At 37.3% G+C, this 64,849-nt stretch overlaps 1 protein-coding gene across 4 annotated transcripts; it reads right to left on the reverse strand.

The window, feature by feature from the left end:
* Positions 1-51,218: 51,218 nt before the first annotated feature.
* Positions 51,219-56,736, reverse strand: LOC131049063 (uncharacterized). Of its 4 annotated transcripts, none has more exons than XM_057983070.2 (3): positions 56,551-56,736; positions 52,573-53,010; positions 51,219-52,233 (listed from the first exon to the last, which is right to left on the reverse strand). In XM_057983070.2, exons 2-3 carry the CDS (start codon positions 53,004-53,006, stop codon positions 51,522-51,524), a joined length of 1,146 nt encoding a protein of 381 aa, XP_057839053.1. In that variant the 5' UTR covers positions 53,007-53,010; positions 56,551-56,736; the 3' UTR covers positions 51,219-51,521. The 4 variants fall into 4 exon arrangements, with proteins under 4 accessions (XP_057839053.1, XP_057839048.1, XP_057839052.1 ...); XM_057983065.2 differs by having other exon boundaries at positions 52,573-53,132; XM_057983069.2 differs by having other exon boundaries at positions 56,503-56,736.
* Between the last annotated feature and the right edge of the window lie 8,113 nt (positions 56,737-64,849).

The raw sequence follows: 64,849 nt of genomic DNA on the forward strand, positions 1-64,849 counted from the left end.
TTATTGACTCCTGAATAACATGTTGCATCAATAACATGACGTGTCAATAACACGAAGTGGCAATAACATGACATGTGAATAATTTGCACCGAAAAGTTGCCCTGCGGCATCCTAACAACCTCTAAAAGGTCACTCGGGATATAAGGAAAAGACAAGGAAAATGCTTAACCCGACATACACAAGATACAGTGAGGGGGGAATTTTCTCAAAGATAATATTCAAAGTTAGACTCTCTGGGGCAAGAAATGAAATAAGCAGAAGCACATTGCTTATCCCGGGGGACTGGAAGGGTTAAAGAAATGGGGCCCAGGATAAGAAAGCAAAGTAAAACAAAGAGAAAATTCTTATCCCGCAGAGATATTTGAACATAAATGCGTTGCATAAACATTCAACTCAAAAAATAAAACCTAAACTTGATCTCACACTAGTTCATCCTATGTTGCAATATTTTTTGAAAGAATTTAATTCATTTGCTGCAAATGAAACCCATCAAATCATACACATAATCATTTAGAATAGACAAGCTTACAACACTCTAATCATTTGAAACTCATACAACTCATGAACACAATATGAAACCAAAAAAGAGAATGTATTCTTTATTGATCTTCAAGTCGAAACAAGTACATTCACAGAATTGTGGTGCAATACTCTTGCAGAACTATGTCCTTCTATTACTTGTAAGCCTTTCTTTAGTACATATGATCATGAAAATTTTGGAGCAATACTCAAGGCCTTGAATTCCCTTTTATGACACAAGGGAGCGAAACAAGCTTCAACCCAATGAGCATAGATGTCAAAAGACCCTAACTAGGAAGAAGTACATCAAAAGGTGTCCTTGCTGATAGTGTGGTACCCTCCTTGTTAGTCATTCATTCCTTGTTGCTTGAGAAGTCATTGTCTGGTGGAGCAGGCCTACAAGGAAGGGAGACAAAATGGCAAAAATAGAGACTAGTTCTCTTCTTCTTCTTCTAAGACTTGTTGGAGGACAACACAGTACTCGTTGTACTACCCCTCCATCTTGTCAATTGGCCATTCAAAAAAATTTAGGCCTTCCAGCCTATTCATAGTTGTCCTAGTCGCTTGTGCTGGTACCCCAATTGCTTCCACAGCAAACTTGTGGTACAACCCCTCAACATCCATGATTCTATCCAAAAATCTATGCTATGAGGCCTCCTGGTCCAGGTCTGATTCCAAGGCTTCTAGAACCCCTCAAATAGCCTTTTCAAAATTTTCATGCCAGGAGACCAAGTCTTTAATGTGTTGCATGAGTGTCAAAATTGAAGTGATATCCCATCACTATAATCCTTTAAATGATTCAAATCTATCATTCATTGCTTGCTTCTCTTTCTCAATGACAAGAAGTTATTTGATTAATGTATTGTAATTATTCCATGTGACTTCTATCTCTTTAGCTTCACTCCCTTTCCTTTGTGAATTAGTCAAGAGAACCTCCTTTAGTTGTTGCCCTTTAAAAATCCAAATAGCTTTAATGGGCAAAAAGAATGAAAGAATGGAATCTAAATCAATGTAATTTTTTTCTAGGGAGGAGTAACTGGCATGGACCTCCTCTAATCTATCCATGACTCTGCCAGATACCTTCAAAATGGTATCTCTCCTGATTTCAAAATATGTCCTAGAAACTTCTTCCTTAGCCTCCTGAAGCTGTCTAGTAGCCCTTTCCAATTCCTCAAGCCTTATTCCCCTCGGGGTCCCTACCTCTGATTTATTCAAATTCTCCTTTAATTTACAATTCTAAATGAATAACAAATTATAATCATGATACTTCTTGGCCAAAGTATCCCTCAAAGCAATATATTTTGCTTCTAAGTCCTAGACTACCAACTAAGCAAATTGTGTTGCATGGGAAGTCAGAGAAATAGCCTCTCATGTTGTGGTGTCATTGGTTGTCATTAGGATTGCTTATCCTCGCTTTTGCTCTAGCCCAAAAGGAACAATTGGCCTATTTACACTTGATCCCTTGGCCCAAACTGCAAAGTCTTTGATATTTACATTAGCTTCGGACCCATAGTTTTCATATTATTTCACATACCTTGGGTCATTATGCCTAACAACTTAGTCTAACAATAATAGTTTCATGTGATCCCATCCAGGAACTAGAATCATGCCACTATTGGCCACCATTTCTCTAGATTCCTTGAGGGTGCATTGAATTTTATTGGGGTCAATATTTACTTCTTCCCCTAGAGCTACATTTCTTAGTTTTTCTTTAATCCAAAAAGATTTAAACTCTGGGGAATTCACAAAATTGTCATCTAACATAAATTCCCTTGTAGCAATCATCCTTTCATCATCCACTTCCTCAACTGGAATAACAGTTGAGACTAGAGCTCTGTCATTTTCATCCAATTGCTCGGTAGGTGCCTCTTCATGGAAAAAATCATTTGGAGGGGAAGGAGGGGTCACATTTGGATCATCGGTCTCAAGGATATCAACAAAATCTGAGATCCTAGTTTTACCTTTCTCCACCCTTTTGATCTCTCCCACCACCGGTCCTTTACCTTTGGCACTTGACCTTGAAGCCTCTGGTTGCCCCTCTCATTTGATGACAACTCCCTCCATGTAATATGTAGGGATGTCAATGACAGGATGTTCCTCTAGCTTATGTCCTTATTCTCCCACCATCGGCCCTTTACCCTTAGTTGTTGTCTTTGAAGACTCAGGTTGCACCTCTTCCCTGATGACCACCCCCTTCTTGGAATATATGGGGATGTCTTCAATAGGACGCTCTTCAAAAAATTTCACTTTTTCTTTGGTCTCTCTCCTTTCGATTTTATCTTCGATGATCTTATTTGCAGATCGGAGAAGGATAATCACCCTTACAATATCAGATTGGAACTTTGTTCTAAGTTGCCCTGTGTAGTTCTTATCTTCTTCCATTCTCTCCCTTTCAATTTTCTTCAGTGTGTCCCATTTATTCTTTCTTTTGACGGCTTCCCTGGGCAAAGAATTGCTCAACAAATCTTCAATTTCATAGAACTAATGATGATAGTTCCTATCCTTGAACTTATTTAGCCTTAAGTCCCCTATATACCCCTCTAGGTCATAATTCCTAGCAATTCCCACCTTGAATCTGTAGTTTTTGACCAAAAAATCTTGGATCTTTTCCAAGTTATCACAACCAATTTCAAATTCTTTGAATACAGTGGCTTTAGGGAGATGCCTCCCCTTCCTCTCTGGGATTTCATCCTTGTCAACTCACATCATTTGCCACATGAATTCTAAGAATGCAACCCTAGGAGAACAAAAAATGGGCAACCTATGGAGAGCCTTTCCAAAACCATAGCACCTAATGATGGTGCGGTCTTGATAGAAAAATAAGTCTCCAAAATTGTGGCTAAAAGCCTCATCTACATATTGTACATTTGGAGCTTTGTATGCTTGAATTCTCAACACTTTAACTATATGCCCGAGCAGCCTTGGCAATTCAATACTCAACATATCCAAAATCTTCTTGACAAAATAATCAAAGAATAAACAATAGTTTCCAAACTGATAGCCCTTGTCCCACACTTGTGTCCATCTCTAAACCAGCCATGGCAACCCTATCTATGGATCCAGCATCTTGATATTCAGCTTTGGGGACCAGACTGACCTATTCTAATACAAAAGGAGATGGCACACCAAAGAATAGTTCTTGAAATTCAATGCAGTCTTTTCATATTTTTCTTTAACCAGACTCTCACATAACTTGGTCTGAAAAATGGTTGCAAAGTCAAAAACCACAATGGTAGTTGGGTGTTGAATGAATACTGATAGCATCATTTAATCTACTAGCAACAATGTGAGCCTGCAATCCTCTCCCAAGACCTGGCACAGGGCATAATATGTTCTTATAAAATATGTAGTTGCGGGTGAAAGTGCAAATGGCTTTTTCTCAGATGGAAAAATGTAGTTGGGGGTGAGCTTGGAGAGCTTTCTTAAAAACATTATCAGATAGTCTCTTCTTATCCTTCCCTTGTTATTTTCATACATTTTCAACAAGGCCTGCCTGTTGATCCCCTTGATGGTTGTCCCATCCAACCCAAAATATTTGTGATAGCTTTCTAAGATATGTCCAAAATAACCTGCCCCTAGAGATTTCTGACAGTGAGGCTTGGAGTGTCAAAATTCTTGGTTAATTCCTTGATCATCATTGGCACCACAAACACATCTAGGAAAACCAACTTCCATGAGTTGTACATTGGGCTTGGTTGGTCTCTATTTTCATAGAAGGCATGAAAAACATCCCACCCCTTGTACCCTATGATGGCATCTCTGCAACCAGCCACCTTGTCTTCCCATCTTATCTTTGTTGACTCTAATGTGCTTGAGCCGGGGAACAAGTCCACCAAATCTTGGCTTAGGACTCGGATTTCTCTGGTTTGATTTTGGGCTAATTCCTCTAATCTTATCACAGTGTCCCTCTCAACCTCAGCAGTTGTTTTGGGAGGCTCAGCTGAGGCAATTGTTTCTTCATGGGACTGTGGGCTTTCTTCTGCAATGGAGGTAGACTCGGCCTTATTTTTTGGAGGGGTCTTCTTCTTCACCTCCTTTCTCTTTGGTGTTTCTTCGGCCTTCTCCGCCACCTCAATTGGCTTCTCTGCAACTTCCTCCTTCTCAGTCACTAGAGGGGTCTGTTGTATGGGTGCTTCCTCTATGGAAGCCTTTGCCTCACCATATTTATTTGATTTTCTCTTCTTGGGAGTCAATTTTCTTGCCTTTGAGGTCTTCCTCTTCACATCATTTTCTTTGGGAGGGTTCTTCCTCTTCACATCCTTTTTCATAGGTGTTTCCCACTCTGATCCCTTTGACACCTCAATTATCACCTTCCTTGAGCCCCTCTTCCTTTTGGCTTGCTTTGGGGGAGCACTAGCCTCACCCTCCTCAATTTGGGCAGGAGCTGCTTCAGGTTGGGTTCAGGGTTTGATTCTATAACGGGGGTATCTTGCAGCTCTTGCAATGGGGTAACCATGCTTATAGGAATGGCTAGGGTAATTTTTGGGTCACTAGAACTGGCTTCAACTTCCTGGGCTTTCTTAGTAATGGGGCTAGCAGCTTTCTCAATTGGGGAGGCCATGACTAAACTTGTAGAGACTAGAAAATAAAACCTAGGGATCTGAAAACACTTGCAATTCCTACGGGTACTTCAACTAAAAACACACAGAGAATAAGCTTGAATTACACTTACTGGATTGTTTCTCATTATTGGATGTCTTTGAACTGGTTGAATTCGCCCTCTAATCTCTCTACAAATTCTCTTTGATTGCTTGAATGCTTCGCAAAGATGAATGCGGTAGATTTCTTTCTTTTATTGTGACGCCATTTAATTCCTTTGTGCGAAGCAAAGTGGTCATTAGCTCAGAAGTTTGAATTTCCACCATTGATGACCAATCGAATGGCCACGATCATCCCTTGACTCCCTCTAGACCGTTGAGTTGCCACCATCCTCTTTCGCCACCTTTTCATGTTGTGTCAATCACCACACAGGGCAATAAAAGCCTTGAAATCGTCATGTTTACTTATCTCGCACGATATTTTTTAACTTTACTCACTGCTCTGGGATAAAATTTCACTATCTTTGGCTTTGTTTTTTATCCCAAGACTCTTATCTCTATCTTTCACATCTCTCCAGGATAAAATTTACATTGAGTTTCATTTTTTCTTATCCTGGAGCAGAGCTTTGTCTTTCTTTTATTTATTCTCACTGAAACCCAAAATCCAATCGCCACTAAACCTTGTGCCTCCCGAGATAACTTTTCACTTCGCCTTCATTTGTTATTTTTATCCTAGAGCTTCTCAAGATACCTTTCTTTTCCCCCGAGGATAAGCCTTCTTTTGTATTTCTCTTCACTTCTCTATCCCGGGTCATCTTTCTTTGATCTACGCTACCCTCTGGAATAAAGATTTCACTACTTATTTACTAACTCACTTATCCTGGAACCCCAATTACCATATGCATATTCTCACTGAAATCCAAAGTCTGGCTCTGTGTATTCTCTCACCCTCTGGGGTAACTTTTGCTTAGTTTTCCTTTATATTATTATCCCGAATCCACAAGAAATGCTTTGCCACTCTGGGATAAAATTATTTGTCTCTCGCTTTACATTTTTTACCCTAGGCCCCGCTTTCTTTTCCTCTGGAACCTTCCAGGATAACCTTTTCCCTTTATATTTTCTTATCCCGGGGCACATTCTTTAACATTGAAAAGTCACCCGAGGCAAGGAAAGCACTCCACATCTCTTTGTAAAACTATTATGCGGCCTTTCGAAACCAACTTGAAATCTCCCCGTGGCAACTTTTATTCGTTGACTTGACTCTTAAGAAGTTTGACTCTTCGAGGCAAGAAATGAGATAAGCAGAAATGCATTGCTCATCTTGGGGGACTAGAAGGGTTAAACAAATGGGGCTCGGGATAATAAAGAAAAACAAAGAGAAAAAGATTATCCCATGGGGATCACAATGATACATGATGAGTCGATAATATGACAGTCAATAACAAATGGTGTCAATAACATGGCATGTCAATAATAGGACAAGTCATAATAAATGGTGTCAATAACATGACATGTCAATAACATGATGTGTCAATAACTCGATGAGTCAATAACATGACAAGTCAATAACATGATGTGTCAATAACTCGACGAGTCAATAACATGATGAGTCAATAACATGACAGGACAATAACATGATGTGTCAATAACATGACGAGTCAATAACATGACGTGTCAATAACTCGACGAGTCAATAACATGACGAGTCAATAACATGATGTGTCAATAACTCGATAAGTCAATAACATGACGAGTCAATAACATGACAGGTCAATAACATGACGTGTCAATAACTCGACGAGTCAATAACATGATGGGTCAATAACATGACATGTCAATAACATGACGAGTAAATAACATGATGAGTCAATAACATGACGTGTCAATAACTCGACGAGTCAATAACATGATGTGTCATAAGGGTCTCTATTATGTTGCCCAGGATAAGAAAATAGTGGAGTGGAGAAGGAAAAGTTATCCCGGGGAGCGAAGAATGACATCCAAAGGTTGTCTGGGATAAATCTTACTGAGGGATCACAAAGAAGGAAAGTTTCCCTAGGGAAGTCTCTAGCCAGTCCCCATAGGCCTCGGGATAATTTTATAAAGGAACGAGGAATGCTTTCCTTGCCCCAGGTAGCTTTTCAAAGTCAAAGACTATGCTCCGAGATAAGAAAATACAAAGGAAAGGGTTATCCCGTGGGGTTCAAAGAAAAGGGAAAGAAGATCCTAGGATAAAAATATAAAGCCATTGGCATGAAGGAAAATACCTCGGATCGGATAGTGAAGTATTTTAAATGATCCTAGGATAACGGTAAAAAGGAAATCTAAGTGGAGAATTATCCTAGAGGAAGAAAATATACACGGAGTTAGCTTCAATATGTTGACATTCGGGATAAGGAAAAGAAATAATAAATGGAGAAAGCCTTATCCTGAAAGGTCACGAAGACTAAAAGCAAATGACCTAGGATAAGGAAGCGAAGGAAATACAAAGGAAAGCTTATCCCAGGGGGCTAAGACGAGCATCATTTGAGGCTCCGAGGTAAAAATAATGAAGAAAGACAAGGCGAGAGTTATCCCGAGGGATGAAGGGCGTAATGTTCAGTAAGTATAAGTGACAAAGATGAAAGAAATGCTCTGGGATAAAAGAATAGTGATTTCCAAAATAATTATTATCCCAGAAGGATGTGATAGCTAGAGAAGAGGGGCCTGGAATAGGAAGAAAAGCTAGAAATGATGAAAATTTATCTCAAAGCAATGAGCAAAGGTGAAAAGCGATGCTTGGGACAAGGAAACACGGTGATTTCAGAGCCATCAATGGCCTGCATGGTGATTGACACGACTTAAAAAAATAGAGATAACAATTTTGTGAATTCCCCAGAGTTTAAGTCTTTTTGGCTTAAAGAAAAACTAAGAAATGCAGCTTTGGGGGAAGAAGTAAATATTGACCCCAATAACATTCAATGCACCCTCGAGGAAGCCAGAGTAATGGTGGCCAATAGTGGCATGATTCTAGTTCCTCGATGGGATCACATGAAACTATTTTTGTTAGACCAAGTTGTTAGGCAGAATGACCCAAGGTATGTGAAAGAATATGAAAACTATGGGTCTGGAGTTAATGTAAATATCAAAGCCTTTGCAGTTTGGGTTAGGGGATCAAGTGTAAATAGGCCAATTGTTCCTTTTGGGCTAAAGCAGCAGCAGGGAGAAGCAATCCTAATGGCAGCAAGTGATACCACAGCAGGAGAGGTTGTTTCTCTGACTTCACATGTAGCACAATTTGCTCAATTGGTAGTCCAGGACTTAGAAGCAAAACATATTGCTTTGAGGGATACTTTGGCCAAGAAGTATCATGATTATAATTTTTTATTTGTTGAGAATTGTAAACTAAAGGAGAAATTGAATAAAGAAGAGGCAAGGATACCGGGGGGAATAAGGCCTGAGGAATTGGAAAGGGCTACTGGAGAGCTTCAGGAGGCTAAGAAAGAAGCCTCCATGATATATTTTGAAATCAGGAGAGATACAATTTTGAGATCGAGTTGTATGAGTTTCAATTGCTTAGAGTGTTGTAAGCTTGTCTATTCTAAATGATTATGTGTATGATTTGATGGGTTTCATTTGTAGCAAATGAATTAAATTCTATCAAAAAATAACATAGGATGAACTAATGTGAGATTGAGTTAAGGTTTTGTTTCTTCAGTTGAATGTTTATGCAAGGCATTTATGTTCAAAGATATTCGCGGGATTAAAACCTATATCCACGTTGATGTAAGTGTCACGGTCTTGTTTTGACTCTATATTCCCTAGAAAGTAAGCATTGTTCATGTTTTCCAAATTTCAGAATCAATCAATCATTAAAATTTGTTTGTTTTTAGCACTGGAATTAAGTTTAGGAATAGCGTAGATTAGAACAAGTTTCAATGTACCAAAAGGTGACATAAAATAAGGTCTAAGCCAAAGAGTACGAAGTTTTTTCAGTCTTTCCTTGGTATATTTTCATTGAAACATCTGCTAAAGTACAGTGTCTTGTCAAGCAAGTAATAATATCAAAGTGATGTTGTTATAGGGATACCCACCTAGGTTTTGTTAGGCCTAATATGGAAAGCTAATGTACTAAGAGAGGAGGGGTGAATCAATACTCCAAAACTTTTCTTCAATAATAACTTTACTGTTAGGCATAAATCGAATAGTGCAATAACATAATATAAAGCTAAAACAAATAGATAACAATCATACATGATTCACTCCATAACACATATATTTTGTTTACGCAGAAACTCTTGGTTAGAGAGAAAAACTGTGGTGGAGATGGCACCCACAACTTCACTACTGCAATAATAAAGAGTGCTCGGTTAGAGCTACATGTTTAGCTATTTCTGATAGTTTACCCTATTAGGAGTATCAAGATCTATTGAATCTACCTTGCTAAAGGATTTTACAACACTTCATCTAAATGTTGCACCTGGTTAGAGGCTTTACAATTTATAGACTTGATTAGAGTCTTTTACCTTGTTAAAGGTTTCTCTTACAACTTCAAAATATTACAATAAAATTATTACAAATATCTGCAACTTTACATCTGGAATGTTATAGTAGATTCTATGTGCTCAGAATAAGATTATCTTGCTTATAGCATACCTCGATAACCCATATAGTAACTCGGTAAACCCTTTTGTTTACTCTGTTCTTTGACTGTTCTGTGAAAACCTTCTCGGTAACCTCTGTGTCTCTGTAACAGTCTTCTTACACTCATGCACACACCTCTTTAACTCTTAACTCATGCTGTATATAATAAATCTCTTATGACGGTGATCCAATTAATTGCTTCGATCTTACAAACACGATTTATTGAATGAATAACCATGCAAATTATTTCATTGGTTAAATGACCTCAAAATCATACACAATCTTTAAGTGCAATTTCCAATGTGATAACGGTTAGATGTGCCTCGATCTTGTAACACATTTTCATATGCATGGCCAGGTTCAATGAATCTGGTAACACGTTTCACTTGGTGTATATCAACTCGGTGTGTCATCTTTGCTGCTCGGTAGACATGTAAAGATACTCAGTAGACAGCTCAGTGTATACTGCATTTTGTGACTGCTTTCTTCTGTAACCGACTAGATTGTGCATACCGACTAAATATCTCGGTAATAGATAACCGACTAGAGTGTATAGTATAACTTTGACATAAAACTAATGGCAATCTGATAAGTAGTAACAATCTCCCCTTTTGACATTAGTTGAGATTTTTGACAAAAACTACTATCAAAGTTATAACTCAAAAATCTATATACTTGCAAAATTTGACTATATACTGACAGTATATACAATAGTCAATAATATAATATATCATATATACTCCCCTTATCGATATATTGTACAAAATTTTGATTTTGCATGCTCGATGATCTGTTATGTGTGCTTTGCTTAGTGTTTTGTTTATTGCTCGGTGTACTCCCCCTATATACTATACTCTGAATACTATACCATTCTCTCAATATTGTATCACTCCCCAAATATATTGTATTACTCCCCTAGTACTGTAACATATTACTCCCCCTTTTTGACAAACATCAAAAACTTAATTACCATTCGGGGGTGGTAACTGATCAAAAATGGATTTGTACTTGGTCCGGGCGTCGGTGAGAGTGACAGAGAGTGCATCCTTTATACTGTCCATTAAAGAATTATGCGCTTGAATATCAGTCAATAGTGATATTAAGCCATCTAGAGTGCTTCCCTCTTGAGTAGTAGATAAGTATGTGGCTCAGTTGATCTGTTCTTGGACCGATGAAAGATGTGGAAGGAATAATGTCTGAAGGGTCATTATCTCCATCCTGATCTTGTGTTCTTTATTTCTTAAGTCCAATTGTTGAGCCATGAGCTTTTGTAACCTTGTATAAAAATTCTAAACTGAATTTGGCTTTGTGGTCAACTTGCTTGAGAGATCGGTGATCTCTTTCTCAATTGGCTCTGTTTTATTCTTAATGTCTTTAATGAATAAAGAAAATGTGCACAGTTTCTGAAATAAATAAAGAATGTGCTTGAGTTGTGGAGTCAACTCAGCAATAAATTTGACAAGTTTAACTTTGCCAATAGCTATAGCTTTTTGTACCTCTTCTATCATTTTTGCAGTGAGCTCTTTGTCTTTCAGCTTGCTCAAATACTCTGATGCATCTACTCCAAATGTCTCTATCTTTGTGAGGAGTTCATCCAGTTGAATGTGGATGGCTGCATCTGTTGATACTGTAGCTTCAGGTAGCATATCTATTAGGAGTGCTTTTACCTTCTGAAGTACTTTATTTTTCTTTTGAATGGCCATTTGCTTTTCTTGTTCGGCCTTTGCTTTGCACAATTAACCGAAATCAATGAGTGCTTGCCCTTTCAATTTTGATATGTCTACATTGGGCAACACTATTGGTTTTGACAAATCAACTTTAAAACTATGTTTTTTCATTTTATTTTCTTTACCTTTCACCGATGGAACTAAGACAAGGGCTTGTGAGGCTTGATGACTCTCGGTAGGTTGCTCAGTAGAGGCAACACTTTGATCGGTTCCTTTAGCCTTTGTAGAGTCCTTCGGTGTCTCGGTACTCTTTGTCTCAGTTGCAATAGTCTCAGTGTTAGAAGGTGCTTGAGATGTTTGTTCTTGAGTAGTACCTTCTCCTACTGTAGACTTGTGACCTTCAGTGCCTTGATCTGTATCCTAAGGAGTTTCGGTTGAGACAGGTTGCTTGACCGATGGATAAGGCTGAACTTGTTCCAAGACTGATTCACTAGATACAAGTTTTGCATATGCAGTGCCATCTATCATTTCCTGTTCCGGTGCCTCTAAATCCATGACATCTTCATCTATTTGAATGGTGTCAACAGGGTCTTGTTCGGTAGCATCAGGACCTTGCTCGATGACATCAGGATCGTGCTCGGTGACATCAACAATTTCAACTGTAGCTTGCTCACCGGCATCCTTGATTTTGAAGATTTCCTACCACTTTGCTTTTGTCTCATTTTCCACTTCAATATATAGCCCATTCATCAGTTTTAAGGTTCTCTGTTTGACAAGAAACTTTGAGTTGTGGGTTGTCAGATGTTTCTTTATTTCAGCTACTGACATGTCAGGAAAGAGATGAACCAGACTTCTCTCTTTGATCTATTTCTTTGAGTCCATTGCATACTTCCACCTATTATCAATATGCAGATATAGTTCATTTGGAAGTGACTTAGCTAGTTCCAATGGAGCTAACCAGAACTTTAGAAGTGTGCAGATGACAGCTTCTTCAATTTGTCTCTTCTCATCATTGTTCCTAGTTTCATACTTGACATATCTAAATCCTCCAAATCCACCATATTCTTTCAGATTAGCAAGGAATTTTTCAACACTATGTATATTTACCTTCTTGCTCTTGACAATCTGGAATTTGCTTGCATCCTCTGATTCGGTATCACTTGACTCTTTTGCCAAAATGAGTCTCCAAGTAGATTTCTTGTATGTCTTTGTTACCTTGGGAGCAGTAACACTTTCTATTTTCTTACTCGGTGAGGCTACAGATTCTCTTGTGTTAGGTCGCTTTAGTGGAGGTGGAGTCGGTGAGGCCTTTGATGTGTCATGTTTCTTTCTCTTCAATACTTTTCCCTTAGGCAATTCGGTGCTCAGTGTTATAGCTGCCTCTTGGGCTTCAGATTCCTCCTCGGTAATGGCAATGGTGTCTTTGATAGGTGTAGAGGAAGAGTCTTCTCTGAATTTTTCTAACAATGCCTTTATCATTTTTGTTGCCTTTCTTGTAGCTTTGGGTACTACAATGTTCATCTTTACATTTTCCTCTACTTCCTCATAGGTACCATACCTCAGCTCAGTAGCATGTCTAGGCAATGTAAGAAATGCATCAATTTGTTGTTTTGTGATGTCAAAATCAATCTCATAACCCATCGGTGACAAATATTGAGTCCTTGGTTCCACAGCATTCACATAACAGTAATCGGTGTCAACTTCAAAACATATACCATTTTTGTATTTCTCTACTAGCTGGGGTGGAATCCTATATATCTGTTATGCATTTTCTCTTGAAATTTATTGAAGTAATCATCCATAATATCATTGAAATTATCTCCTAACTTCTTGATGAAGTCATTAATCTGATGGGTGATTGGTCGGTGTAATTCCCAAACAACTTTACCGACTGATGGAAAGAATTTTTCAAAATAGAAAAACATGCATACTAGTAGTGATCCAAACTTTAGAGTATTAGCCGAGTTGTTCTTCTTTGGCTTCCTGATGGTGTTCAGATTTTCAAATAGGTTCTTCAACAACACCTCACATAGATCAATTTTCATTCCCTTTTTCACAATTTTGTAGGCCAAGTCTACTACTGCACAGGGAACACTGTTTTCCCTTGCCGATTGGAAGAAATAGTAACCCATTACTCTAATGGAATTTTTTAATTCTTCATCTGTGACATTGTTTAGTTTCAATCCTCTGCAGTCAGATTCTACTCTGGTTAAACTGATCAATTCCTTCTGTGATATCATCTTCTGGGCTCGGGCATGATCATAGATAGGGTAACCAGTAATCAGATGAATGATTTCCTTAGTGATCTTAAATGGTTGCTCTTCTAGCCACATGAAATCATTGTGAACTCTGCAAGGAACAAACTTGACCCACTACGGTTTGAACACACGGGGATAGGTTAGGGCTTCAGTTAATCCTTTGATTTTGATGTGCTCATACTTGTTGTTCAATTTACCATCGGTACACAGCTCATCATAGGTGTCTTTGATTTCAACATGACCAAGTTCTTCAACACGACATTTGGTGAAGAATCTCACATCCTTGACTAGTAACACTCTGTTCGGGATGAGTGAAAACGCGGTTTTGTCATCTAGTTCAGAAGCGACTTTGGGAGTCAAAGAGTATTTTAGTGAGGGCTTTTCTACATTCTTGACAACTATGGGATCTTGGATCTTGGGCGCCATTGAAGATTTCAAATAAAAGCTAACAAAAGATCCTTAGGGTTTCAGGATTTCAAACAACTGATGCTTTATGCATAGCAGATAATGGTAACTAGATAAGATCGGTAAACCAGCTTAACAATGTGTTGAGATTGATGTAAATACCTTGAATTTGCTTTGTAGGAGGTTGTGAGGCCCCACCCTGACTCAGTCTGACATTTCACTGGTTTTTATGATGAGACTATTATGGATGCTTTATTTTTTTATGCATTATGGATTTAGAACTTATATGATTCCATGATTTGGATAACATTGCTATATGTGGATGCTTTATTTATATGCTTTATGATATAGAACACTACATGATTTTTGGATAGGATGAATTTGCGGTGATAAATGTCGTTATTGAATTTGCAGGACTTTACTATGATGATAGAAATATGATGTATGTTTATGTGTGGATCAAAATTATGAGAATTAGGATGAATTGCTTATGTGAAATTGATTGGATATAAGATGTATTAAATTGTTCAGATGTAAATTGTATGCAAGTGATGATGTGTATTATTATTCTTGTGATTTATATTATATGAGGTTACTTCAAGCTACTAATGTGTAAATTGAGATGCGCAGGAAGTTATCCATGTGACCATGGAAATATTACGGAGAACCAAACCTAGACCTATGTATGTTCGTAAAGCCAGGGTTTATGAGACAACACCCCATTTGTGTTGTATTTTATTTGTAATAGTAAATGATGCATGTGTGTTAAGTGTTATTTAATTGATTTATGTAAAATCCACAAGAGACACGATTTCATGTATAAATTTGTAAAAGTATTTTCTTTGTGTCACTTGACACGTGTGGATTTATGTTTGAATTTTTAAATTTGTCTCTTGGTGGGAATTGTTTAACTATAGCTTTTTCAATTAATGTAATGAGATTCCATAATACCTTGGGTAAAGAATCTTTGGGATGGTCAACATAGGTTTGACCCGAAAATAAACTTCAGAGGGGTTTAAAAATGGTTAAATGGACACCTAGGGGTAGTTTAATAGGGTTTCCTAAAACCCATAAGGTATACCTAAGGGTTAGGGATAATTTTAGGTAAGTTTCTACTCCCATGTGACCTTTTAGACACCCTAAAAAGTGACTTTTCTAAGTTGTGCGAAAATTAAAATTAGAAGACTTGAACCTAGTTGTAAACTTTCCTTTTGGAATGAGAGTTCCCTTTCCCATTTTACCTTACCTTCCTTTTTAGTTTTTAGAAACTTGTGAGAACTCTCACAATGGGCTTCTTAAGCAAGAATTAGAAAATTTGTGGGTAATCACCCACTCTCCATTTTTGGAGACAAGAAAATTTTGAAAAGAAAAAGATAGAATTTGGTTTGAGAATTTTGGCTAAGGGTAGGAGGAGGAGAAGTGTAGAATTGGGCTGCTCATCCTCAACAAAACTAGCATACCTTTGGGCAAATTAAGGTTGGTTGTATCTTTCTTATAATGGATTTCTTATTGCATGTGTTTTGAAAGTAATGATTGTGTAAAAGACTAGTTTCCATGCATTTTCTCTTGGAAATTTATTTGGTATTTTGCGTTTATTCATTGTATGTGTTTTTGGGGAGTAATCAAGACCTCCTACTCTTGGGAGAGAGGAGGATCTTGTGGGTGGTAGAAGTGACAGCCCTCGAGTGAGAGACTCTCATTATGAGAGCAATCACAAGGGATTTTATTCGACCCTTGCTGCATGGCTTGTTTATGCATTGGGGGTCATAAGGAGGGAAATAAGGCATGAATGCCTTGGGGGGCATAAGGAATAAGGGGTTTTTATACTTGATGTATTTGGTTGTCATGAGGTGGCTACATGGTTTCCATACTTGCAGTTCTCCTCAGGGTACTTGGTCCACTACCACCCTTAAAAAGGTCATCACAATGTGTGGTGCAGTGTAGCCTGGGTTGGGATGTATTTTAGTTTGTGTGTATTCTGGCCTTTGTGTTTGCATGTGTGTACCTGTCTAGGGCTTGGTTCTCCGAGCTCGGGGGTGGCTACCAGTTAACCTAGGCTGGGAGGTGAGCACTCCATGGTCATAGTCTTTGATTTATTTGCAGGAAACTTGCTTGGAAGTAAAAGAGAAGGGACAAGCTAGAAGTTGTTGTTTCGTTCTTGATTTGCAGAAAAGAGAATAAGAAAAGAGACGCTATATTCAATTGCATATTTGTACACCAGAGTTGCATGTTGTAATTATTGAAAAGAATGTATTATTTATTTAAAATTTCTTTTTCTAGAAAAGAAAGACTGAATGGGTGTTTTACCACTTGTATTATTGAAAAATTGTATTCATAATATGTCCTAAAGAAATTCTTCATTTCACTAAGTTATTACGAAAAGGCTGAAATGTTTATTTTTGGGTTAGTAGCAGGTTTTATTTATTTAAATCTTTTTTTTTTTTAGATTTATATGCAGTAAATAAAGTCTATAGTTACCATGATCTTCTCTATAGATTTATGTTAATAAATTTTTTAACTTATAAAGTTGTAGTTAGGATTATTGAAATTTGTTAACTAATTAAATCGCAGAAAATAAACCTATGATTAAATAGTTATCTTAGAGTTTTAGAAAAAGGAATTTATTTATTTATTTTTAAAGAAAAAATAATACAGTGGCTAAATCTGATTATTTTAGAATAATCTGTTAAAAAGGTAAAAAAAAAAAATTGTATATAATGCATAGTAGAGATAATCTTAAAATTTATTATGGATTCGAAATATAGACATATAAATAAATATATACAGAAGCATGTATATATATATATTTATTTATTTATATTTGTATTAAAAAAAAATACTTTTTTTTGTTTTTGCGTGTATCTGTGATTTTATATATATATATATATATATATAATAAAAACAAATTAAAATTTGTTTTAAAAAAAAAAAATTTAAAATTTTTTTTAGGGCTCGGCCCCTGCGGTCTTCCCCACAGGGCAGCCCCTCCGCTCAGTGGGCGCGGGCTCCCCAATGGTGGCCGCAGCCGCCACTGTGGGCCGCAACCCACAGTGGAAGGCCTCAACCTCCACTGTGGGCGGCGACCCACAGTGACAGCGTCGTCGTCCCTGTGGGGAGCAAGACCCCTTCGCCCGCCCTCTATCAAAAACGACGCCGCCTCCCCATTCTGTTAACCCGGCCGAATCCACCATGGCCGCCGCCCAAGCTCGCCCTACAACAAAAAAAATATATAATGGAACCCTAGCCTAGTTAGGGCTAGGGTAAATAAGTAGAAAGAAATGTAGAAAAAAAAAAGTAATAAAGGGGCATATATTTATATGCATATAATGAATTAGGGTATAATTAAAAAGGAAAGAGAAAATAAAAAGGGTTAGGGTTGCATGGAGATTGAAAATATAAATATATATATATATATATATCATATTAGAATATTATTGCAAGGTTGTAAATGAATATATGAATGAATATATATATATATATATATATATATATATATATATATATATATATATATATTATTGCAAGGTTGTAAATGAATATATGAATGAATATATATATATATATATATATATATATATATATATATATATATATATATATATATATATCTATATATCTAATGATATATATAATTATAAAAGTGGAGATGATATGAAATAAATATTAATGGGGTTAACGCTTACCCTTTTATAATAAAAGAAAAAGGTGATTAAGTATTAAATATTAAAAGGGATTAATATTATTCTTTATTTTTAGTTGAGCTTATTGGGATGTCATAAAATAAATGATAACGGGGTTAATATTTATTTTATTGAGATAATTTAATTTAATTTTAACACAGTTATTATTTAATTGTGAGTCTAAAAGGGTTGAAATATTTATAAATTGAAAACTGTGGATTATTATAGACTTTTAATTAATTTAAATTTAGATGTTTGAAAATTAAACCCCTAGGGAATTTCAATCCTAAATGTCTCTTAATGGGCTAAAGGGTAAATTTTTAACCCTCCTAGACATAGATGCATGTGATTAAACACTATAGGAAAATATGCCTTTGCAATTATGATCGACCTTTTAGTTGACCTAGTTTACTTAAGTTTGACAAGTAAAATTGGAGGCACTCTTAAAACTAATCATTAGAACTCCGCTTTTATTTCAATACTTCTGGTTACTTGAGCTAGTTAATTCTAAACATAGTTAAGACAAAACATAATGTAGCATTTTATATTTGTCATTTTAATGCTTTTAAAAGTTATGTTTGTTTGTTTTTTTTTTTTAATTATCCCGTTCTTGCCCTAAATTTTGGGCATGACATTTTGGTATTAGAGCAAGGTTTCCACACTAGGAACCTTACTCCACTTACATTTTGCTTTAGATTATTTATTTTATTTTATTAAATTGATTTTTATAGAATATTTAAATTTAATTAATTAAATATTTTTCTAAAAGATTAGTTATTTAATTTATTTTATTTTATTTTCCTCTTAGGATGCCTTCGATGACGCGGCAAGCTCGCAAGCGTGGAAGGGTTCCTAGGCGTGTGCGCATAGCACACGAAGAGGTAGTTAGGGAGGAATCGGTTCCAAAAGAGAACCCAGAAGCACCTCTTGAACAGCCAAATGATCCTAACCGAAACCTCTTAGAAGCAATCCAGAACCTAATTGGCATAGTTCAAGAAAGGATTCCAGTAGAGAACCCTCAGGTTAGAAATCAGGACTCTGGGAGTAATAGATCAGTTGAGAGGGAACGAAGCAGGAGCCCAGCTCCTATTCCTATAGAGAGTCAGGGTGGAAATGAGCCATAGTCTGTGCACATACCAGGACCACCTCTAGTGGTGGAGCCAGTTTATTTTGAGCGAGCTCATCGGGATCCAAGGGATCTTATCAGGGAGGTCATGTGCCTCCAGCCACCATCTTTTGGGGGCTCTACCAACGGGGTAGAAGTTGAGGCATGGCTTTTGAGCCTTGAGAGGTGCTTTGTGTTGCGCTCTTACGAGAGCAACCTAAAAGCACATGTTGCAGTCCATCTGCTAAGAGGAATGACCTCCACATGGTGGAGACAAGAGGAGTACAAATGCGGGTTAGTTCCTGATACTCTCACTTGGGAGATATTCACAGAGAGGTTCAGAGAGAGGTACCTATCAGAACATTTCAGACAGTGTCATATAGACGAGTTTCACGACCTCCAACAAAAGGGCTTATCAGTAACCCAATATGAGAGAAAATTCTTTGAGCTCTTGCCTTACGTAGATTATCTAAAGGACGGAAAAACTTCTTATCAACCGCTTGATCAGAGGGTTAAATGTCGGTATAGCTGGGCCAGTGAGGATGTCTGCTCCAGAGAGCCTTCGAGTTGCCGTGGAGAAGGCACTGATAGCCGAGGAAATTTAGGTCAGACCACAGGACACTAGGGATCGGTTTCAGAACCGCAACCCCACACCCCAGACCTATGGATTCCAGAAACCACATTGGAAGGAAAATAACTGAAACTCACAGGGGTTCTCCAAACCCCCTCCTCCGCAACGACACCATGGAACCAGAGGCAGAAGCCTCCACAGTATCAGCAGGGCACCAAGCCCAAGAAGTGGCAGTCTCAGGGTCAGAGGCGAGATCAAAGAGCATAGGTTCCTTACACATCTCCGATGAGGACTTAGCAGTCCTCCAGGGGTGGGTACAATGGATCTAGCAAGATAGGAGGACAGGCTTTCTCTAGGCCCCAGGGCACATAGTTTTAGGCACAAGGTGCTTGCTTTACATGTGGCGCCATGGGGCATATGGCGAGGGATTACCCTCAGGGTCAGATGGCAGGGAATCAACGGATGGCCGCTTCAAAGCCGACAGTTGGTGATATGGGCAGGTCCCATAGCGTATTCGCAGCGGTTGACAACCGCCAGGCTGAGCATCAGGCCACGGTTATCGAGGCTGTAGGTATGATCAAATGTAACAATGTATCTATTTTGTTTGACTCAGGAGCTACTGACTCCTTTATATCTCCATTAGTTGTGGAGCATTGTGGGCTAGTGGCAACTAGACAGGGTGTCAGTTGGGAAGTGGAATTAGCTTCAGGGGCTAGAGTGTCAGTGGAATCAAAGGTTAGGGCATGTCAATTGCAGATTGGCAAGACCACCACATTAGTAAACCTTAGAGTAACACCACTTGGATCTTATGGTATCGTACTTGGCATGGATTGGCTTTATGCCCACAGAGCCAAGATAGATTGCCTCCTGAAAAAGATCGAGTGTGAGGATGATCATGGTTCGCCCATAGTTATCACCGAGATTCAGAGACCCGTGTCTCTTCGTATGATCTCCGCAATGCAGCTTAAGCGGAGCATGCAAAAGGGATGTCAGCTTTTTGCTATCACTATCAATGACAGAGGAGAAGAGGAAGAAAAGGAAACATTACTTGATGACCATCCTATCCTTAAGGGATATTCAGATGTGTTCCCTTCAAAGCTACCTAGAATGTCGCCCCATAGAGAGATTGACTTTCATATAGACCTTGTACCAGGAGTCGAGCTAGTTTTCAGAGCACCTTATAGGATGACCACAAACGAGCTTAATGAGCTCAAAATACAGCTTGAGGAACTCCTTGAGAAGGGTCATATTCGTTCTAGCGTATCCCCTTAGGGTGCACCAGTCATCTTCGTTAAGAAGAAGGATGGATCTCTCCAATTGTGTATGGATTATTGGCAGTTAAATAAATTAACCATCAAGAACCGATATCCTTTGCCCAGAATTAATGATTTATTCGACCAACTTCAGGGTGCCAAAGTCTTTTCCAAAATTGATCTGAAGTCAGGGTACCATCAGCTGAGAATAGTGGAAAGTGATATCCAAAAGACCGCATTTCACACTAGATATGGTCACTATGAGTTCACCGTGGTTCCATTCAGTCTTACGAATGCCCCAGCTATTTTTATGAGCCTCATGAATGGGGTATTCCGTACATTTCTGGACCATTTTGTAATTGTGTTCCTTGATGATATACTGATATATTCTCAGAATGAGAAGGAGCATGAAGAGCACCTGAAATGGGTATTGCAGTGTTTGCGGGATAACCAGTTGTTTGGCAGTTTGTCAAAGTGTGCTTTCTTTCAATCAGAGGTCAAGTACCTTGGGCACGTTATTTCCAATGATGGGGTCTCAGTTGACCCATCAAAGATCAGGGCTATTATGGATTGGTCAGCACCAACCAGTGTGACAGAGGTCAGGAGCTTCATGGGCTTAGCAGGTTATTGCCGACATTTTGTTGAGGGATTCTCCAGAGTCGCACATCCTATTACTTCTCTTCAGCATAAAGGGAAGAAATTTTTGTGGACAAAGAAGTGCGTGAAGGCCTTTCAGGAACTCAAGAAGGCACTTACTAGTGCTCCTATTCTTGTTGTACCAAATCCCTCAGCTGACTTCATGGTTTGTATAGATGCTTCACTAGAGGGTTTAGGAGCAATCCTTATGCAGGATGGTAGGGCTATAGCTTTCAAGTCTAGGAAACTTAAGACTCATGAACTTAATTATCCTACTCATGACCTTGAGCTCGCAGCAGTGGTGCATGCACTTGTGAGGTGGAGACACTTCCTTTTGGGTCATCACTTTGAGCTGCATTCAGATCATCAGAGTCTTCAGTACATTTTCACTCAGCCAAATCTTAATGCATGTTAGAGGAGATGGATGGAGTTCTTGTGCGAATATGATTTTGACGTTCACTAAATCAAAGGAAAGGAAAACGTAGTTGCAGACGCTTTGAGTAGGAGACGTCACAAGGTTTACACCATATCTATGGGCATGGATTTGAGAGACCGTATACTACAGCATTTACCAGAGGATGGATGGTATACAGAGGTTCGTCAGGTGATATGATCTCAGGATACTCTAGAGGGGAAATATGTGGATTATTCCTTAGAGTTCGATGGACTATTACGCCATAGAGGGCGCATCTATGTACCTTCCTCCGGGGGATTGTGAGAGTTCATTGTCATGGAGGCTCATAGAGCTCCTTATGCAGTGCATCCCAGAGTTAAAAAGTTGCTTGCTGACTTGAGGCAGTTGTATAATTGGCTAGGAATGTGGCAGCTCATTGCTGAGTTAGTAGCCTGATGCCTCGAGTGTCAGAGAGTAAAGGCAGAGCACCGCCATCCAGGTGGATTGCTCCAATCTCATGCTATACCAAAGTGGAAGTGGGATACTATATCCATGGATTTCATCATTGGTCTACCTATGTCTTCTCATCGCCACGATGCTATCTTGGTGACAGTTGACAAGTTGACCAAAGTGGCCCACTTTTCACCAGTTTGGACTACCTTCACAGCACCAGCAGTAGCACAGGTGTTCTTGTGAGACATTGTCAGTCTTTATGGCGTGCCATGCAAGATTATTTCTGATAGAGATTCCCTCTTCACTTCTTCCTTTTGGAAGTCATTACAGGCAACTATGGGCACTAAGCTCAATTTCAGTACAGCCTATCACCCGGAAATGGATAGTCAGACAAAGAGGGTTAATCAGGTGTTAGAGGATATGCTTTGCATGTACATCATGGATCATCAGACCAGATGGGAAGAGTACCTTCCCTTAGTGGAGTTTTCCTATAACAATGGGAATCACACTTCTTTGGGGATGCCACCCTACCAGGCATTATACGGCAGGCCTTGCAGGACACCGTTGAGTTGGGATCGCATAGAGGACAAAGTTGCTATTGGTCCTGAGATAGTTCGGGATATGGAACAGCAGGTGGATTTGATTAGGCAGCATCTAAGAGAGGCACAGGATAGACAAAAGAAATATGCAGATGCGAAGAGGATAAATCGTAGCTACTTGGTTGGAGACAGAGTCTTCTTGAGAGTGTGGCCGCATAAGAGTCCAATCCATTACAGAAAGGGTTCTAAGCTCACACCTCGCTTTGTAGGACCTTATGAGATCCTTGAGAGGATAGGCCCAGTTGCCTACCATTTAGCATTTCCACCTAGCCTGTCATGCATCCACGATGTGTTTCATGTATAAGTTTTAAGAAAATTTATCTATGATGAGTCTCATATTTTAGATTGGGATGCCTTGTAGGTGGAGTCAGATGGGCAGCTAGCTTTGGAGCCCATTCGCATTTTGGCACGCCGGACACTAGCCCTTCGAGGTCGAGAGCTGGACTAGGTTAGGGTCCAGTGGGATTGTTATGATGAGGTTACGGCTTCATGGGAGGACACAGCACGTATGAGATCAAAGTACCCCCACCTCTTTGATGAACTCTAGGAGGAAGTTAATGCCTAGAGGGGGAGGGTGTGAGGCCCCACCCCGACTCAATCTGACATTTCAGTGGTTTTTATGATGAGACTATTATGGATGCTTTATTTTTTTATGCATTATGGATTTAGAGCTTATATGATTCCATGATTTGGATAACATTGCTATATGTTGATGTTTTATTTATATGCTTTATGATATAGAACACTACATGATTTTTGGATAGGATGAATTTGCGGTGATAAATGTCGTTATTGAATTTGCAGGACTTTACTATGATGATAGAAATATGATGTATGTTTATGTGTGGATCAAAATTATGAGAATTAGGATGAATTGCTTATGTGAAATTGCTTGGATATAAGATGTATTAAATTGTTCAGATGTAAATTTTATGCAAGTGATGATGTGTATTATTATTCTTGTGATTTATATTATATGAGGTTACTTCAAGCTACTAATGTGTAAATTGAGATGCGCAGGAAGTTATCCATGTGACCATGGAAATATTACGGAGAACCAAACCTAGACCTATGTATGTTCGTAAAGCCAGGGTTTGTCTATTTGGAGAGACAACACCCCGTTTGTGTTGTATTTTATTCGTAATAGTAAATGATGCATGTGTGTTAAGTGTTATTTAATTGATTTATGTAAAATCCACAAGAGACACGATTTCATGTATAAATTTGAAAAAGTATTTTCTTTCTGTCACTTGACACGTGTGGATTTATGTTTGAATTTTTAAATTTGTCTCTTGGTGGGTATTGTTTAAGTATAGTTTTTTCAATTAATGTAATGAGATTCCATAAATCCCTTGGGTAAAGAATCTTTGGGATGGTCAACATAGGTTTGACCCGAAAATAAACTTCAGAGGGGTTAAAAAAGGGTTAAATGGACACCTAGGGGTAGTTTAATAGGGTTTCCTAAAGCCCATAAGGTATACCTAAGGGTTAGGGGTAATTTTAGGCAAGTTTCTACTCCTATGTGACCTTTTAGACACCCTAAGAAGTGACTTTTCTAAGTTGTGCGAAAATTGAAATTAGAAGACTTGAACCTAGTTGTAAACTTTCCTTTTGGAATGAGAGTTCCCTTTCCCATTTTACCTTACCTTCCTTTTTAGTTTTTAAAAACTTGTGAGAACTCTCACAATGGGCTTCTTAAGCAAGAATTAGAAAATTTGTGGGTAATCACCCACTCTCCATTTTTCGAGACAAGAAATTTTTGAAAAGAAAAAGATAAAATTTGGTTTGAGAATTTTGGCTAAGGGTAGGAGGAGAAGAACCGTGGAATTAGGTTGCTCATCCTCAACAAAACTAGCATACCTTTAGGCAGATTAAGGTTGGTTGTATCTTTCTTATAATGGATTTCTTATTGCATGTGTTTTAAAAGTAATGATTGTGTAAAAGACTAGTTTCCATGCACGTTCTCTTGGAAATTTATTTGGTATTTTGTGTTTATTCATTGTATGTGTTTTTGGGGAGTAATCAAGACCTCCTACTCTTGGGAGAGAGGAGGATCTTGTGGGTGGTAGAAGTGACAGCCCTCGAGTGAGAGACTCTCGTTATAAGAGCGATCACAAGGGATTTTATGTGACCCTTGCTGCATGGCTTGTTTATGCATTGGGGGTCATAAGGAGGGAAATAAGGCATGAATGCCTTGGGGGACATAAGGAATAAGGGGTTATTATACTTGATGTATTTGGTTGCCATGAGGTGGCTACATGTTTTCCATACTTGCAGTTCTCCTCAGGATACTTGGTCCACTACCACCCTTAAAAAGGTCATCACAATGTGTGGTGCAATGTAACCTGGGTTGGGATGTGTTTTAGTTTGTGTGTATTATGTCCTTTGTGTTTGCATGTGTGTACCTATCTAGGGCTTGGTTCTTCAAGCTCGAGGGTGGCTACCAGTTAGCCTAGGCTGGGAGGTGAGCATTCCATGGTCATAGCCTTTGATTTATTTGTAGGAAACTTGCTTGGAAGTAAAAGAAAAGGGACAAGCTAGAAGTCGTTGTTTCGTTCTTGATTTGCAAAAAAAAAGAATAAGAAAAGAGACGCTATATTCAATTGCATATTTGTACACCAGAGTTGCATGTTGTAATTATTGAAAAGAATGTATTATTTATTTAAAATTTCTTTTTCTAGAAAAGAAAGACTAAATGAGTGTTTTACCACTTGTATTATTGAAAAATTGTATTCATAATGTCCTAAAGAAATTCTTCATTTCACTAAGTTATTATGGAAAGGCTGAAATGTTTATTTTTGGGTTGGGTTACCTATAGTTATTGCAACAACAATTGTTGCATTTCATGTTAATCTCAAAATAAAAGTTCAAATGTTTCTTTATGCATAATGAAATAATGGAAAGAACTATAGAAGCAAGCTTGTATGTTAGTAGAATTAAAATAAGTATTTTACCTCTATCAATTTAATGCCCAAATGCATATTAAGGTTAAATAGATTTAACATGCAAATCTCTATAGCTAATTTAAATGCTTTATAGATTAATAAAGTAGCAGGTTTTATTTATTTAAATCTTTTTTTTTTTTAGATTTATCTGCAGTAAATAAAGTCTATAGTTACCATGATCTTCTCTATAGATTTATGTTAATAAATTTTTTAACTTATAAAGTTGTAGTTACGATTATTGAAATCTGTTAACTAATTAAATCACAGAAAATAAACTTAGTTGACCTAGTTTACTTAAGTTTGACAAGTAAAATTGGAGGCACTCTTAAAACTAATCATTAGAACTCCGCTTTTATTTCAATACTTCTGGTTACTTGAGCTAGTTAACTCTAAACATAGTTAAGACAAAACATGATGTAGCATTTTATATTTGTCGATTTAATGCTTTTAAAAGTTATGTTTGTTTGTTTTTTTTTTTAAATTATCCCGTTCTTGCCCTAATTTTGGGCATGACAAAGATTTGATTGCCTTAGATTCGCTTGCTCTGCTTTCTCGAAAACTTGGTAAGTGAAAATGATCGCGAAAATGCTTTTAAGTACACAAAATACCTTATTGGGCTCCGTGCGGGTTCGGTCAAAAACATTAAATGCACTCGGTTCCTCTTTAACTGATTTACTCACCTTTTTTCATTTTGACCGAGTAACCAAACTTCCTTCATTCATCGACTAGACAGGTTTCCAGTATTCACCGACTTGACAGACTTCTTGTAAAGTGCTTCAAAAGACTTTGATAGAATTTCAAACTTACTAATACATCTTAATTATGCAGATTTTGAAACAAGTACATAATAGAATAGGAACTGTTAAGATTTTAACCTTCAGAGAATGCATTCCCTTCATACCTTTACCGATTAATTTAGAATAGGTGCACCTAACTCGGTAGGTAAGATGTTTTCTTCATTTGACATAATTTCCTTCCTTTTCCAAATCATCTTTAATTTTTCTTTTATTTCTTCAGTGTCTTTTCTAGGTTGATCTCTGCAATCTCCAACTAAGTGTCCAACTTTATGACAATGAAAACATGCCATACCAGGATTTCTCCATGATCTTTGGTTGTACATCCCAAACCTTATGAAATAGTTGGCACTTACATGTCCATATCTTCCACAACATTCACACCATATCCTTGTATTGTAATCTCATGGTACTATAGAATACTGTCAGTAAGGATCTGTGTGAGTTTGGTAACCTCTAGCATTTTCTCGGTGTGCATACCACATATAGTTCTTTTGCTTAAGCCAGCACTTCTCGGTACTATGTCCATATCTATTGCAGTTTTTACAAAACCCTTTGAATTTTGCCTTCTGATAATTGTTAACAAACTTTGTCCTACAATGATTAGATGTGTGACCATATTTATTGCAATTGTAACAATAACCATTGGACTTAGTGACATTCGGTTGCTTACCTTTTCTGATTTGGCATATGTTGGCAGTGTGACCTTGATTTCCACAGTAGTTGCAAATAGGCTTCTTTATTTTGATGTTATTCTTGTTTCCAGCTTGCTTTGATGATTCTCCTCTCTCGGTAGTATGAATTCCTTTCTCGATAGAGACTTTTCCTTTGTAACCGAGTCCTGCATCTTTGTTGGGTCGTCTTGTATTCAGTTCCTCATCCAACATCTTTGATGCTTCATAACTCTTCTTTAGTGTTTCTTTGGATTTCTTCTATGTTTCAAGTTCATCGGTTAACCTTGATACTTCAAGTTTCAATGTTTGATTCTCATCATTCTTTAGAATTGCTTCATAATGTGCATAACCTAGTTGATCTGATAGGTTTTGTTGAATTCTAGTTAACCTTGTGATTTCATCATTCTTATCAAATACTAAGACTTCAAGTTGTTGTTTCTCTCTTTGTAGATCTCTTTCTTTATCCTCAGTTGTCCTTAATGCATCAAGATTTTCAGTCATCTGTGTGCTGAAATGTTCATGTTCTCTTTTCATTGCTTTCAGTTGATCAGCCAGTGCTTTGTTCTTTTCTTTCAATACTTCAATCATTTCTTCAGCTTCTTTAGATATACTATTCTCAGATGATGTCTCAATTTGTTCCACTAACTCTTGAGAGTCCTGCAAATCATCAAATAATCTTCTTCTCACTTTTAGAGATTTTTGCATTTGCCTTTGCATATCTGCAATCACTTGATTAGCATGATCCAGCTCTTCTTGCAGATACACAATCCTCCAAGATTGTTTATATCCTTCCATTGATAAGATCTTTCTCTTTAGGTAGTTAAACCCTTTTCCAAGATTCAAGCTCTGTTACCAATTGTTAGGAAAGCTAATGTACTGAGAGGGGAGGGGTGAATCAGTACTCCAAAACTTTTCTTCAATAATAATAACTTTATTGTTAGGCATAAACCGAATAGTGCAATAACATAATATAAAGCTAAAACAAATAGATAACAATCATACATGATTCACTCCATAACACATATATTTTAATTACACAGAAACTCTTGGTTAGAGAGAAAAACTATGGTGGGGATGGCACCCACAACTTCACTACTGTAATAATAAAGAGTGCTCGGTTAGAGCTACATGTTTAGCTATTTCTAATAGCTTACCCTGTTAGGAGTATCAAGATCTGTTAAATCTACCTTGCTAAAGGATTTTACAACACTTCATCTAAATGTTGCACCTGGTTAGAGGCTTTACAATTTATAGACTTGATTAGAGTCTTTTACCTTGTTAAAGGTTTCTCTTACAACTTCAAAATATTACAATAAAATTATTACAAATATCTGCAACTTTACATCTGGAATGTTATAGCAGATTCTATGTGCTCAGAATAAGATTACCTTGCTTATAGCATACCTCGATAACCCATATAGTAACTCGGTAAACCCTTCTGTTTACTCTGTTCTTTGACTGTTCTCTGAAAACCTTCTCGGTGACCTTTGTGTCTCTGTAACAGTCTTCTTACACTCATGCACACACCTCTTTAACTCTTAACGCATGTTGTATATAATAAATCTCTTATGACGATGATCCAATTCATTGCTTCAATCTTACAAACACGATTTATTGAATGAATAGCCATGCAAATTATTTCATTGGTTAAATGACCTCAAAATCATACACAATCTTTAAGTGCAATTTCCAATGTGATAACTGTTAGATGTGCCTCGATCTTGTAACACATTTTCATATGCATGTCCAGGTTCAAAGAATCTGGTAACATGTTTCACTCAGTGTATATCAACTCGGTGTGTCATCTTTGCTGCTTGGTAGACATGTAAAGATACTCGGTAGACATGTAAAGATACTCGATAGACAGCTCGGTGTATACTACGTTTTGTGACTGCTTTCTTCTATAACCGACTAGACTGTGCATACCGACTGAATATCTCGGTAATAGATAACCGACTAGAGTGTATAGTATAACTTTGACATAAAACCAATGGCAGTCTGATAAGTAGTAACAGGTTTTGCAGGGCCTAAAGAGTAGAAAGTTGTAGTCAGGATGCTACACTTTGTTCATTGGCCAAATCCAGTCCTACCACTTAACCATGAGTCAGTGGCTATTTCTCTAGAGTGTGGGAACCTGTAGATTTGAGTACCAACACTCAGTTTATTGAAGATCAATAAAAGATGTCATTTTATGTTTTGATCTCATTTTTTTGTCCATATGTTATATGAGTTTCATATGCTTACAGCATTTTCACCTTGTCTTTTCAAATGAAAATGTATGTGTGTTGATGGGTTTCATTTGCAACAAATAAACTAAATTCTATCAATAACATAGTAACATAATGTGTATGAATAAATGTAACATAATGTGTATGAGTTAATTGATCATTATATTGATAAATTGAATTGTTTTAACACTTAATTATTGTTGCAATATCAATTGTATAAGAAAATGATTATTACTTCTATATTTAATTAACTTTTCCTTCTTTGTGTATGAGTTTAATGTTCCTTTGTCTAAAACCCAATATCCTCCTGAGAATAAGTCATGATCTTATGGATTCATACATATAACATCTACCCTTTTCAATGAGTTTGGTTATGGTTACAATGAACATACTTTGCAAGTCAATGGGCATTCAAATTTTTAAGAACAGGGCATCCTCATTTTTATCAATTAATATGCATTAGTAATGGCATTTTATCACATACATAAAATCTTATTTCAAGGATATCAATGTCACATCGAGTTTGTTAACGACACCACACCTCATCAAAATTTTCATTATAACATGTTGTTGTAAAGGAAAGATAGAAAGAAATAATATAACATGTCGCGTTATTGTGATTTATGTAATTTAACATATCGTGTTAGTGTAATGTATTTAATATAGCGTATCATGTTACTCTAATGTATGCAATATGGGGACCAATAATGTGGTCTCTCTATTGATATTATTTTTGATATACATGGAATTATTTTTAAATTTATATTAATAATGCAGGATACATTGAAGTTTGACATGTAGGTTGCAGATGCAAGAAAACAAAATAAAAAAGGACCAATCTCACTATAAATAAATATTCATTCACAAAAACTATAGGAAAATACCAAAAATATAATTTTTGTCCACGAAAAAATACCATCATGTCCCTCTATAAACATAAATTTCAATGGTTTTATTAAAAACCATAGTCATACAGCCAAGAAAGATAATACAATTTTATGGGAGAGACCTCATTCGTGATGATAATCTTCTTTCAATCCTTGCAAACCTCATCGGTGGGCGGGGACTATTATGTCTCGTGAAGAGGTGCGTGTAATCCAAAACCACCAGATTGGTGGGAAAAAGGACACTAGCAGCAGCAACGTCATCATCTGGGTGTGGCAGTCAGACTCGACCCCTCCATAGATCTGAATCTCGGCTAATGGTGCACATTATGTGCACTGGCGGGAGAGCCACGGGCCAGTTGACAAAGGGTCTGAAAACGGGTCATAGCACCCTATATATTTCGCTCTATCTCCAAAGACGGAACGAAAAGAAGAGGTATGTTGTGTGGACAGTATAGTATGTCTGGCCATTATCATGTTCGTGTACGTCGACCTACCATCCAATGCTCAGGCGAGGATGCATCCTTAGTTGTGCAGCCTTTTGGTTGCGCTCTTCCATATCTCGGTGTAACCTGCACATTCATCCAACAAGAGTGCTTGTTATTTAACAATGGCATTCAATAAATGCAACAAATATTCCTACAATAAGTGTGTCAATTATTTAACTAAACTATTCAATAATTGTAAGACATATTCATACAATAAGAGTCTTATTTAACTATAGCATTCAATAAATGTGATACATAAAGGCGCAATACTGAAAAAATAAAGTGGCAGAGTCAAAATTACAACCTCCTCCTATCACTGTTGGTGTACATGTTTGTCATTGCTTTGTAGAAGGCAAACAAATATCTAAAATGGCACCTGCTGAGAAAGATATGGTGTGTAAAAATATTGGGGACAATAATACAAAGCAGTACAACAATATTACAACAAACAAATCCAGTCCATATTACTAAACATGTCGAAAGATAAAAAGCTAAACATGGAGCTAAGAAAAATGTAGTACGAAGGTAGTGACTAACACATGGTTTAGAATATAATACAGATAAAATAGCAATCACCACCTCCCACGCAAAGCGAAACAAAAAAGTTTCACAGTCAAAGCAGCATAACGCTACGTGTTATTCGTTGCAAAAAAATGTATCGAGTGACCTGTATAGCACATCTTAGTTATTGACATGAATATGAAAACGTCATGTACTCGTCCGCGAATATGGAAGGTATACATAAATAATGCATATCCAAATTTGAACCAATAATACCAATGTTGTGTAACCAAGGGACATTATGTGATCCTTGTCCGGATTGAGCAAAGTCAAAAGACAGTTGTCGGCAAGGACTCCTCTGCCCAGATGTTGAGGGTGTAGTGAACATTGTCACGCCTGTCTGTGGTCCACTTTCACCAACTGCGAAAGAGAACTACTAAGTAAGCATGCGCACCATTAACATGTTTGGAAACCACTTAAGCGTGACACACTTGTGTACCAACCTGTATTGACCATTTTGTCTTAAACATGGCAGATTATTGACCATTTTGTCTTTAACATTGCAGATTATTGACCTTTTTCGTCTTAAACGTGGCAGATTATTGACCATTTTGTGTTTGACATGGCAGATTATTGACCATTTTCATATTAAACATGGTAGATTATTGACCTTTTTCGTCTTCAACATGGCAGATTATTGACCATCTTGTCTTACACATGGCAAATTATTGACATGTTTGGAAACAACTAAAATGTGACATGGTTGTGTACCAACCTGTATTAGATACAATAGAACATGTGTCAAGGACATGCAGTTTCGGTGCTTCGTCGAATAGCATCTTGCCCTTCCGCCTCCTAGTAGTCTCTGAGGGGAACTCAAAGGCCTCAAGGTGCATAACATCATCAAAGATCTCAGTGCTCGTACTCTGCCTAGGTTGCCTCTGAATCCGACCACGATCCCTACTTGCACTGAACCAAGGCCGAATTCAAACAATGCTTGTAGCGGTTTGATCGATATGGGGATTAAAATCAAATGCCATGGCACCAGAATTGTCAAGATCAACCATGAATCTCTCCACACAACGTACAAATGCCAATATTTTTTTGCGTGACTGGCATTGTTCGCGACACCATCTTCAACTTTGTGATTGCTTCATTCCACGGCATGATGTCAGCATCCTCTATATGTACTTCTGCACTGGAAATGGTATCGAAAACTAACAGAGGTGTTGGGTGTTCATTAACGTTATTAGATATTGGAGTTGACATAGGAATAGATTTTGCACGAAACAATATCTTAGAGCGAAGTGCAGATCTTTTAAACCACCATACATAAACATTGACAAACCAAACAAGTTGAGTTGCACTTGACATCGACTAACCCGGGAGACACGAATCATTAAATGAGTTGTCAACCATTGCAGCAACCTTCAAAGCATGCTTGCATGTGTTTCCTTACAAACTCCACGGACAGTCACATATGTACAAGTGATCACCGCATTTTTTAACCACGTACCAATTGCAAGAGGACTAACTTTTCACCCAGTACGAACCAGGATTCGTGTCATCTGGAACAAAATCGGCATCAGGAATTTCCTTTGCCCTCTCCATGCTAGTTCGCAAATGTGACAACCTATAGTTTCTAATTAATCCATAATGTTGCAACAATCACTTTTGATTGTAGAATGGTTCCACTTTATAGGCAAGCTTGTGAAACAGATTGTCCATCCTCCTTGTGCACATCTTCTTATTGTCTCTTAGGTGCAACACCTTCAATTTTCCATGGTATGATTCGATGGCATTATTTGTGTCCTGGTTAGCGTGAGGGAAATTCCTGAAGTTTTTCACCCACATTGCTACCCAAAAGATGAAAAAAAAGGGAAGATGTCAACGAACAAACGAATGTGACAACTGTCACAACGAAAGAGTTAACAAATCGGGGAGGGCAAATGTAAGGTAACACAAAACTCACCAATATGGCCATCTTGACACCATGTGTTGTGGAAGTACTCTAGAAAATGTTGTTCATAAACAAATTCAACAAAGAAATTGTGCACTTGCTGAGTAGTGCACTCTTCACTTTCATGCATTGCCATCATTATCTACCCTAAACGGTGAAAAATGTCCATTGCTCTTTCCTTTGTCGCATACTTGTAGACATTCTTCAACCATGCTCGCTGCACATGCCAGATAAAAAGTATCACATGGCATTGAAAAACAATCATGTTTTGAAGTCAACGATTAACCGTGCCTGATCAATATACAAAAAACGGTAGAGCAATATATCTTACTGTTTGATCTGAAGTAGACTAACAATTGAAACATGCACGTACTGTATATCGCTTGAATCTCTGGACTCGCATCATCTGTGATGAATGCATTGATCCTCCAATCAGGCCTCTTTTCCTTTGCTCGTCTCTACAACTCCACCAACCACACCTCAAGGTCCTCGATCTTGTTCCTTGGTGTCACTACCCATGCATCGGGCACCCTCGATTGTTGCTCGTCAAACATGAGCAACGAATACAATTGGTATTGTTTCCAGCAACAAACGCAATAATTATTTCCATCTACAATTAAATGCAATGGGAAACTTCAAAATATGAGGAAGACTCATTACAAGGAGTTTAAGGAGACTTGCCCCAAATTTATTTGGTGCAATGTGGAATCCATCGAGATGATTGACTCAAGTGAGTGTCAAACCATCATGTCAAGCATCCAAGGCGTTTGTATTCCCATAATGAAAGGTGTGTCGGGACCTTCTGGCTAGTGAGAAAAAGAAATTACCCTCATCTTGTTTTTTTCCATTTTAAGATGCTTGTGGCATCATTCGCGTGCTTTCGTGATCGAATGGAGCAGACCCTTGCCACCGCATTCATAACGTCCTTCCGTGTTAGGAATGAATCTCTCTTCCTCAACATGCTACAAAAAATGGGATCATCAAGGTGTCTGTCCATTATAGCGTCGACACTGACGTCCATTGCCAACAAGCTCTCTATATATGTTTTGCATTCGTCGAACAAATTTGGTGCAAATTGCGAGCGCAAATCGTTGTCGGTATCATGCACACCATGACATAATGCACCATTGTTGTCTACATGCAACGATTGCTTGTATATCAAGATGGCCACGTTTTCCCTACCTTATAACACCTTGACAATGAAATGGCACGTACAACCTCATTTTTTATGATACACACAATTCTGCTTCGGAGGCGGTGACTTATTCCTATTGTCTTTTGGTCTGTAAGAACACCAATACCTTAAACGTAAAAACTGTCATATTTTTAGAAAGAGTCGATATGTCATTAAACATAGACAAAGCATACCAAAGAATGTGACTACTAACCGGTTGTACATCTTTGTCGTATGGTTGTCGTGCACACTACTATTATCATCTTCAGTATGCCTCTTTCGGACAAACTTGGTTTCAAAACCTTCAACCAATGATTCCCCCTTGATGAATGCATCCAATCTAGCAAGTGGAATTGCCGCACAAAAGTCTTTAGTCGAATCATCGTCAACGCAAATTTCGGTCCACCAAATATCTCGTGAAGAGAAGTGATGTAGACCTTCACCACCATCTTGCACTTCCAATCCCAATATTTGCTGCCACTTTTGGTGAATCGGCATCCTAGTGAACTACATATCAACCAATATCGTTGAATTACACATCAATTGCCAAACAATTGCAAGTACGCAGAGCATACAAATAGTTGGTTCATACTTAGAGTCATAGACACCGTAACAATTGTAAAGAGCCAAATTCGGTCCATGGCAACATACAACAGATGCACATACAATGCAAACAAAAACCTCTCAAAATAATATTGAATTTTGATGTCGACATCATTGTGTTTGTGACTAATCACAAACCATTTATACACAAATAATTCATGCAAAGTCTTTCAGTTTATAAAAGGCTTGGGGGATAAAGCACGATGGACAATATAGTCAAAAAGGCACAATTTTCTCCTGATTTATGCTTCTATCAGCATAACTCTGAATGAGATAATTGAAATTTGTTAAATTTTAGGATCAGATTAGGGTAAGCATATAATTTAAATTTTTTATTTCACTATTTGAACTTAGATATAAATTAGATATTAATTCAATTATGAGAGGTATGGATTCAATCTACAAGTAGTGTGTGATGAGTGGCTTTTAAAATCAATGATCATTTAATTCTTTTTATGTTAATACCAACCTATTAACTTAATTTTAACAAATTATAAGATAAATACATCAAAACACACACTGTCTAATCCAAGTTGTACACGGCATAAACAATGTCTATTAATCATAGAAACCAATTAACCAAATAGTTGATTTAGACGGCTTAAAAAATTGGCCTTTAATCACAACAATTATTTAAGTCGTTCATTTGTTTCAATGATCCAAATGCGATGACCCGATTTTGCAGAACACACACAAATACAGACCCACAAATACATCCAAAACACGCATTTCAACAAATGCATAAATAAAAACTTGTGGGTTTTAACATATGCATCAATAAAAATATATATATTATCACATTTTGATGAATATGCATGAAAAAATGGTTCTGCAAAATTTCACCCAAACCACGGCAAGTGGTAAGAAGTATCTGATGATCAAGAAATCGCATCCAGTTGCGAAAACCACCCTTTGCCCTAAAAATATCCAAGGGTCTAAGAGGATATCCCCATGGCAAGCTACCTCATTTTCTCAGAAATGCCCACAAAAACAAGGTGGGTTTAGCGAACAGATTTGAAGCCCTTTTATCTATTCAATCATGCGGTACAGGCATAAATTTGATCCCATTAACTCTAAATCAAATTTGCAAGAATGCGGCTAGGGTTCCTGGTGGCCTCCCAATCAGCCAAAATACATCTAAATTTACAAATAACAAGGATATCTCTACATCTGCGGCAGTAGATACTGATTGGTCGGGGAAACAAAGGAACCCTAGATCGACACTGGAAAACCACGAGGACCTATCGGCAAGGAAGGACAATTGGTGGCCATCACAAGAACCGACTCGATTTACTGCAAATTCTATTGCCACCGGTGCAAATAGGGTTAAACTTGGGGGAAAAAGGCCTCATGGGGAGTCTCTGCCAAAACAATCAAGAGCCCTTCCTCGGGCTTTTAAGTTAGCAAAAAAGTCTCAAAATCATATTAGCGAGAAGCAAGTCAATTCCCATATCAGCTCTGGTCATAACACAATTATCGTAAGTAACCAGTACACAAACGATATCAGGGAGGATTACAAAAGACGTGGTCTCTTTGGCAAATGGTGTGGTTTCGGCACCTCCACCCAGGATATTATCCAATGGTTGACCTCCACAACCAAAGGGCAGGTAAGTATCACAACCTTAGAAGATAATTATATGTTTATTCATTGCAAATCATTAGCATTAAGGGATAATTTACTAAATTTTCAACCTAGTTTCTTTCAAGGTTACTGTTTCTCTTTTTTTAAATGGCAACCGAATTTTTCCCCTAAGTTTTTTGAAGATCATTTTGTCCCAAGGTGGGTAGAACTACCTAACCTCCCAATTGAGCTTATTCACAATCATTGCCTTGTCAGAATAGGTGACTCACTTGGGGGTTTTGAAGGTTTAGAAAAAAATTTCAGAGATTTTGCAACAATCAGGATGATGGTCAAATTGCCAATCAAAACTGTTAACATTGAGCCTATTAAAATTATAACAAATCATTCTTTGTATTGGATTAAACCGGAATTAGTTAAAGGCAGAGTGGTTTCAAGAGAATTTATCCTTCAAGATCTCACCCTACCCAGCCCTAATCCGGGAAATAGAAGTTCAGCTTTACCCCCTAAGGATAAGATTGTTCTAACTCTCAATCCAGAAGGAGTAGGCTTCACCATAAATACTTTGATGAAGGCTACCATAGATAAATCGGACCTGAGTAGAAATACAATAGATAGGAAGGATAAGGAAACCCTAATTCAGGAATTAGAGGATGGGGAAATTGCCTGCGATGATGGTGGCTTATTTGAGACACCCTCACTTATGGATATAGATCCCCCTGTCCCTCCCATCGAAGAGCTTACCCTCATGGATTGGTGCAAGCAGGGTTCTCCCTGGGAAAAATCAGACATGGCATTTAATGGAGGGGTTATCGACAAGGCAAATGGCAGGGACTTCCTACCTTCTGTTTTGAGCGATAAACCCTACCCGGTATCACAACTTAGTGACCCCCTAAATATAGAAACCAAGGAAACTGAGGAGGAACATTCAAAGAGAATTGAAGTAGAAAATAGGATCGTCGTAGATTATGTGGGCAATGAAACAGTTAATGATTTGATGGAAAATTTCATAGATGAAATTGCTGATGAGGAGGAACTAGCATATCAAAAAAGGCTTCTTATGCTAGGGCTATTGAAGAAAGATATTATGTTGGATGCAGTCCAAAAGGATATGGGGATCATGGAATCAGAAAAGGAACTAGAAAAAGACAACCTTGGATTAGCCAAAACCATAGAAGATATTGGTTCCCCTGATTGCACCAAAGAAATTAAAAGAAGGGGTATGAAACCCTATCGAAGTTACTCAATTTGGCAAGAAAGGCAGAAGGCTATACTAAATTAACAAACCTTTTCTATGCAGGGAAGGGGTAGATCCTTCCCATGGAGAAATGAGGCTCTTCACGTGGAATGTTAGGGCCCTGAATGCCCCTAACAAGCAGCGAATCACAAAACGTTGCTTCACAAAATTTAGCCTAGAATTAATTTTATTACAAGAAACAAAATTAAACAAGGATGATTTAGAAGCATTTAACAAAAAATTAGGGATAAGAGAAGTAGTGGGGATCCTAGCCATGGGGGCGTTTGGAGGATTAGCAGTAATCTGGGACCCTAGGGTAGTTTCCTATGAGTCAATACATAAGTCTCCCAACTGGTTGTGTGGTAGGATTAATAGTAACAAGAGCAATTTAAAATTCCTCTTGATAAATGTATATGGGCACATTCAGAACAAGGACAAAAAGAAAACCTGGGCTGAAATCGAGCAATTCCTCACTTTGATGCCAAATCAGTTTAGTATTATAGCAGGGGATTTCAATGTCATAGAAAATCCTCTGGAAAAATGGGGGGCATGAAAAAAGTCTCCCAGGCCACCATAGATTTTAGAGAATGGATAATAAATAGCAATCTAATGGAAATCAAAACTGAAATGAACTCCTTTACTTGGAATAATAGGAAAAAAGGATTGTGCAGTATTGCAGAAAAATTGGACAGATTTTTCTTACAGGGAAATTTGGCCAACATTCCGAACTCCTTTGAAGCAAATATCCTGCCATTATCTGGATCAGACCACTTCCCAGCCCAGCTCAACATCTTAGAAGTCATCCCTTCTACCCCAAGCCCATTTAGATTTGAGCTAATGTGGCTAAGAGATGAGAATATCTTAAAGTTAATTAAAAAATGGTGGAAGGAAGCCGAGGCAACAGGTTCCAAATCCTTCCAAGTAGTTGCCAAATTAAAAATAATAAAACAAAATTTAATAGCATGGAATAAGAACAATTCTGGAAATATCTTCAGCAAAAAAATTGAAATAGAAGAAGTTTTAAAGGAAATAAACGAAGAGTTTATTAGGAAGGGCATGGACAATTATCTCTACCTTAGAGAAAAAACCCTATTAACAGAGTATGAAGAAATTTTGGCCAGAGAAGAAATTTTCTGGAAACAAAAGTCAAGGTTTATCTGGCTAGAATCAGGGGATAGAAATACCAAATTCTTCCACAATAGTACTAAGCATAAAAGAATAATAAATAAAATCAACAACATTAAGACTCAATTTGGTAATCTCAGCAACAACCCGGAGGTCAATGCCAAAGAAGCAATTGATTACTTTAGCATCATCTTTAACAACCTGGAAGGATCAAGATTAGCCTCTAGGAACGAGGTCCTCAAGTGTATCCCAAAGCTAATAAACAAATAGCAGAATCAGTTTCTAAATGCAAAATTCACTAAGGAAGAGATTGAGAGAGCACTTTTCCAGATGAACCCGAACAAAGCCCCCGAACCCGATGGCTTCCCAGCTTCCTTCTACCAGCAATGCTGGAACTTCATTGGTGATGGGATCACTGACGCATTAGAAGGAATAAGAAACTCTAGTAAAATTCTAAGGAGCTAAACAATACATTTATAGCCCTAATACCAAAAAAAGACAAAGTTGAGTGCTTTGAAGACTTTAGACCAATAGCCCTATATAACACATTATACAAACTACTAACAAAAACAATTGCAAATATACTACATAAGTTTCTTCCCCAGCTGATCAATGAGGAACAGACTGGGTTCGTGTCAGGCTGCTCAATCTATGATGGTATCATCATTGCCCAAGAAGCAATTCACTCAGTATAGACTAATAAAGAATCAAGTATGCTAATTAAGTTAGACATCAAAAAAGCCTATGACAAGGTAGATTGGCACTTCTTATGCAAATGCCTTGAAGCCTTTGGCTTTGCTAAACAATGGATCAACCTTATTTACGAATGCATTTCCACACCTAGAATGTCAATTCTTGTTAATGGATCTCCTGCGGGTTTTTTTGCTATCTCTAGAGGGCTCAAGCAAGATCTCCCTTTCTCTTCATTCTAATGGCAAAATCCCTGGGAAGATTGTTTAATAGGGCTAGAGAGCAGTCATCTATCCAGGGCATCAAAATTACTAGTGGACTTGAAGCCACCACGCACCAGCAATTTGTTGATGACACTATGCTCTTCAGACATAGTGATATGCTAGAAGCCAAGTTTATCAAGCAAACTCTTGACACCTACTCAATGGCTTCAGGCCAAGAAATCAATACCCTGAAATCAAATATATTCTTCTTCAACACAGAAGTAAAACTAGCAAATAAAATAAGCAATATCCTCAAATTTAACAAAGGCAACCTGCCCTGTAAATACCTAGGTATACCCTTGGATAAGGGTTGTAGATCCTCGAATTTATGGGACCAAACTCTAACAAAAATTATAAAAAGAATAGATACTTGGAAGGGAAGATGGTTGTCCTCAGCGGGCAAGGCAACTATGATAAAATCAATTTTATCAGCCATGCCGATATACCAACTCTCTTGTATTGACTTACCTATATCAAAAAAGAAGGAACTGAACAAACATCTGAGGACCTTCTTTTGGCAAGGAGCTAATGAAAAATTCAGAATGCACTTGGTAACATGGGATAAAATTTGTAAACCAAAAGAAAAAGGGGGGTTGGGAATAAAAGACATATTTCTCCAAAGTTCAGTTCTAGGGGCAAAGCTGGTATGGAGAATCTATAATAACTCCCATTTAAAGTGGGTGAAATTACTTTATAATAAATACCTCCAAAATTCCGATCCAATCAGCATCTTTAGAATCTCTTCCCCCCTTAAGGGATCAAAGATTTGGAATTTCATGATGAACTGCAAGGAAATCATATCTAGTAAGCTGACTTGGAATCTAGGGAATGGAGAGAAAGCATTATTTTGGAAGGATTGTTGGGGAGGTTACCCTGCTATCAGTAGAGAACATAAATTCGATACTGCCATATCAATCCTGGAGAGTCGATGGGGAGAGAAGGTTTCAGACTATATAGACGAAGGCTAGGTCGATGGCATTAAAAGCTGGAAGTGGAAATCCTTAGGAAACTTAGATCTCCCACCTAATGAGTTAAAAAATTTAGAAGACACATTGGCTTCAAGAATAATCTCCTTTAGTCAAAAGGAGGATGGTTTAGCATGGGATGGATCTAAGAAAGGTAAATATAGCACTAGAGAAGGATACAATAATCTCATCAAAAAAGGACAAACCAAAGATACAGTCATCCCACTAAAACTATGTTGGGATAAAATATGTCTTCCCAAAGCTGGGTTATTTGCCTGGCTGGCACTTCAGGATAGAATCTTGACAGCTTCCACATTCAAGAGAATGGGTTTCGAAGGACCTATTAAATGCCCTCTCTATGAGAAGATGGGGGAAACAACCGATCATCTATTGTTGACCTGTGAATACTCCCACAATTGTTGGGGTTGGCTTAAATTGAAGATGAATTGGTACGCCCCCATCCCAAACTCAATCCTAGCCATGTTCCAAGCATGGTCGATCAAAAACAAAAGATGCTTATATAAGGGTTTATGGGTTTCAGCTCCTTCACTATTAATTTGGGAGATCTAGAAAGAAAGGAATAGGAGGATCTTTAAAGATTGCAAGATGAACTGGCCTCAACTTACAAACAAGGTTGAGGTTGCTATAATTGAATTAATCAATTATCAATCTATGAAGGGTCAAAAAAAAATTGCAAATAACTGAATGGGATGGGGAAATGAGACTAAAATGGATTGGTTTGAAAATTCCCCCATATGTTGGAGATGGGCCATCCATCAACCTACACAAGCGAAAGGAGTGCAAGTGGTCCCCCCCTAATGATGGTTGGTTTAAGCTAAACTTTGATGGGGCTTCCAGAGGGAATCCTAGTATTTCAGGTATTGGATGTTGTATACACAATTCGAAAGGGGAGGAAATTGCAGCCCTAGCCTCACCAATAGGTATAAGCTCCAACAATGAGGCGGAGCTAAGAGCACTTCATGAAGGTATAAATTATGCAAAATCCTGAAATTAGGAAAAATCAACATAGAAGGGGGACTTGGCTATCCTTATTAATGCCCTCAGAAAAGGAAATATGCCTAATTGGAAACTCAATGCTATCTTGTCAAACATCATGATTGATATTCAGTCCTTGGATGAAATCACCTTTAACCATATTTATAGAGAAGGCAATTCCCAAGCAGATCAGATAGCAAATAAAGGTGTGGATGGTTTCTCCTCCATCAACATCAAGCCGAGACACCCTGATTACCCCTGAGGTATCCATCATATTCAAATTTTAGCTAGAATTACAACCTTTAAACTTAGTTTTCCTTTTCAAACTTAGAAGGGGTTTGGAACATCATCCTCATTAACTCTTCAAAGTTAGCCTTATCCTAGTGGATTAACTTGGAGTTCCCCTCCCTTATCCTAGTGGATTAACTTGGAGTTCCCCTCCCCTTTAATCGAAAATGCCTAACACACAAATCATACAATTGATTATAATCTAGTAATTAAGATTCTTGAAGGCATCCATAGGATACCTCCATCCCCAGTCAGAGCCACTCTTGAGCATTGAATTTAAATAAATAGAATTGTGTGGTTTCAATTGAAGCTACAGAAGTTTTCTTTAAAAAAAATGAAATCAAGCATGCCCTTAAGAATTTCGATAGAACCCTTGGCATTTCCATCGACATCAGAAACTTAAAAATTATCACTCAAACCAAGGCCATCGGATATGCATACTAATCCTTCACCGAAACACCCAGTCTGACCGAAATGACTCTATCAAAAAAGCTTACCATTATCCTATCGATAAAGTGACTTATCGATCAAATCTTGGCTGCGATGAACGTCCAAAAGGATTCACCGAAAACATTAGTTCCATCGACACAAAATACATCAAGGAAATCAAGAGTGGTCCCACTGATGAAAGAAAGAGTTTTGATGAAACCACAGTATCGATGAGACATGTGAAGAGCTCGCTGAGGGAAGTAGTCTGGCCGAAAGAGTGATATTGAAGGAACCAATGGATATTTTATCGACGAAGCTATCTCGAGGAAGAGAGCGTACCGAAGAGGCACAAAAGATGTTGACCAAAGATAGCTTTCTCATTGATAAGACTTTTCGAGAAAAGGAAGGTGTCGAAGAGGTGCAAAAGTTATTGGCCGACGAGCACAATTCCATTGAAAAATGAATAGTCGAAGGATATTTTTCTTTCGCCGACATAAAAAAATTTCATCAATGACTTGACCAATAAGACAGTTGCAAAACACGGCGATAAAAGGATTCCCGCCGAAAACGGGGTTTCAATGAGCCCATGGAGGATTACATCGGCATAAACACATGAGGTAGAGCCTTTCGATGAAAGTAAAGAGATCGATGAAGCCACAAAGCTCCTTAACGATGATGGTAGTTTCATCGAAACTAAGGAGACATCGATGAAACATGACATTTCGAGGGAAGATAAAGTTAAGCCACTGAAGTTCATGATTCCATCGAAAAAGGGTGCGGCCATAAAATTGATGAGCATCAATGGACGATATGAAGTGCTGCTAGATGAATGATTACTTTCTGCCGCGAGGATCAATACAAATCTTACTAAAGTCACTTCATCATAAATTCAAATAAATGCCTTCTATGACCGTTGTGCAACTGGTAATGGTAACTGAAAAAAATCGTCATGAATGCTCGATAAATTGACAAAAGAGGAAACACTTCTGAGCAACAGTAGAAGAATTTGCGGGCGAGCATTTTTACAAAAGGAGGTCTTTTTAGAATATGTGAACAACAAGAAAGATCTGTCATATCAATAATTTCAAATCTTAATTGCGTCGGCATATCACCCAAAATCTTAAGTAAAATGAACTAAGTGTCATATAATCATTAGTCCTTGTCCTCAGTTTTGCTAAGACATCGATTCTCCCCTTATTTAATGAGAGCTCTCATACCGGCCTTCCCAACTTACTCAGGCTTATTAAAAGTGAATTTCAGCCATGGTACCCCAGTTAGATTGATAAGTGTTAAAAGGCAGATGGCCTTCTGCGGAGTGATCATGAAGGATAGGCTGAGAAGGATTATCCGTCTCCCTCATGAGGTGGTGATTTATGTCGTCGAAAGAGTTTTAGGGCATGAATATCTCAATAATGAGGACCGCACTAGGGCCAACCAGGATATAGCGGCCATGTTCCTAGTTGTAACAATGTATTTTGAGAAGGACAGAGAGGTCACGGCTGCCCTATGCAAGGATGTCTTCAATGCAACCATTCTGGGGGAGATGGAGAGGGTTCTTGTCAATATTAGTGACGAACTAACCATCCCAAGGCCTAAGCATTATGACATCTTGATCATTAACAATAACCTGGTGCCCAGGAAGCATATTCTGGTTATTGAAGACCCATCCACCTTCAATGCTAGAACTAATGAAATCCGTAGGAGCCTTGCGTTCCTCCTCTGCCTTTTTCACCTTCGCACTCCAAGCATGGACTCATGGTTTGAAGATTACCTGAAACTGCAGGGTATTGAGCTGGATGGGGAGCCTGTTAGCTCAGACTCCCAAGGACAAGTGGATTAACTCACCGTGTTGCCTCCTTGAAGACCCATAATTTTTGTTTGATCTGGGGATATTCGGTTTCCACCACCCTACTGCTACTTTGCTATACAACTCCTTTCTTTGATTCGGTCTAGGATATAGTATAGTTGAAACAGAGGTCTCTCTAAGCTATTAGCCTCCACTAAGTAATATGGGCAAGATATGCTTCGTTGGTTCTTATTTTTTTGTTGTGTCTGCTACATTTTCAATTTTGATTAGGTAGTAAAGACATCTATGGCATCCAGACCTTGACAATTAATCGAACTATGTTTTTTGGGTAGGAATAATATCCTGTTGGATTAAGACTAAAAATTGTATAGAATGGAGTTTTTATGAAAGATGAAATACAAGAATTATATTCATATGAAGTTATATGCTCTATATTGGTCACTTGTGGATGAGTGGTCTATGAATCATAGCTAAAATTATATAATCCTTCTAGTCCTGGGATAAATCTTTGGAATTATGTGACCTGACAGGAGCATTTTCTGATTATCATCATGACATCCGTTATAATATGGCGGTCCATTTCAATGTGTTGCTTGATTTCGAACTAACATGTGCTAACATGGTAATTCAAGATGTTTGCAGACTTTTCGAGTGCATGGTGTTGTGTGTTTTTTTTGGGATGGCTGATCTGTTTTGCAGGGCAAGGATACCAGGAGGGAATGATAGTATCTTTCAAGCCTCAACCCAGGATCTATATCTGAGAGAAAATATAAAGCTTCCAAGACTTTCATAAATTCCACAGCATTTGTATAATTTTCACGTTTATATTTCAATGGCACTATTGTCAAGCAATGTAAGGTAGAAATACCATCATAAGATTTTGTACTCTTTTTAGGAAATTAATCTTCCTTGGGCTAGACTGGAGGTTTTCTTGCCTCGATTCTTTCCTACCAGTGCCCACACTGAACCAAGATGTAAAATACTTTAAATCAATAAAAAATTTCGGCCCTTAGCCTATTACCTATCAAAAAAAAAACATATGCATCAATAAAAACCAAAGTCGACCATGAGAACGCATACCTTTCACAAATCCAACGTAACCCTAGCCCGCGTTGCTACCACTACTCCTATAATCGGCGTTTTTAACTTCCTCTTAAATACAATGCAAACAAAAACCTCTTAAAATAATATTGAATTTTGATGTCAACATCATTGTGTTTGTGACTAATCACAAACCATTTATACACAAATAATTCATGCAAAGTCTTTCAGTTTATAAGAGGCTTGGGGGATAAAGCACAATGGATAATATAGTCAAAAAAGCACAATTTTCTCCTGATTTATGCTTCTATCAACATAACTTTGAATCAGATAATTGGAATTTGTTAAATTTTAGGATCAGATTAGGGTAAGCATATAATTTTAGTTTTTAATTTCACTATTTGCACTTAGATATAAGTTAGATATTAATTCAATTATGAGTGGTATGAATTCAATCTGCAAGTATTGTGTGATGATTGGCTTTTGAAATCAATGATCATTCAATTCTTTTATGTTAATACCAGCCTATTAACTTAATTTTAATAAATTATAAGATAAATACATCAAAACACGCACTGTCTAATCCAATCTATACACGGCATAAACAATGCATGTTAATCGCTGAGACCAATTGACCAAATAGTTGATTTAGACAGCTTAAAAAATTGGATTTTAATCACAACAATTATTTAAGCCATTTGTTTGTTTCCATGATCCAAACACGATGACCCGATTTTGCAGAACGGCACACACGAATACAGACCCACAAATACATCCAAACCACGTATTTAAACAAATGCATAAATAAAAACTCATGGGCTTTAACATATGCATCAATAAAAATAAAAACCGACCATGAGAACGCATACCTTTCATAAATCCAACATAACCCTAGCCTGCGCTGCTGCCGCCACTCATATAATCGGCACTCATATCCTATGAACAATTCTCTTAACATACCTAGCAGCTTCGACAACATCCAAGCCCTCACCCACACTGTTGTTGTTGATCACGATCATATATCTCGCGTTTAACCTTCCCAGATATCTGCTATGCTCCTATTTTTCTCTTCCTTGCCTTGCAAGTTAATGGCATTGCATGTTATTGACCACAAATATATGATTGTTCTTTCTTGCCTTCCAAGTTAATGGCAATTGACCACAACATATGAAGAGATATATTAAATGTGTTGTTATTGACCTGGCCTAAGTCTCTAAGTTATTGTATTAAATTACCTGTGTGTTATAGTACGATATCAACCGTGGGAGACAAGCATTATGCGGTCTCCTGGCGGTTTGACCGATTGCGTATTATACACCCCTCCAAAGCCAACAACATGACGTGCTATGTGGATGTCCTTTCCGGCGAGTCCACGTCGTCACAACCCCGGTCCACGGGATGTCCCACTATCCACATCGTCATAGCCCGTGCAGGGGCCTACCTGCAACTAGGCATGGGTATGCATGTATGTTATGCAGCCATCAGTACAACGCTAATGTTTTGGAGCCACAATAGCTGCATCCATAGGAAACGGGCCTTCCAAGGGCAAGGATGCATCCCTAGGGAGCATAGGTATGAAACCTTTTCTTCCAAGGATTGGATTGTTCAAAATGCTTGGGTTCCTGCTACATCTACTCTGAGAAATGCAATATATTTTTCTCACGTCAATATTTTCAAGGGTAACCTCACAATCCCTACAAGTCATATGAAACAAGAAGCCAAGTGAGAACCACTTTCAGCAGTAGTTTAAGGTGGCGATATATTCTTGGCAAAGCTTCCACATTACAAGCAAAGTACTTTGAAACAACAAGGCCACCACATGCTTAAACAAAAATTTATAGTCCTTATCACGTGCAAGAAAAGATCAATGAGGTTGCTTATGCATTAGATATTTCCAGTAAAAAGAAATGTCTTTCTTGTTTCAAGTTTACAAAGATGGTCAACAACCAAATTGATGTGCAGCATGAGCTCCCCAAACAGACAATTAAGCCAAAAAAAAGTCTTAAACATGAAGGAATTCTCAGCACTAACATAAGACTTGAAAGCACAAGCATTGTCCTTGTTGCATTATCAAATAGACAGGCTTTTACTTCAGGTATAATAGTATTTTGAAAAATGTGCAGAAAATGTTAGTTAATAAAGAGCAGAAGTATATTTTACTAAGAAATTAAAAGAAGATAAGATCTGTAATGTACGAAGTTGTGAAAAAACGAGCAATATAGTATCTTCTTATATCATTTGGAAAAAGACAATAGGTGAACTGAAAAAGTTCTCCAAAAGAAAAAAATAGAAACAACTGCTGATGGGAAACAAAGAAAACTTTCAGAATACTCTATACAATCTTATGTCTCCGCATGGGTAATAAACTCACATTCACCGCTCTAAAATTTATGATACTGGCAGGAATGATGTATGAGTACTGAATCCGAGCCGGATTTTAACTTTTTCAAGACAATATATTTTCTCCAATCAATCCCCAACTGTGAACGTATACAGACCTTAGAGTTTCACTAACTAGATAAGCACAAATTTACAAGACATCAAACTAATTAAAACTTCAGTGTGAACTAGACTGCTAATTTCAGACTCTGCTTTACCTTTAAAGTCCTATTTTTTGTAATGACTTCTGACACTAGCCACATTAGAGCAACTACATGGTCAAATCACTACAAGAAGCTTGATTTTGTTGATAACACAGATATTTGCTACAAATAAATTTGTAGTTAGCCAAAAAAGATGAGAACCACACACATTTTTTATTTTACTAAAAAATCATGCTGATTCTTGGAGTTAATTCTTCATATAGAAACCACAAAATATATCGTAAATACTAAATATGATCTTAATGGATGACATAAATCTGAAATAAAAGAGATATCAAATTGAAGAAGATGTTTACAATAGCCACGATAGAATCCCCACAAAGAGCTTAACACAATAAGTAACCTGGAAAAACCTTTCAAGAAAAACACAACATAAAAGAGAGATACAACTATGTATAAATTCAAAAACACGTTTACAAATACATTCAGCTGATTTAACCTCTTATGAAGCAGCAACATCTCTCTTCTTAATACATAAAAGCAGCCCAACCACTCTCCTTCAACATGTGTATGTGAAACTATTCGCTCTTGCTTTCAATTTATAGATTTGTGGCTTCAACAAATCTCGTAGATCCAAATGAAATGTCTTATACTCAACATACAAACAAAGGCATTGGGATTATCATCCAAACCCAAGCACCATACTTTGCATGAGAAGCCCCCAAACCCAAGCACCATCCATTGCTTGAGAAGCCCAACTCCAACTTGGACTCAAGCTTCTTCAACTTGGGCACCAATTTTGACTCCAAAATATCTTTTCCAATGTTCTTGAATCTCAACTTCATGCCAAGTATTGAGAATAATTTATGGGTCCTCAAAGGGACCATTTGCACATACAATATTAGATTATCATAATGTTTATCTAAAATCCCAAAATAATAATAATACCTCAACATTGTTATCAAGACTTACAAAGTGTACAACACACTTAGTATTCATATCAGTTGAACTTTAAAAGACATACAAGTGTTTAAAAACCATGGCACAAATAATATAAACAAAACGGCAGAAAATACTCCTCTACATTTGGCATATATCATATTTTGTTTGGAAAAATAGACATATGCCCTCATACTGGTGAGTGCTTGTGTGGAAACCTAGGCACACTAGGCAAAAGTTGAGAACAATGAAAGACTTACTTGTTTGTCCATCATTAATAGCCTCATCAAGCCAAGTCGAAAAGAAAAAAAATAAACTATGTTCCACAGGGACACATCCCTTGTGCTGGTACCCCCATTTCCATACCGGAGACAGTATGGGGCCGTGGGGATGGCTTTTAGAAGTACCCTGCACATCCCCAAACCAAGCAAAGTTCCAAAAACATTTCCAGGACACCTCTCTGGGAGTGATTGGGAATTTAGGGGACGGTCAAAAGTCCCTAGGACGGCCAGGAACTTCCAGAAGTCCCTTGGCCATTCTCTACGTCCCAGGGCAATTTTAGACAGCCAAATAAAAAACAAACACATTTTTTAATTTGAAAAAAGGCTCTGGCTAGGCCCACAAAGACCTCCAAACCACTTTAAACAATACCTAAACCTAATCTAAGCATAAAACAACCAAAAAACGACAAGACATTCATTTTCAGATTTGCAAAGAAGGAGAAGAGCAGTGACTCAGACTGGAGTTCTGATTTTGATTTAGACTCTTAGACTTATCATGTGCTGATTATGTACAGTCATATATTTTCTTAATTCTATCATTTCATTATTATGGGCAGCTGAGTATGGACTTCTATGTTTATTGTTTACAGTTTATGTCATTTTATAGTTGAAACTTGCAGCCTTTAAGCATTTTTGTTATAATTTTAATAATATAAGTATGCATATTGACAATGAAAGCATTTGAATTTTGTTGATTTGTTTGTCAATTATCACATCAAATCTCAATTCAAGTCTAATACTATGTATTAATCTTCTACAAGTTTATGATGAATGCTTTATCAATGTTATGATATGCATATTTTAAATTTCTCTATATTTTTAAAAATTCCGCTATTTTTTTAACAGCCATCCCCTGCTGTCCCCTAAAAAATGGCCCAAAAGTACCCCGTACCAAAACAAGTCCCACCGTCCCCTACCATGCACATTGCCGATCTTGATTTAGACTCTTAGACCTATCATGTGCTGATTATGGACAGCCATATATTTTCTTAATTCTATCATTTCATTATTATGGGCAGCTGATTATGGACTTCTATGTTTATTGTTTACAGTTTATGTCATTTCATAGTTGAAACTTGCAGCCTTTAAGCATTTTTATTATAATTCTAATAATATATGTATACATATTGACAATGAAAGCATTTGAATTTTGTTGATTTGTTTGTCACTTCTCATGTCAAATCTCAATTCGAGTCTAATACTATGTATTAATCTTCTACAAGTTTATGATGAATGCTTTATCAATGTTATGATACGCATATTTGAAATTTCTCTATATTTTTTTAAATTCCCCTATTTTTTTAACAGCCATCCCTGCTGTCCCCTAAAAAATGGCCCAAAAGTACCCGTACCAGAAACACGTCCCACCATCCCCTACCGTGCCCATCGCCGAAACTCAGTAGAACATAGAAAATGAAAAATAAAAGCCATTCAGAAAGTTGTCAAAAACCTGTTCGACTAGGCTGCGGTACATTGAAGGAATTGGTTTGGCTGTTACACAGCCTCCCATGAATGAAAAACTGCAGAATGCTAAGCTCCTACTTCCACAAAAGCTGTATTCCAAAAAATGTTGTCTAAAACCTAATAATAAATCTACATTTTTTTCACTTTCTAATCTTCAATCCAAAGATACACTCTGAGTAAAACCAGTTACAACTCTGACAACTTTTTTTAAGATTTCATTATCCCCAGTCAAATTGATTAAAACTTGGGGGCATTGATATCACTGGAAGATAAACTACCATGAATGACATGTACTTAGTAGACAAGAAAGAAAAAAGCCCCAGTAACAGTCTAAGAAACGACTTCAACAAGAAGAGCACCATTACAGGAAAACATAACAGATTTCCATATTTATGTCTAAATAAAAAAGTAGTGGCCACTTACTAACAAGTTATCGGCTAGTTGATTTGACTTTAAACTGGTGAGGCCTGGAGGATTTCTAAGACAAACAAGCCAATGGAAGAGGACACTACCATGAAATGTTCAGGTATTGTCCCCTAGGCAGCACTTACGGTCAAAAGAATCCCCGCAGAGTATAAGTTACAGATTGTTGAAGATCAGATTCCAAACATGTAACACATGAGAATCCAACGTTTTGCCAAATATTTATTTGTTGCAAAAGAGTCATACACATTTGTGAGTATTAATGTTTCTCAACTAGATTTGATAGGCATTTGCAGATAAAAATCACAAAACATGATCTTTCATTGATTAACTAGAATGATTTAATATTTGTTGTCTGCATGATGTTCTAGCTGCTACTCCTCTGCCAACTTTAATTGTGGAAATTTTTTTAATTGTTTAAATTTCTTGCGCTCTATTTATAGTCCAAAGTGAAATCATTGACTTGTAATTACAAAATCATTTCCCCTACAATTGATCATCACCTCATATTCAAATCAAGCTCTCCCACATCTCTCCAGTCATCATGCATTCCGTTTCCTAATGCCACTCCCATATTTTGAAAGCCTCTATCATCACCTGCCTCTTGATCATGATCATCGTTCAAAAAGTCCTCAGAGGGCTCAGCATCATCTTCCCTCTGAAGAGGACCCCAGTTATGCAGAATTTCATCCATGTTTACACCTTGCTCCTGCATGGACGACTCATGCACAGTATGTTGCTCTTCAGCTCTTGCTTTCGCAAGAGCTTCGACTCTAGCTGCTTCTACTCTTGCTGCATCTGCCCTAGCCAATACTTCTGCATGTGCTTGTGCTTGTGCTTGTGCTTCAGCCCGTGCCTGTTGTTCAGCTATAGCTATCCTCCTTTTTGCTTCTGCTGCTTCTCTTCCTGCTTTCTCTCTGGATTCTATTTCTGCCCTGGTCTCCATCAGCTTTTGCCTCTCATCATGAAGTATGATTTGCTCTATCATTAGCCTTTCTTCTGATCTCAAATCTCCTTGAGCTCTCCTCCTTAACAGGGAATTGTAAGTGTTAATTTGCCTCTCAAATGCAACACTAAGTTCACCAACTTTAGCAAGTAGGTTCTGCTCCCAAACTTGAAAACGTGACAACATCTGACCTGCTGTATCGGAATCCAACAGTCTATCATCATCTTCAATTTCATAGTCTGTCACAACATGGTAAGGCAAAATCCTGCAAAAAATACTAGAATCTTAATTTTTTTAAAACACCACAACAGATCACTCAGAACAGCACTTAATAAGAATTATCCGGGTTCAAATTCCCCTATGAGAATAAGTAAGCCATTACTCCCGCCAACATGTGCTTGGGTATATGGTACATTTTTAGAAATCTTCAGATTGTAGACCATGCTTATGTCGGACAATGGTGCTTAAAGGTTGAAAAGGGCAGGGAATAACCTCGCCCAAGATTAATTTACAAGTATTGCTCATCAATCGGGAAAACCAAGAACCCTAATCTGAAGCAGAATAAAAAATGAAAAAAGAAAGATAATAAAAGGAAATAACCAACCTTTCACAAGCATCTTCAAGTGAAGAAAACGGTCGCTTAATGTCCGGGTTGCAGACTTTCCATGCATCGTGGTGGGCCATTTCTAATTCTGCTTGATATCCCGGTCTTGGGTTTGATTTCTGTTGATGTGTTTGCTGCTGTTGCTGTTGATGTTGGTGTTGGTGTTGTTGTTGCTGTTGATGTTGCTGTTGATGTTGTTGAAGAAGATGATTGTGGTGAAGAATTGGGTTCCTCGACTGTAACAAGTGGGAACCATTGTTTGCTATGTTAGGATTTGAAGGGAATCTGTTAATGGACTGTTGGTGTTGTTGAAATTGTTGTTGCATTAGAAGAAACTGCTGCTGCTGCTGATGCTGCAGCAACAATTGCTGCTGCTGAGATGGCGGTTGCTGTTGTTGCTGGTGTTGTTGAGCTGAAGCATTGGCCTCCTCCATCCTCCTGTTAATTTCTTCATTCATTATTGTGGGGTTTTTAAATGGACTTTAAGATGAAGATAAGTATGAACGCATCTTCTGTTTTAATTTGGTTTAGAACACGATCTTGGAAAGCAGGGATCTAGTCTGCAAGTAAAAGCACGGTCTTAAAGGAATTACTAGATCGAAAAGAGATGTGCTTTAGAGTTTACTTAAAAACACATCAATGGATTGCAGGATTGCATAAAAATAGAAATATTCAAATATATATTTCCTTACAAACATTTTCAAGAAATACACAAACATTTTCAAGAAATACTCCAAAAATGAAGTAAATACAATCAAATGGAATTCAACAACCTGTAGAATTGTCATGCCTCCTAAGCAAGAACGAAACAAAGATCAGAATTATAAATTTCATTGCAATGCACAAAAAAATATACATCATAATGCTTTCTGACTTTGGAATCACTGATATTAAAATATCTGGCAAACAAGGAAATAGAACCTTGAAAGTTTGAAATCATAAGCAGCCTCAAAATTAAAACTGCTGTTCCATATGAAATCTTATTGGCAGAAACAGGTACCTTCCCTTTGGAAGCATCAGCAATGATTCGATTAGTAAGTTACCTCCTAAAGAAGACTCAAAATATGGAAACACACTGTTGGCCTAAGATGATTATGGGGAAAAGTTAGCTAGAAGGAAGAACACATGGATGAAATGAATGAATGAGTTTTAATGATGTCCACGAGACCATCAGTCTATGGGACCAAGAGCAGTATTGTTAACAATTTTCAGGTTCTTTTCATTGTCAGATCTTTTGTTGTGGATCTTGATCAAGAAGCCTACAGTTTTGTGAAGTCTTGCCTCCCCAAATAGCTCCTGTAGACTGTACCCCTTCAGATTGTCCTCATAATGAGTACAAATATCCTCATACATTACACACTCAAAGTTGAAGTGTCATTCGGTTTCTATCGCCCCTTTATTGCAGAATAGACAAGTTCTTTCCTCCCATTCCTCCTTAGGGGCCATCCCCTCCCCAAATAGCTCCTTTAGACTGCACCCCTTCAAATTGTCCTCATAATGAGTATGAATATCCTCATACATTACACACTCAAAGTTGAAGTGTCATTCAGTTTCTATCACCCCTTTATTGCAGAATAGACAAGTTATTTCCTCCCATTCCTCCTTAGGGGCCGTCCATCTACCCGTCTCACATCTAAGATGATGGGACTTGGTTCTGATCTAAGCAACAAGAAGTCTAGCCTTTCCCTAAATAGGTGCCTTTAGGTAGTATTTTTCATCATGCTCACCCAAAGGGTTAAACTCTTTGATATAGTGTTATTTTTTTCAGCCAACCTGCTTTGTCCACATGGCAGTTCTAAGTTTTTCAAACACAAACTTTTTTATTTCCTCGTTATTACTTGGGCAATCGTGCAAATCGATGTTCCACTTGCTGATCCATTTGTTGTTCTACTTCATCCAAATCTTCTTCCTCCGTTTTAGTTCCTCCTCAACAACCATTTTGGGCCAGCACTGCTCATCCATGTTTTTAACTTTTTTAAAATAACTTATGAAGCGAACTATAGCTGAGGCCTCCAGTGGGAACATTCCCGCTTCAGCTAGAGGAATCTCATAAGGAACTGTTGACTTGACCTTGAGACTACTAATGATTAGATGTATTTGGATTCTTTCTACTTGTCTTCATTTGTAATTTGACATGCTACTTCCCCAGATCTCACAACCATAAAGAACAACTGGCATAACCAACAAACCAAAGAGGGTTTTCTTGGTTTTCCAGTCCCATAATTCCACTTTCCTACATCTGTTTTGCAAGAGGCCTTCCAACCTCCTTGAATCCTTTTTTAACTACAATTCTCCCAGATGAACTTATCGTGGAAATCAATTCTCAAGTACTTGTATTGCTCCACTATCTCCAATGGGCAACCCTCAAACATAACAGTAATTTGTTGTTTCTTTCTTTTCAAAGAGAAGATCATGACTTTAGTCCTGCTGGTATTAACTTGCATTCCAGCCTCTAGGCAAAAAAGTTCAAGTACCTTCAAGTGTTCCTTCAAATCACTTGCAGTCCACACACACTAATGAGGAAATTAAAAAAATTTTGCAGGAAATATTCGGAAATGACATATGGAAAAACAAAATGAGTGAATAAAATATTACCATATCAAAGAATTTAAACCCCAAGGAGAACATGAGCAAAAAATTTACACAGGAACCAATATTAATTGGAAAGCAAAAATGTTGATAGCCCAGCCAAGGACAAATTCTCATCACTTGATATGTGAAACAAGTAGATGGACGATACCTAAAGAGAAGTAGGAAAAAAGATTATGTCTATTTTGCAAAGCAGGAGTGGTAGAGACAAAATGGCATTTCATCATGGAATGCTCAGCTTATAATGGCATCCGCATAAGCTATGAGGACATCTTGAAAATTGACAATCTAAACTCATTATTTGAAGATACACAGTTAGGAAAAACAGCAAATTTGTTGATCAAAATCTACCGTCCAAAAACAGATCTTGAAAAGAAGTTACAACGAGTTAGAAGAGTTTTGTGTTGTTCCCGGGTCCCATTAGCTGTTTGGGCCTTGTGGAGGTTATTAAAATATTCCATTCATTCATTTGACCTCATGACTTCAATCTGAAAGCAATTTTTTCGGGATACATATCAGTTGAACTTTATAAGGCATTCAAGTGTTTAAAAACCATGCCACAAAAATTCTAAACAAAACAGCAGAAAATATTCATCTGTATTTAGCATATATCAATTTTTTGTTTGGAAGTATAGACATGTGCCATTATACTGGTGAGTGCTTGTGTGGAAACCTAGGCACACTGGGCAAAAGTTGAGAACATTGTAAGAATTACTCGTTTGTCCATCATCACTAGCCTCATCAAGTCAAGTCGAAAAGAAAGAATTAATAAAAATAAGAGTCATTCGGAAGTAATCGAAAATCTGTTCCACTGGGTTGTGGTACATTGAAGAAATTGGTTTGGCTGTTACACAGCCCCTCGAGAATCAAAAACAGCAGAATGCTATGCTCCTAAAGTCCAAGAAAGCTGTATTCCAGAACAAAAATTGTCTAAAACCTAATAATAAACCCACATATTTTTTTCATTTTCCAATCTTCAATCCAAAGATGCACTCTGAGTAAAACCCAGTTTACAAATATGACTTTTTAAATATCTTTATCCCTAGTCAAATCGATTAAAACTTGGGGGCATTGATATCACTGGAAGATTAACTAATACGATCGGCATGTACTTTGTGGAAAGGAAAGAAAAAATTCCTAATAACAATTTAAAAAACGACTTTAACAACAAGGGCACCATTACAGGAAAGACATAACAAATTTCTATATATACGTATAAAGAAAAATATAGTGGCCAATTAATAAGAAGATGATGGCTGGCTGATTTTGACTTCGAACTGGTGAGGCCTGGTGTACAAAGGCTACCACGCGCTTACTAGAAAGGTCTAGAACAAAGCTTGCCTGTGGAGGTTTTCTCCAGCAAGGGTAAACAGACAACAATAGGCGCACCTGGTGAGTCACAGATTACACCCAATCTGTGGAGAATCACCCAGCCGATCGTAAGATGAACCACCCCCCTGCAAACAGTAACATTGCAATAAACTTAACTATGCACGCCAAACGATAGGGTGCCAATTAAGGTCCGTGACGCCAAAGAGATAAACGGGATGAAGCCTTATTCCAAAGAAAAAGAAAATCACGCCATGTTGATTTTATATTGAATGAAGGAATTTTAATGACGTTTATGAAATCAGCTATCAAAGGGATAAATCAAAGGGATAAATCAAAGGGATAAAGAGTTGCATTCTTAGGAGTTTAAATTCTTGATTTCTTGATTTCTAGCGGTCTTCAAGTTCATGAGTTCAGCGATCAAAAAGATTAAGAGTTGCATCCTTAACAATCTTTAAGTTTTTGATCGCAATGAATTTTGGAGTCTTGCCTCCTCAAAAAGTTCATTTAGACTACCTATCTATTTGTTGCACACTCAATAATAAAGTGTCATTCACTTTCAACCACACCTTTGTCACAAAAAATACTTATTTCTTTCTTCTCACTCTTCTTCAAGGACCTTCCATCTCCCTATCTCACACCTAAGGTGATGAGAACTGGTTCTCATTTGCGCCACTAAAAGCCTAACCTTTCCCTTAATTGTGACCCTCAAGTGTCTTTTTCATCATGCGCTCATATGGGGTTGAACTCTTTAAAATGATGTGCTTTCTTTTACCAATATGATTTGTTTACATGGTAGTACTAAGTTTTTCAAATACAAACTTTTTTATCTCTTCTAATTTCATTAGTGTTGAGGCATTCTTACAAATTAATGTCGCATTTGCTCATCCACTTGTTGTTCTACTTCATCCAAGTGTTCTTCCTACAATCTAACTCCTTGACAATCATTTTGGGCCTCCAATTCCCCATTCAAAGCTAATTAAATGGGTTCGATTATAATGACACCGATCCACTAAAATTCACTTCAAATCACATAATGTTAAATATCTTATTTTAGCTTTGTTTATCTTGACATACTATGTTGGCAAATAGTCGAAGAGGAAGCACTATAATGGTAATGAAATATATTAACAAGTGTCATAGTTGTCTCTATAGCATTGCAAGAATAGTATTTGTTGTCTAGTGATAGATGAGTTGTGATATATCAATTGAAGGGTGGGTTAGGTAATTGTTTGAGATAATAGATTGTTACAAGTCATATATACCTACCTTTGAGGTATTGCAACAAAAAAATATGTTATTAATTAATTAGTGTTCCCTCCTTCTAGCTAATTAAATTCATTAATTATGCTATAGTCCCCTTTTAATTAATTATTTGATAATCATAAATCAATTAATTAATTAAATTTGCCCCCTTTCTTCTAATAAATACATCAAATGCATAAATTGATTATTTAATTCATTTTAACTTTAATCCTCATCTAATCCTTCCTCTAAACCTCACCCATTTGGCTAACCATAGGTTTTAGTCAACCTTGTCCCTTTCCCTCACCATGTATGCACATTCTTAAATATCTTGAATTTCCCAATATTTGGGGAAATATCTTAAATATCCCAATATTTGGAAATATCTCCATATTTGGAATGGAAGCTTCTTGTTTGGGTGTCTCTCTCCCAAATAGGCATGTGTCCTCAAGGACACTTGTCATTCTTTTATCTTAATTATCTTGATATTTGGAAATCTCTTCATATTTTGAATGGAAGCTTCTTATTTGGGATGCTCTCCCCCAAATAGGCATGTGTCCTCAAGGACACTTGTCATTCTTTTCCATGACACTTGCCCTTCTCAAGGACACTTGTCATTTCCATCCATGACATTTGCCCTTCTCAATGACAAGTGTCTCATTTAGTCAACCTTATCCTCTTTCCCTCACCATATGTGTACACATTCTCATGTTGGCATATTGGCATAACTAATAATGTGAATGGATATTGGCATAATTGTTGATGATATTGATGAACTGGTATAAGGATTGTTGGTGATTATATAGTTGAGATGTTGTTTGATGACTTGATGATCAGTTTGTGTTGTCATTGATGGCAACTATGGTTACATTGTTCTGTCATGTTATCTAAGTCGTTTATGATTGATCGGAAAGCTATGGAATGGATTTGACAGTTAACTGGCAAATAGGACTTTAACAAGTAAATGTGAAACTGGGTTATGCTTAAGTAATTGGATCTAGAGATTGTTGAAGAATTTGGTGTTGCGGTTTGGAATGTGTTTGTAACATTGTAATGAGGTTATGATCGAAACCACATCATGTTTTGGCTACCAGAAGTCATGTTTTTGATTGATTGATGTATTTTTTGTAGGGTTTTAGTAGGGTTTAAGAACCGGTATTCAAATCTTATAATCGGTAATGATTTTGAGTTCGGCGGTGTATTACATTATGTTTGTAAGATGGTGATGATGTGGCTGAAACTGTGTGAAGTGTTAAAATATTGTTTTGGCGCGATTAAAGATGGAATCTCTTGGTAAACAACGAAGAACATAGAAGAATGTTTTAAGGGCTTGATTGCTTATCAGATCGAAGTGCAGTGATGATTTATGATCATTTAACAGTTGTAATTGATTTGTAATTTGTTGTAATGATCCATGTGATGATATGTAATGTTTTGTAAAGATTTGTGATGATCTATGATGTAAATCTTAGTACGAGGTTAGGGTTTTGTAACCGACTAAGTTGTAAAGTCTATTTAGGGTAAGTTTGTGATGATTTACTATGTCGGTGATCAAAAGAAGAGTGTCTGGCCGAACCAGTGTGTGTGTGTCTGCAAGAGAGAAGCAGATTGGATCAGAAAAGGATTTGTACAAGCAAGAAGATAGTGTTATTTTTAGATCATACATATGTTGTTCCCTAACAGTTGCAACAGACTCAAAATCCCTTAACCGAGTAGGTCCGGACAGGCCTCATTGTATAAATCCCTTCACTAGGTGACTCATTAGCTTGGGTTCTAAATCCTTTCACAAGGTTACTCCTAACAAAGTAAAGCTCCTAACAGGGCTGAGGTAAACCCCTTAACCGGGGGACTCCTAACAAGGTCTGCTCCTAATCGGCCATAATTGTAAGCTCCTAACTGAGCTAGGCTCCTAACAGGGCGCATTACGAAAGAGTGCAAAATCTTGTGGGTACCAATTCCCATCGTGGTTTTTTCCATTTGAGTTTCCACATGAAAATATTGGTGTTCATGTGTTGATTGATTTCTTATGTGTTGAGTTGATATCTTTCTATTACATGCATGTTGATGAACACTTAGAAGAACAGTTTATTGATTGTTAAAGTTTTAAAGTTTATTATAATTACTGATTCACCCCCCTCTCAGTAATTATCGAATCCTTACAAATAACAACTGGTATCAGAGCCTTGGTCCTCTGTATGCAGAAGCTTAACCGCTTGAGGAAAAGATCCGGAGGAAAATGATGAAGAACAAGGGTCCAAAGTTTACTAGGGACAACTACACAATATGGAAAGACAAAATGAAGATTTATATCAAAGGTATGGGTTCTCAGTTTTGGCAGCATGTTACTACTAAATATGTACCTCCTACCAGTCCTCTAACTCCATATCAACTTAAGGAGCAACAGGAAAACAATCAAGCACTGGAAGTTATTGTAGGTGCATTGTTTGATACTAAATACATTGATGTGCATGGATTAGAAATTGCATTTGAAGTTTGGGAGAAATTAGAACTAATCTATGGTGGTGACAAACATGTTCAAAAAGCTAAGGAAGAGAGTCTTAGAGATAAATTTGATGACATGAGAATGGTTGAAGGAGAGAATATAGCTCAATATGGTTAAAGGATCAAAGAGATTGTCGATGGTATTAAAAGTGTTGGAAGAAATATTGAAGATGACACTATTGTAAGTAAGATGCGTAGAACTCTTTAACCTGTCTATGCAATCAGAGTTTCTGCTATTCAAGAATTAGGTCAGTAAGTAGTGATAAGGTCATTGTTGATTCTCTTATTGGTAAACTGACTGCATTTGAATTAAATAGTTTTGATAACAGTATTTCTAAGGCATCTGAATCAGCTTTTAAAGCATCTGTAACTGATACACCTATGAGAAAAGGGAAAGATGTATGTCACAATTATGATTGCAGATCTAGTCATGGCAGTAGAAGAGGAGATAATGATGATGAAGAAAACTTGATGGATTTTGAAGCTCTTCTGGCTAAGAGACTTCCAAGAGGCATTGGTAAATATAAAGGTAAACTACCTCTTAAGTGTTTCTCTTTCAATAAATTGGACATATTGTTGCAAATTGCCCTAACAGTGATAGAAAGGAGAAGTTTAGGAAATATAAAGGAAAAGGGAAGAAACAATTCTATGTTGCAGTTGATGAAGGAGTGACAGATGGGGAATCTAAGGAAGAGGACAATAAGGAAATTGTCTTTGTTGATGTGAAGGAAGATCTGACTGATGAAAAGGCTTTGGTATCTCAGTATGACTCTAGTGATGAGTGGATAATAGACAGTGGTTGTTCACATCACATGACCGGTGATAAAATAAATAAATTCATATCCCTTGAAGAGTTTGATGGTGGTGTGGTAAGATTTGGTAATAACTCACCTTGCATGGTAAAAGGTAAAGGATCCATTTCACTGAATGGTAAGACTAATGCAGATGATGTTTATTGCGTTGAAAGTTTAAAACATAACTTGCTGAGTGTTAGACAAGTAAATGATAAAGGATATCACCTTGAATTTAAAAAAGAAGTGTGCACGATCATGGGATGCAATGGAGATTTGATAGCTACTGGTAAATAAACTAGAGGTAATCTTTTTCATTAGAATGCTAATGTGAATAGTTGTTTGGTGGCTAAAATTGAAGATAGCTGGTTGTGGCACAAAAGGTTTTGTCATGTCAACTTTGATAATTTGATAAAGGTCAGCAAATCAAGTATGGTGAGAGGTATGCACCAGCTTGTTAAACCGGATAATGTGTTATGCAAAGATTGTCAGATGGGTAAGATGAATTCAACATCTTTTAAGAGTAAATCTTTTTATTCATAGCATATTCTTGATTTAGTGCATACTGATCTATGTGGTCCTATGAGGACTAGAAGTTTTTATGGTGATAAGTATTTTATGATTTTCATTGATGATTTTTCAAGGATGATGTGGGTAACTTTCTTGAAAAAGAAATCAGAGGCATTCAGCAAATTCAAGATCTTTAAAGCCCTAGTTGAAAAGGAAACCGACAAGAATCTGAAGTGCTTAAGATCTAACCGGGGTGGAGAATTTACTTCTAATGAGTTTACTATGTATTGTGAAGAACATGGAATAAAAAGACAGATGTCAGCACCTAGGACTCCACAACAGAATGGCATTGCAGAAAGGAGAAACAGAACAATAGTGGAAGCTGCTAGAACAATGTTGATACAAGGAGATATTACAAAAAAATTTGGAGAGAAGCAGTTAGCACTATTGTTTATACTTTGAACCAGGTTCTTGTGAAGAAAGGTAATGATAAAACACCTTATGAACTTTGGCATGGTAAGACTCCTAATGTTAGCTACTTTAAAGTTTTTGGTAGCAGATGTTTTATTAAGAGAGATGATTTTACTGGAAAGTTTGATGCGAAGAGTGATGAAGGGATATTTCTTGGATATTCTACCAAGAGTAAAGCATTCAAATGTTATAATAAAAGGACAAAGAAAATAGTTGAGAGTGTGAATGTTAAAATTGATGAATTTTTTGACAAACCCAATGAGTCCAACAGATCTGAGTCTATTGATGATAAAGAAAAACTTGTGTATATTGAACTGGAAGTGCAAAAGGAAGATGAGCAGAACAATGCAGAAATAGGAGTTCAACCGGTAAATGATGAAGAAGATGATGAACATGAAGCATAAATCATTGGATCGAAAACAGTAATCCCAAGATATGTAAGGCTAAATCATTCAGAAGACCAGATTATAGGTGACAAGAATGCTTGTGTGTAGACAAGAAGAAAAATCAAAGAGAATTCATGTATAATTTCAACTATTGAGTTGAAGACTATTAGAGAAGCTTTGAAAGATGAAGACAGGTTGAATACAATGAATGAAGAACTTGACCAAATTGAGAAGAACAATACATGGTCTCTTGTTCCTAGACTGGAAGACAAAAATGTTATTAGGACAAAATGGGTATTCATAAAGAAACTTAATGAGGATGGTGAAGTTGTTAGAAACAAGGCGAGGTTGGTTTGCAAAGGGTATGCACAAGAAGAAGGTGAAGACTATGATGAAACCTTTGCACCGGTGGCAAGACTCAAAGGTGTTAGAATGTTGCTTGCCTTTGCTGCATTTAAAGGATTTAAGGTATATCAGATGGACGTTAAATCATCTTTTCTGAATGTTATCTTGGAAGAAGAAGTATATATAGAACAACCGGATGGTTTTGCATTGAGTGAAGATGAAAATATGGTTTGCAAACTACACAAGGCACTATATGGATTGAAGCAAGCTCCCATACCATGGTTTGAAAGATTGCATGCACATCTAATCAAGATAGGATTCTGAAGAACCAGTGAAGATAGTAACATATATTTGAAGACTAATGGAGATAAAATGTTAATTGCTGAAGTTTTTATTGATGATATAATATTTGGTGGAAATGATGACATGTGTACGTCTTTTGCAGATGAAATGAAGAAAGAATTTGAGATGCCTCTTATCGATGAGATAAAATTCTTTATTAGTTTACAGATTCAACAACTGGTGAATGGAATATTTATATGTCAGACTAAGTATGTAAAAGAAGTCTTGAAAACTTTTGGCATGGAAGATTACAAACCGGTTGGTACTCCGATGGTGAAAGGTTGTAAATTGTCAAAACAAGATGATTCATCGTATGTGGATGAGAAAGAATACAGGTCTATGATTGGAAAGTTGCATTATGTTGTTCACAGTAGACCAAACATTGCACATGTTGTTGGATTGGTTGCAAGATTTCAAAAAGATCCTAAGGAGACACACATGCTAGTGGTAAAAAGGATATTCAGGTATTTGAAAGGAACAGTTGATTATGGTTTGTGGTGTCCTTACAATAATAATTTTTCTTTAAAATTTTTCATAGATGCAGACTGGGCTGGAAATGTTGATGACCGGAAAAGCACTATCGATGGAGCTTTCTTTTTAGGAGAAAGATTGGTGTCTTGGATAAGTAAGAAACAATCTTGTATTTCACAATCTATAGTTGAAGCAGAATATGTGGCAGCATCAATGAATTGTACTTAGGCTATATGGATGAGACAAATTTTGGAAGGTGTTAAGGATGACATTTCTAAACCAATGACTATTCATTGTGATAACAGTAGTGCTATTAATATTTCAAAAAATCATATATTACATGCAAGAACAAAGCACATTGAGTTGAAGTATCACTTTCTAAGGAAAGAGTATAGGAGAAGAAAGTAAAAATGGAGCATGTGTCTAGCAAATAGTACTTAGTAGATATATTCACTATACCTTTGCCTAAGACAACCTTTGAATATCTCAGAGGTAGATTAGGGGTTGTACCCCTACACAAGATCAACTAAGATGCTGGTGATGCATCAATCAGTGAATTCATTTAATATCTTTCAGTTTTGGATTGATGTGAAGTGGGCTACTCCTCAGGGGGAGTAACTATGATGAGATAAACAGAGATGGCAGCAATAGAGATGAAGACAACAGAGGTATTTGCACCTTTGGCATTGTTGTCAAAGGGGGACAAGAACTAGTTGAGAAGAAGAAGAATTAGATAACCGATAGGAAATACAAAGGAGATGTTGAGCAGAAGAGCAAGTACAGAACATATCAGTTCAGTTTAGCATGATGAGGTTTTTCAATGTTTCCATCAATGCCAAAGGGGGAGAATGTTGGCATATTGGCATAACTCTTAATGATATTGATGAACCGGTATAAGGATTGTTGGTGATGATATAGTTGAGATGTTGTTTGATGACTTGATGATCAGTTTGTGTTGTCATTGATGGCAACTATAGTTACATTTTTGTATCATGTTATCTAAGTCATCTATGATTGATCGGAAAGCTATGGAATGGATTTAACAGTTAACTGGCAAATAGGACTTTAGCAGGTAAATGTGAAACTGGGTTATGCTTAAGTAATTGGATCTAGAGATTGTTGAAGAATTTGGTGTTGCGGTTTGGAATATGTGTTTGTAACATTGTAATGAGGTTATGACCGGAACCGCATCATGTTTTGGCTACCAAAAGTCATGTTTATGATTGATTGATATATTTTCTATAAGGTTTTAGTAGGGTTTAAGAACCGGTATTCAAATGTTATAACCGATAATGA

Source organism: Cryptomeria japonica, chromosome 4, assembly GCF_030272615.1.
Source record: "Cryptomeria japonica chromosome 4, Sugi_1.0, whole genome shotgun sequence".
NCBI classification, from domain to species: domain Eukaryota; kingdom Viridiplantae; phylum Streptophyta; class Pinopsida; order Cupressales; family Cupressaceae; genus Cryptomeria; species Cryptomeria japonica.

Excerpts from the sequence above, each read along its gene's own strand:
- LOC131049063 (XM_057983065.2), bottom strand. The coding sequence starts at position 53,030 with ATGAATGAAGAAATTAACAGGAGGATGGAGGAGGCCAATGCTTCAGCT. Across the intron at positions 52,234-52,572 it reads CTTGAAGATGCTTGTGAAAG|GATTTTGCCTTACCATGTTG; the intron begins GTTGGTTATTTC and ends TATTTTTTGCAG.